This window comes from Chelon labrosus (assembly GCF_963514085.1).
Source record: "Chelon labrosus genome assembly, chromosome: 14".
NCBI classification, from domain to species: Eukaryota; Metazoa; Chordata; class Actinopteri; order Mugiliformes; family Mugilidae; genus Chelon; species Chelon labrosus.
Genome location: NC_140347.1, coordinates 14,564,891 through 14,625,838, shown reverse-complemented (window position 1 = coordinate 14,625,838; position 60,948 = coordinate 14,564,891). Strand labels below are relative to the sequence as shown.

General features: G+C 41.9%; 2 protein-coding genes across 3 annotated transcripts; both read right to left on the bottom strand.

The window, feature by feature from the left end:
* Nucleotides 1-7,603: 7,603 nt before the first annotated feature.
* Nucleotides 7,604-30,024, bottom strand: lin28b (lin-28 homolog B (C. elegans); the record flags this gene model as incomplete). Its single annotated transcript, XM_084561039.1, has 4 exons — nucleotides 7,604-8,449; nucleotides 11,439-11,626; nucleotides 21,667-21,857; nucleotides 29,994-30,024. 4 exons carry the CDS (start codon nucleotides 30,022-30,024, stop codon nucleotides 8,137-8,139), a joined length of 723 nt encoding a protein of 240 aa, XP_084417165.1. The 3' UTR covers nucleotides 7,604-8,136.
* Nucleotides 30,025-33,310: 3,286 nt separating this feature from the next.
* prep (prolyl endopeptidase) lies at nucleotides 33,311-43,454 on the bottom strand. 2 transcript variants are annotated; one of them, XM_084560216.1, is made up of 15 exons: nucleotides 43,291-43,454; nucleotides 42,880-42,954; nucleotides 42,304-42,437; nucleotides 42,015-42,145; nucleotides 41,616-41,825; nucleotides 40,196-40,317; nucleotides 40,011-40,116; nucleotides 39,740-39,931; nucleotides 39,433-39,630; nucleotides 39,027-39,130; nucleotides 36,804-37,035; nucleotides 34,942-35,073; nucleotides 34,693-34,849; nucleotides 33,985-34,297; nucleotides 33,311-33,812 (listed from the first exon to the last, which is right to left on the bottom strand). In XM_084560216.1, exons 1-14 carry the CDS (start codon nucleotides 43,426-43,428, stop codon nucleotides 34,003-34,005), a joined length of 2,226 nt encoding a protein of 741 aa, XP_084416342.1. In that variant the 5' UTR covers nucleotides 43,429-43,454; the 3' UTR covers nucleotides 33,311-33,812; nucleotides 33,985-34,002. The 2 variants fall into 2 exon arrangements, with proteins under 2 accessions (XP_084416342.1, XP_084416341.1); XM_084560215.1 differs by having other exon boundaries at nucleotides 33,311-34,297.
* Nucleotides 43,455-60,948: the final 17,494 nt, after the last annotated feature.

The window sequence follows — 60,948 nt, the reverse complement described above, 5'->3', positions numbered from 1 at the left end:
TTACAGACAGCAGTTGTGATTTATCTTGTATTCCCAGGGCAGGGGCCCCTTCTATCTCACTGGAAAGGTTAAAGCATACAGCCTGGAGGCAGTACTACAAAGGTCAACATGCAGTTTAGGAATGAGGAATAGAGAGGAGGACGGAGAAGATATGTACTCCTCTAACTCTCTTTCGGCCCCGCTCGCTGCTTCTGACACGCCAGAAACACTCGGCGCAGTGTTTGCAGCAAAGGCCCAGCAGTCTTTATCCTTTAGCTTTCTCTATCCTCACTCCCTTGCCTTCGCCTTATCATCGCCTCCCCGCGATACCTCCGATACGACAGTGCCATAAAAAAAAGCTGACCTTGACGAAGCCATCACAGGAGATAGTATATGAAAAAAGGGGAAGGAGGGGGGCGTATATAGGAAAATGATGGCGGTTAACAAAGGGAAACTGTAAACAAAGAGCGTTCGCTTAATGGACCCCCTCAAGCCTGGATGTGCTTAGGAGAGAGACATCGAGAGAGACAGCTGGTTATAAAAAGCAAAGGCGCCGGGCCATTAAAGAAGAGCAGGAGAGTGGAGAGAGGGCTGTGAAGAAACACCAGTGTCTTTGGTGAGTCAGATGCGTTGAGGTGATTAATCTGCTTTGGCTGTCCTTCACAAGCCTGAGGGAGGTGGGGGCAGTGATACGGAGGCACCAGGTTGCCCCCTTGTGGAGGAAAAGAGAATTTTTTCCCCCTTTGCTTTGGACTTGATCTGTCATCGCTTACACTCGGTTTCAGTGTCTTGCAGGTCCTGTGATTGATAGGCCTTGTCGTTTAATATGTCAGACGCCTGGGGACCCATGAAGGAGTGACTTTACTCAAGGTGAAAAATACAGAGTGAGGGAATAAGACACTGGTGAAGTTCTCATTAGTTGCAAAAAGCTGGGTTTCAATTGCTTATCTGCTTTTACTTAAATAAAACTGCATTCTTTTTCATCGAACGAGGACGTTCAACATTTCCCAGGCCTTATTGTGACATGTGTATGTTTAAAATAAAATTTCATGCCTCAACTACAGCATCCCAAGGTCAAATCTGGCCAGGGAATGAGCATTTCTTTCTTTCTTTCTCCCGAACTCACTGCTTTAAACTTTTAGAAATATTGACTTAAGGTTGAAAGGGTCAGCTTGTTCTCAAGATTTTCTTTTTTTTTGTCAATTTGCAACAGCATAAAACAAAGAAAAGCAGCAAATCCTGAGACTGCAGGTGGGCCACCAAAAGCCGGGACCTCAACGATGAATCTCATACCAGCTATTGATATATTCCTTTAATTTGAGTGCTGTTTATTTACCTCGGGTAGCGAATACCAATAGAAAGACGAGGCCACCGTGAAAATCCAAAGCCAGATGAGTCATATTTAGTTCATGTAACCCGCCGACGTGGCTGCGTACTGTGACATCGATGTCACCGCCAATTTCATCCGGCCCTGGTAATGTCTTTTGGCTACAGTCAGGGGCCTACTCCGGGCTTGGTCTAGTTTTGAAACACTGGAGGCGTGCAGCACCAACGCATCTCCTTAAGATTTTCAGATTAAGTAAATAATTCCAAACGCAACACCGCAACAGAAGTCCACAGAAATTAGCCTCATGGATTGAGTATTGATCGGGATTCAGTGGCATCCAGCCAGCTAATTGAGCTAGCCGTTGGGTTAACTGAGTAGAACACCAACACTTGCTGTAATAACAACATCCTTATGGGTTAAGACATGAGATTGTAAATTCCCTTTGAAAAATAACGAGCAAAATCAGTGCAGTACAACGAAAAGTGTCCTGATTCAAAACCACTAGTTGGTAATGCAGGCTTTTATAAATTTCTCAAAATTCTCCAGAGCTACTAAAGAACTTTCTATACAGTGTTAATAGTACCTCCCATGTGTCTTTAGCAATGTATAAAAACTAAAAATTGTGTTCAAAACGCCATCAAGGCTGAATTTTCAATCCATGTTGCACGTGAGAACATCCAAGCACGAAACCACTTCAATATCTAGTAATTATACATACTTTAATGCCAATATAATAGGTTTATTTTCCAATCAAGTGAAACATTTAAGACATATTTAAAAATCCAATCCAAGATTCACAGAAATAATAAAAAAAATAAAAGGCAGTACACTTACATTGGGGCCAAAATAATGAAGATTGGGGCCACATAGAAGAACAAATTTTCCCCATTCAAAAAGCAATCAGTGCTTGGCTCTAGATGTGCTCCAGAAAAAGAGAGCACAGGAGACTCCCTCTGGCCACAATGTAGAGAGTAAAAAAAAAAGAAAAACAAACATGGGAAACGTGAGGTGGTTTCATCAGTACAAGAAGGTATATGCACTTTTAACTGCCTCGGTTGGATTTCTGAGGTCCAATGTGTGTGACTTCATGTACACAATATAAATCTGACATGACACAGTTCTGTTAAAAAAAGAAGAAGAAACATCACAAATTATCTTTCCCTACAGCACTTTGTTTCTCCAGTCAAGGCAAAGCACTGAGCACCTGTCAAAGGCAGCACTTGAGGTATGTGAACTTCAGCTGCTGAGGTTTTTCTGTCTAGGATCATGGCATAGTACATCTCATCATTCAGCGACAACATTTCATTCATTATGAAGGACAATTCAGCTTGAATTTTCTCTGAACGAATATAAAACGTATTCACATTCATAACTGTGCCCGATTTGTTTTTATTGTGAGTTACACATCGGGAAAATGGATTATACACTTAATACACTTCGCCATGATAAGGGTACAAACTATTTGCCTAAGTAACAAATTCAGGAGTTATGTTTGTTTAATGGATGAATTCAAATGGTTGATTTTATTATGAATTCATGTTGCTCACCAGTAACAAAGTGTCAAGCTACTAGGACTTGTTTACTTTCAACTTCGTATGGCCAGTCAAGAAACGTTAATACAGTTACTTCGTACAATTAATTTATACGCCGTCACGCTGGTTGGATTTTAATTACATCAGATTTGATTTAGCCACATTCATAGTTATTTGTTTATTATGTAAATGGTGACATTACTGAAATAAAATTATAAAATTCAACAGTTGTTTTGTACCCTTATTGTACCCCATGAATGCCATTAAAAAACACACACCATGTATTTCCTAATTCTGTGATTCATCCGCATTTAAGATTTTTCAAATAGCAAAGGCATCCATTTAAAAGTCCACCTAAAAAAAAATACAGTGCCACAAAACTGAAATAGAAGCTAAGCATCATGGAAAATATGCTAATAGCCGTTATTAACCGTTTGGTTTAGCTTAGCTTAAATAACACAGGGATCCAGCTAGCCTCGCTCTGTCTAACCCACATTTTGTAACTTGTGAGTTAACTCAAAACTTGTATTTCTAAAAAATAATAATAAAAAAAAAGAGTCTGAAAAAGTCTATAAAGAGACTGACTGGCAATATATTTGAAAATGTAGATATTTTTTTTTAAATTCCCCGCTTTGTGTCCACTGAATGACCGACTCATTTTAGAACAGGCGGCCATCTTTGTTTTGATTGTTTCTACCACAGTGGCTCGACTTTGGACTGATTAAAAGTCTTTATATTGTGCCGTGGACAGAATATTCTTTCATGGTGGTTAGAAGAGTCTTTGCGGATCTTTGCAAGTGCATTCACAACCCCGGTAAGTGTTGCTGAATACACTTTAAATCCCAATGCTGTATGTGTATGTAACATGCTGTAATGTTACACGAGAGCTAAAAAACTAAGAAAAAAAAATTAACTGGCCCTGGCTCACTCAAAATGAGACAAATCACACAAAACCTTCTAAAGCTCTAAAAGTTAACTAAGTTTTGGAGCTTTAGAGGTTCTTTTAGGACATTTTTGTTAATGCTAGCTGTAGCCATTAGCATTAGATAAGCAGACAGAGTGAACTAGCTAGTTAACTGTCCGTCACAAAGCTAATCATTTCCCAAAATGCTCCACAGTTCCTTTCAGACAAGGCTTAACAATCATCAATCAGTTCAATATTTCCATTTTTTTAAAATTAGGAGGTCAGACAGATCAAAAGCATGAATTATCCTTCCTGCTCTCAAGAGTTCTTCATAAAATTAGATATTAAAAAGATTCAGATTTATCCCAAATAACTGTGACAATCTTTGTCAGCATGGTATCATGTGCCTAATACAATCTTCACCACTTTGATCACTGCATAATCACATTAGGTGAATCCCACTTGTTTCCTTCATTACCACCACTGTGGGGCGCACTTGAGTAGAAATGCACCGGTGTCATTTCAAATTAAATATCATCTGTGGACAGGGATCTATTGAATTTTATTTTTAGATTAGATTTATTTATTTTATTCTCACTGCATTGTGTGGTAGCAAACCATTTCTGACAATATGTTCCCTTTTTCTGGACCTGAGACTCAAACTGAGCCCTCTGCTGAGACACAAGTGGTACATTCAGGATTGCAAATGTTTGATTTTTGATGATTTTGTTTTTGTTTGCATGATTCAGATCTTAAGTGGGAAACTATTAATTACATATTCAGCCCATTTTGTGAGGATAACAATTTGGTTATTACTACCTTGGGGAGATTTATCTCTTGTATAAAAGGGTTTCTTGGCTGCGTTAAATACTGAACAACAGACAAGAGATCAATCAGTAGTTACAGTGATTGGAAGAAAAATATAAAGCTAATAATAGTATCACTGTATTTTTTCCACGGTTTTGTTCATAACTGGCATTAACAAGCTTTCATACCGCAACACTGCAATCATATCCAAACTCTTTAATCTCATGAGTTAGTCTTTTAAAAGTACTGATAACAATATTCATCTTCATAAACATTTTTCTTTTGTTTTTTTTTTTTTTTAGAATGTCATCTATGCAATGTCACCATTAGTACAAAATCTACTGATTTCATGTTAACTGTTAACAATGCCGCTCTGAACTACAAATGTAGTTTACATCGAGGAGGGGCACTATCTTCGAACCACACAACTTCTGATTATCTGAGGCTGTAAAAAAAAAAAAAAAAAAATGTCCGACAAAGGCCATTACCATGGAGCCCAAAAAGAAGATAATATCTATTTGGTAATAGTTCAGACAGATAAAACACAGAGATAGGCACTCCTTGTTAGAGTACAATCTTCTCAAACTTAAGCCAATCGTATCAAGTGGTTACAAAAAACGGTTATGATAAAATACTTACAAACTAAAAACAACAGTCCATGTAGTCTCAAAACGTGTTCACACCGACTGTAAAATATTTCATATTTAACATAGCTAGCCCAACAAATTGAGGTAAACTCACTGGCTGTCTGCAGCTACGTGATAAGTGTATACCCGACGGTATAACACAGAGCTGGCAGGAACAGCCTGGATGTGTGAGACAAACGCGCCCGTCGTGAAAACTCATGTAAAAAAGCTTCCAAAAGGGCTTTGATTGTAATATATATCTGGAGCCACAAGTGACGAGCCGCTTCCTGGGGCCAATTTGTTGAAATTGCTGTGTGACTCCAGTGCGACAAGTGGCAATTCAATTAACAAGTAACTGCATGGAGGAGGTAGAGGGCATGGGAGGAGGTAAAGACTTTATGGAGGAACAGCGCATATGAGGTAGGCTTTTGCTGTAAACAAAAAAAATAAAATAAAATAAGAGTTTTGCGGTAAAAGAAAAAAAAAAAAACTCATTAAATCTGGGAAGGAAGACCAGGAAGTCTGTGGCAACACTAGGGAACTTCTCACACAACACCTCAGTATAATAGAGACCTAAAGTTAATCATACAAGCTCATCAAAAAATATACAAACAAAATGAAATGCACAACTATGTATAACTCAAGAGGTAGTTGCTAATATCAGTACATGAATCGGTTACATACTTCACCATTGCTTAGCAGAGTTTGTTGTCTGTCAGTGGATGATTCCCAAAAGAATAAAATACACTTTTTTTTGGTTAATTCCCTGAGAACAGTTCATCATCCTGAGAGGAATTGTGTGTAAAAATGTAAAAATACATCATACAAAAAGATGTTTCCATAGAGATCCGAGCATAGGCTGTTGCTCCTTCTGTGGTTTCGTCATTCACTTTTTTTTTTTTTTCTCTGTCATGCTGCATTGTTGAGATTTGATTTTTAACGCACGCACACATTCAAAAAGCTGTACATTTAAAAAAAAAAGAAAGAAAGAAAAACACAAACGAACAAAAAAAAATAAAACAACAACCGCTCTCCATTGCGCTTTCAGTAATAAGTCCCCTCTCGTTGTGAAAGAGCGAGGACAGCAAGCACTTCAGCGAACTTTAAATGCCTTTGAAAAAAATAAAGCCAAACTCTTTGGTATAGAAATATACCAAAAAAAAGTTGGTTGTCTACCTTTAAAAACACACGAGCTAGTTCGATATAATCATACAAAGTTATTTGATTTGTCAGAACATTAAGATACAACTCCGAAACCGACCCGACTTGACTTTTTTTTGTGAGGAGTCGGCTTCAGGTGAGCTCTTTTCACATTCAGTATGGTCAGAGAAGAGTTGTTAGGTCACAAATAGGTGCCACTAAAGCCATGCTTGGGATTCAAGTTATACCAAAAGCAGCACTTCATCTCTCTCTATCTCTATCTCTCTCTCCGTCTCCCTTTTCGGCGAGTCTGAAGCAGCAGCAGCCGTGACACCGTCTAATCCCGAAGAGGAGCGAGCGCTACCTGGCTGGTGGTGACTAACAAAAATGGTAGGCACAGATGGAAGCGGTACAGGTGGTTTTGATCCTACTCTTGACACGGCTGGGAGAGCAAACGGCTTGACATTCGTTTTCCAAAAAGGAAGAGTTAGTGAGGTATTAAGTAAGTAGAGCAGCTATGATGGTACAGTAATACTACACCTATCAGAGAACAAGGTGAGACTTCGTGCCGTGTCAGAGGTGATTGTTGAATATTCTGATTAATCGGTGAGTGTAAAGATCTCCTTGAAAGTCACTTTTGGATTTGTCGTGGATGAAAACGCCGACAAACAATCCCATGCAATACACAGGGCTATGCACCTACCGTCAGAGCTAATTCCTAATATACGCATCACTTAAAGTTAATAGAATTTCAATTATATCTTGCGACTTTACATATATATTAATGACTTATACTATGATTTATAGACTGTAATGTTATTTTCAACTAATTATGCAACAACCGAAAATGGAAGTCTAGAGATCGAATCATTACTTTCAACCTAAACTATTTAATCTAGATGGATTATATGATGTCTTTATATAAGATGTGTCTATCTATAATAGTAGGAAACCGAGGGGTTAATAGTATCGACTCGCAGTCTGACAGCTTTCGCACAGTACAAGCACACACCGTTTTTTTTTTTTTTCCGTCCCCCCCCCCCCCCGAGTCTTGCACATGCTCGCATTTTGACAATCAATTGGTCCAGTCTATTTCATGTAAGAGGTATGTACTGAGTGTTTCAGAATCAGAGAGAGTGTACTCTAGCAGCTGACTTGTCTTTAAAAAAAACAGAAAAAATTCCCTTTGGAAATTCATAAAAATTCCCAAAAGATCTTTAGAAGCCATCTTACAGTCCTTTGGGTCTGGATTATCGCTTAGAGGGTCTAGAGCTTTTAGAAGGCGTCTTCTAATCCTTTTTAAGACGAGCTACCGCGTTGTGCGTTCGGAATGATTAGGCCTACGGGATATAAATTTGTTGCTTTAAAACGTATGTAGAGGAAATGCATTAAAAGTGGCCAACACTTAGGTCCAAGGGGAACAAATAGAAGTAAAAAAAAAAAAAAAAAAAAAACAATCATCAGACCTAGACTCATACCACGTTGTTTCACGCTCGAGCTGCACTGATTGAAACAAGAGAAACAGTCTTTCCCTGCAGTCACCAATCCAGCGGTGGTTGCCATAGCTGCACCAGACGACTGCAAGTCAGTCACACACATTCACGCACGTCCGTACCCCGTTGATCGTTGCCATAGCTGCGCTGGTTAGGAAAAATAAAAAATAAAAAAATAACATAAAAGTAAAGAAACAAAGACCTCCCATTTTTTTCTTTTTCACAGGTGTGAGGTAGATGAGGGGGTGGGGGCTTCGGGTAACCTTGATTGAGGGGAGACATGAGGGTCAGAGGCTGGCGATGAAAGGTTCACCTCTGTGGACTGTTTTCAAGATTTCCTCCACCTCTGGGTCCGGGAGCCGCGGTGTGTGTGGGGCTCCTCGGGGGAAGAGGAGGAGCCCTCCAGGGGAGATGAGCCGGAGCGCTCCTCTTCCTCCGGGAGGCTGAGGTAGGGCCCGGTCCCTGGGCTGGAGGCCGAGGTAGACGCATGTTGGTCCTGAGAGCCTGTGGCGGGCGCCAGCGCCTTGTGGGGACACTGAGCCACCATGTGCGTGATGCTCTGGCAGTAGTGGCATTTCTTTGGCTGGGGGGGCAGGCCACACTCCTTGGCATGGTGGTCCAGACCTCCACAGTTATAACAGCTGCAAGGACAAAAAAACACAAAGAATATAGAGATAGCACAGAATAATGAAAAACGTGTCCAACAGCCATGAAAAGCATACACGTCAGACTTTAGAAAAATGAGGACATCACTTTTGTAGCTGAAAAATGTAACTCATCTTAAAAAAAAAAGGAAAAAAAATAAAATTACAAACTATTTATCCTCATAAAACATCAGCGCTGGATGTGAAATATCTGCTCCAACTACAATCCACCACTAGATGGGAGTGTGACATATGAAATAGCCCTGGATCATACGTGAGTGGCACTCCCAACTACACTGTGTTATTAAATTTGACAAGAAGCACAAGCGTGCTGAAAGGGCAACAATGAAAGCTGTGAAGGCAAAGGTGACCATGATTTCAGCCTGTCACGCCAACGGCACAACAAATCAATTTATTTTGCTCTTGTACTTCACACACACACACACACACTCCTTTTTAAAAAAAAAAAAAAAAAGGGGCTTGATGCCCTGAAAAAAAAGTCCCTGTTCTGCATGTAGTCTCTTTTATCGTAAGCTTAATAAATAGCTGTTGGGCAATGAAGTATAGAACATGTGACGCATTAATTTTTTTTTTTTTCCAGGCATATCTCTCGCTGCAGTGCAAAAACACCTCAGTGTTTCATAACCTCATTATCGGGAAACCACAGAGATTCAAAAGAGATTTGGAGGCCAATTAACTAAATAGGAATAGACGGGACACAGTGACGCGAGTTGCAAAAAAAAAACAAAAAACAATCATGACAGGATTTTCTGCAGAAGTGTGTTTTTGTCTTTTCAAGCAGAGGATAAATGATCTAAACTTAACATTGTACTATTTAAAATAACAATCTCAGGGTTTGAAATCAATAAATGAACCTTATAGGCCTTATCTCCTGTTTCTTATAAATGAATCTATTTTAGGTGTGTTTAAAAAAAATAACATTAACAAAATGTTAATTGCAAAACAAAAAAACAAAACTGTGAAATTAATTACGAAAGAAGAAATTGTAATGTGTAATGATGTTATTAGCAAGACTCCTCACAACCTGGATTCACTCCATTAGTGGGCTTTAAATTAATTTAAAGTGCTTTTCTAAAGAGTCCTATTATATATATATATATATGTTCAATATATATTATATAGATTATAATAATTTTATTTCCCAATGGTAGCAAGAAAAGAAAAAGGTTTAAAATGTTTAGTAAGAGCTCCTTCAAAAATTCTAAATAAAATACAAAGCACTTCCATGCCTCAGATCAAGCAGTGACTCCGTATACAGTAGACTCAGCTGGTTTGATTCAAATGCTTGAAATGATATAATATATATATATACATATATATATATATATGGAGAAAACTACTCAAGGTCAGAAATGCAATTAAAGTATTCTTAGGAACGATAAAGAATAATCGACAGATGCTTCACACAATCTAGCTCTTCACCATTCAACAGTACATTGCCACACCTGCACATATATTCACCATTTAAAAATAATGTATATAGTTTTCTGAGAACTATTTTGAAAAGCTTATCGTCCTTACAAATGTACAAATTACTAATCATATAAGCAGCTGCTAAAGTACGCTTAAAGAAACGACACAGAGGAAGGCACGGTAGCTGTGAACATTTGAGTAATAATTCACACTGTATCAGAAAATATACGGAAAATTACGTGTTGCATTTCAGTGGACACATTTATCTCTTTAAATTATTCCAAAATAATCTGCTCTGGTTGCGTTTTGTTTAGGAATCGGCAACAAAAAGATCACAGACAAGTGATCAATCGGGAAAATTCTGCAGCATCGTTTGAGACCTAATTCTTGGACCGTTTCCCCAAAATTCACTGCTCACATAATTATCAATTTCCACAACATCTTAATTCTTTACACAATTGTTTAGCTGGACTGACTGACAGGATCCAAGGAAGAATGGACGTATAGGACGCGCACCACAGCAACCAGCAGGGGTCAGAGCAGCGTAACTGCCACAGGAGCTGCTCACACTGAGCGCGCTCACGAAGACGGGATGACATCACAGACATCTACCTGCCACCTCTGAATCCAATACGCCTCGCTACCACCTTAGCAGAAGGTAGACACTTGACCTAACACTGGATCAATTATCCCAAATAAGCTGAATTATTCAGCTGTGTAAAACAATCGGGGAACCTTCTCTCTCAGATACTGTTTCTTCCTTTCTAGCAAAAGCTTTTCTTTTCATACTTGGAGGAGGAGAAGAAAAAGCTATATAACACAACGTTTGCTCCACTGAAGCAGCTGTGATGCAGCAACATAAAGAGCGGCAGAGCTGGACTTTCTAATGTAAATGTAGCCTTAACATCATGCGATGCCTTCCCACAGCAGATGCAGTATTTACTCGGCTCTACCTGGCAGGCTTTTGCTGCACATCAAATGAAGGCATTCTCTTTCAGTAGGAGGGTAGGAAACACAGCCTCCTCTGCATAAAGCACCACGCTTTTTTTTTTTCTTCTTCTTCTTCTTCTTCTTGTTTTTTTCTCGAGGAGCTCCATATGGCTCCCTCGGACTGATTTTTAGCAAAGCACCCGTCAGGACTTAGCTGAGGACAAAACAATTGATTGAGCTACTGCCGCATTGAGATGCATATAAGTCCAATCTACAGCCGCGCTAATACCACCTCTAATGTAAAAGCTGGCAAATTGATTCAAAATAACGGCAATGGCAGGCAAAGTGCCCTATTCAATTCCTTATTATGGCGCACAATAACCATAGCAACAGGCATGTACTCCGGCACATTGAATAGATTTAATCTATAATCTCAGCCCACTCAGAAATAGCTCGCTGCGGCGAGATGTACATACAAGACATGCTTCCTTTTACTACAGTGCAGCCCTGCAGTCTGAATGCTAATGAAAACACACGTTCAGGCTTTGTTACATGAAACCTGGCGAGATGCACGCACACATATACCACTGTTATATTTCACGTTTGAGAATTAGATACTCACCGGTCTCCCTTTGGTTTGCGTTTCTGGAGTGGGACCTTCCCTTTGGGTCTCCTCTCACTACCTGCACAGGGTCCCCCACCAGGTCCGGTCACCCGCAGGGACTCCAGGCCCTTAGAGGACTTCTTGTACGTGAACTCCACCTGCTCACCCTCCTTTAAGCTGCGGAAACCCTCCATCACCAGTTTGCTCTGTTGGGAGAAAAAAAAAAGCAATTACCTATTTGAATGTGGCAGGTGCTTTTAGCTCAACGCAACACACAAGGGTCTATATTTAAGTCAGGTAAGTGTGTTATAAGCTAAAGGTATGATTTAAGTTTATTACTTTAAACTGCTCTCATTTGAAAATCTAAGCATAAAGTGTTTTCCAGGAGCTAAACAATTACAATTTAAGAAATGCAGAACATTAATTCTTGTAGGATTTTGCACAATTCAATACATCGCAGGTGTAGGAAGGAAAATGTACATCTCGAGTCAGTTTAATTAGCCTGACATCCACGCGTCCTTGAAAAATAATTTCCCAGCCCATTCAGCACAATTCAAACATCTCCTGTTTGTCATTTCTAAAGGCTTCATACACAATCAGGATGCATTTTAGCTTTGCTTATGTTCAACTTGTCTTTTCTGAACCCGAATGATAAAAATGATTCAGTTCAATAGTCAACAGTATGCAAGTACAAGGTAAAGTCAGCCCCATTTCTTGGAATGAAAAAACGATTTCGATGAAAAAAAAAAAAAAAACCTCTCGATTCTACTTTCTGTCCGCACATTATGTAAGTCCACACCCATGTGGCTGAATTTAACACATTACAGTTGAACAGTTGCTATGCTATGATATTATCGGATCTGTGAACAAACAAAGAGCTCTCCAATCAACACTTTCCACATCCAAATAACTGTCACTGAACATCAACACTTATTAACACTGGGAAGTTGCACTGTTGCTGCATGCCGGAAGCACAGCATCGAGTAGCGCACACAATGAACACAGAGAGACCTGATTTCAAACATGGTGGACTGACTGTATGTGGTTTGCACCAACTGCCATGACAGTTTATGCACGGAGGGACTTATCTCACACAATGTCCTTGGTATACTCTCTTTATCTACGTTTCGCACACCACTTCCTATTCCCTCTGCAGGGCGAAAAAGACAAGAGTGTCACACCCGTGCAATCATTTTCTCTCAACACATCCACCATCCATCTTATCTACATGATCGGAATTATTGATTTAGTTACTACATAACCCCCGGACAATGATTTATGTCTCGTTGATCGTATAGAACGGACAGCCGGCAGGCACTGTATCCACGACCTTCGTGAATCGCAGCGAGCCCTGCAGATCTCAGCGTAGGTAAACACACACCCACACGAGCACGCAGTGTTCACCGCGAACCTACTACCTACTATACATCAAGACCTATAAATAACGCGCCGGCTATCAGTAAAAGCAGCGCCTGCTGTAGAGACAGATGTGTAGGAGACAGAGGAAGAGAAAGGAACAAATGATCAGAGGGAATCAAATGTGAAACTATAGAGGAAGGAGGGAAAATGTGCTCGGCAGCATTTTTGTTTCCCCGTAACGACTGCAGTTACAGGAAGCTAAAGGTGCTCTATAGGTGGTGTGTGGATATAAATGTAAGAGTGAGCGCGTATGCGACGGGGAGAAGAGAAAGTGAGAGAAGATGTGAGAATTAATTACAAACTAAGAATAGCATTTTAAGTCACTGTGCTCTGATACATATGGTATCTATCCAAGACTGTACAAAGAAAGATAAAAGGTACATGATTGGGAGAAAATTAATTTGGATTTCACTCAATTGTTCTTGGCATCAGTCTGCAGAGAATATACTTGTAAACCAGTTCCATAAATAAACCTTTTATCTTCTAAATTAAATTATTTTATTATTATTTTATTATTTATTAAAAGAGTGAAAAATGTGGAATCAAAAAAGCCACATCTACCGACACACCGTTTAAAAATTAAGTCAAAAGATGGTGTGACTGATTCAAAAGTGTTTCCCGATTTCTTTAACACATTTGATAAAAAATTTTAAATTATTTCTAGTGACATAAAGCTCTCAGTAATTACAGAATACACATTTCAAAAGGACCAAAAACCTTTTCGGGCTATGAAAGTGTATTCTCTCAATCTTAAAATTAATTAAAACTGTTGTTCAAGTAAAATTTCAATGCAATAAAATTTTTTAAAACATTGTTTAGCTAATCAGTGAAACAACTTTGAAAATAACTTTGACAGTTTTATTTTTTATTAAATCCCAAACTTCAACTTTACATCTAAAATCTTGAATATAAAAGACAAAATTTATACATTTGCAGGAAAAGAAGTTATTAGAGTTTTTGTCACTGCTACTGTTGGAACTTCTAAAAATGATTAAGAAAGGCCAAAAAAAATGAACAGAATTAATAGACAGAAATAGAAAAGTTCCTTAAAGTGGGAAAGCAAAATTGTAGACACTCATTTTCATTAATTGTTAAATAACGTCAATTGTAAGATTTTTATTATTTTATTTATGAGAACAAGACTTCACAAACTTTTATGTATCAAATGACTGTCGAGAGGAATAGCTATGAATTATCTCACATTTTAAAGGCGCTCCTCAGATTTCGCACCAACTTACACAAAAGTAGACAGATTATACTTTGAATGTAAAGAATTTAAATAAGCAGGGTAAAAAAAAAAACAATAATTCCCGTTTAAACAAACCAAACAACTTTGACATAATACTGAAGTATTTCAGCGATTTTTCCTTCCCTTTTTCACATTTTTACATTTTCATTTTTGTTTTTAAATAAGAAAAACTGTTAAATATTCCATAAAAGTAATGTGCTCAAAATTCATTCATTCAATCATTCATTCCTATCTGATTCTTCCCCCTGCAGTTTCTGAGGGTTACAGCCAAGGCCACTTTGCTACCAGTCGATTGCTGATGGAGGACCCATCCATTCTGGGCATTCAGATATTGGATTTAGCTTTGAGGAACGGCTGAGGATCGGGAGAATGGAAATGAGAGCGAGAGGAGAAGATTTTGCACCGCAGATGTAAGAGAGGGAATAAAACAGAAGGGACGGTGAGGTGAGTCACAAACCGAGCTTGTGGGTTTATGCGAGCGGTAACGATCAATTTCAAGTGTCTGTTGCTGAAAAAAACAGCAAATTCTAAGACACCATTATCATCAAGAAAACTCCTCGAATGTACACGCACCGAATAGTTTTTAATAAACTAACAGCATGAAGTGTTTTGTACCCTGGTCATTCGAATTAAACCCGAATTGATTTCCTCATTACTATTATTAGACCATCCAAATGACTCCTGCAAATCAGTAGAAAGCAAAGAAAATATGTGCCCATCCCCCACGAAACACAATCTATTCTGCATAATGACAAATCATCATCGACTGGTCTCCAGGCTGTGGCACACGAGCCCTTCCTCTTCCTCTCCGTGTCTTTAGTCTACAGGCGGCGTGTCTCTCCAGGTCAAAGTTGAGTGGTTTGTCTCAGCTCTCTACCCCCTCTCAAAAACCCCTGAATTCCCACAATGCACCAGTGAGGAAACCACACAACCCCTTTTGTTCTGCAGAAATGCAGGAAAACACACACGCGCGCGCACACACAAAACCTCCTCCATATAGGAAGTGGTGGTATCATGCTGGTGTTCATGTCACAGATGAGTTTTGGAGCATGCACTTGCTCCAGAACCGTGCCACAGTGCTAATAAATTGTGGATTTCCATGCATGTGTAAAGCCATCTACATGTGTGTGCCTCTGAGCTGATGTATGCATGTGTCGGTGTGAATGAAGGAGAAGAAAGAAAAAAAATAAAAAATCACAAATCCTGACAAAACCTGTAACCTGAGCCCTCTCCTCTCGAGTGACCTGGCGGGTGTCCTGACCCGTTTCAGTTTACGCAAAGAGGTCAGGAAAGGGCAAGGCTGGGGAGAGGGAGTGAGAGAACGTCAAGGAGAACGTGAGAGAGAGCGAGAGAAAAAGAGAGAGAGAGAGCGAGAACACAAAATGGGGGAGTGGCCTAGTGCAGGGAGGTGGATATGGGAGGGAATCTGGAGGAAGAGGAGGCGGAGGAGGAGGAGGAGGAGGAGGAGGGGGTTTCATGGAAATGCCTCCAGCGCATTCTGTTCAGCTCCAATGGAGGATCAACTCCTGATCAGTGGCTGGACTTCGGGGGGGGGGAGGCCAGGAACAAAACCCCCATTTGATCAGGAACCCCAACAGGTCAGCAGCAGAAATCCTGGGGTCACTGGTATAACCATCCCAGCACCACCCCCTGCCTGACAGAAAGACCACACCAGCGCTTTAGCTCCCGAGCCTCCCGGCAGCTACTGTCATCCCAAAAACTACTGATGAAACTAATCCAACAAACTGGACACCAACATACTCTAAGAGGGCCGAATTTTGCTTACCAGCATCCCTTATATGTAATAAATATCTTTCTATGGCTCTACATGTGTGTGTGTGTGTGTGTATATATATATATGTGTGCGTAGGAAGGAGCCAGCGATCAATACGGACTCTGACATCCTGGATAGAAATAGCCCTCCTTTTCATCAGCCGGCCCTCGTCATCACCAGGCCCAGCAATCAATACAGGAAGCTGTAATGTGAGGGGAATGGGAAGCAGAAAAAGGAGACCCGCCATCCTCCTCCTCCTCCACCAGGCTCTCTCTCCGTGGCGACCACCGGCTATGGAATGGCTAATTATGGGATGCTTTAAATCAGAGGTGGCTGCCGCGGAGCCGCGCACCGGATCATGCCTGCGTTGAGAGGAAAGGGAGCGTGCGGAGGTGAGGGAGATGGTGGTCACCATGTGGCGTGGTGCCATTAAGTAGCTTTTTATACACAGGAAATGCTAAGTGGACAAAGCTGGGCCAGATCAGCTCAAATGGATATAACCCAACAGGACGTATATAAACCAGAGAAGAAAGAGGAGAGAAGGGGAGCGAGAAAGCAGGATGAGGGAGAGGAAAACACACACACACACACGCACACACGCACGCACACACACAAACATGCCAGTGAAAACCACCAACAGAGCCGCTCTTATGACGCTGACACCCCAGCCCTCCTCAGCACGTTGTCATTAGCGGCCCTGACCCTTGAACCCTGCCCAACCCCCATCAAACACTTAAAAGCCTTCATGTTTCCCCTGCCTCAAATTAACAACATCCAACACCCCCGATTATGACTGGGGCAAATATTTGATCTGGGGGAGGAAGCACTAGATCATCTTGCTGCGTTTATCAGCACAAGGAGGGAAATGAAGTCCACTGAGGTGACTGGTGATAAAACACAAAGCCTGCTAATAAATGCACTCCTTTCGCAACAGAATCGTTTTAAAGTCAGCGTCAGCCGTTTAAAGAAGTGACACCTTTCTTAAATCACTGATGGAGAAAAATATAGAAAAACAGACTCTGGGAATATTTTTTTAAAAAGAGAAATATGTGTACTATACAATATATATATCTTTTAAAACGTTAGGCTCAGCTTTTACAATACTCCCATTACATTTTCTTGATTTAAAAATCCTGATTGTGTTGCAGTTGATCTGCAGAGGCAGAAAGCCAACAGCTGAAGGTTTTTCTTTGCGTGTTTTGGCACTGAACTCAGACGACTTGGCAAATTCAACAGCTCGTGTTAAATATACAGCATGACACAAGTGGGATAAAGTTATTAGCTGTGATTTGCTTGATTGTGACATTAGCACGAAAAGATGCAAATGTGAGGTAAAAGCAGACCAGAGTGGTTTTCAGGTATTTTCTTTGCCAGATGAAATCTTCTTATGTTGGTTTTTGTTTCTAAAATAAACAAAACCCGTTTCTGTCCTTTTAAAAAATCAATTTAAATGGATTATTTATGTATTTTAGGAAATTCCAAACGTAAACTTTCAAACCCTTTTACACACACTTTGCAGTTTCTTAAGCTGCTATATATTCTTTAAAAATAAATCTTTATTTACAGAGGAAAAAAGAAATACATTAAACTGTTTAGGCTTTAGTATGAATCTATTTTTTCATGTCTCATTTTTTTTCTCCATGACAGATTCTGGTTCTGATCTGTGAGGATCTGATGCTCTTCTTTGTTAAAAGTGATCGTAAGCTGAAGGTCTGAGGAAGTTTTCTCAGGGCCGTGGAAAGTTTGGGTATTTTCTCACCTATTTTCCTCTGATATCTTAAAGACAAAACAATTTGCCAAGACAGTCTACTGATTAATCTATACTATAATCACAATTAGCTCTAGTATTTTTATTATTAAAATCATTGCATTTAAAGATCAAGATGTCTTTAAAATTTTTTAAACCCAAAAGACAAATATTAAAGTGAAGGGAGCAGCTTCTCTAAACGTATTAAATTAACAAATGAAATGTCAAACAAACTCAACAGTCAGCTTCTACCCACATGACCACCTCTCTTTGTATATTAAGTGAACTGAAGCTCTCCTTCACTTTCTATTCCGCCACCTTTCCAATTACCAATCATCTCTGCTGTTTGTGGCCAGCTCCTCAAAAGGAAGTCACATGACTAGTCTTTCTTCTTCTTTTGCTTTTTTTTTTTTTTTGATGTACAGAAGAGAGAGTTGGTGTTGGTGCGTGTTAGGGGGGGTTGTGTGGCTGCAGGAGACACAAAGCCTGATACTGGCTATCTGGAGGCAGAGATGGGTGGGGCCTGCATGCCAAACGGTGACACGGACCAGAGGTTAATCTCACTAGGGGCCCACTTTAACCTCACTACACAAAACACACACACTCTCTCGAGCGTGCACACACACGTACACTCAAAAACCTAAAACATCTTACAGCGGCTCGCATGTAGTAGACATCCGCAACCTGGCGGTTAAGAGCAGAAAGTAGGAACCACACACATTCGCGGGGGCTCCATAAATTGAACACACACTCTGGGGGTTTCAGGAGAATAGCAGCAACAAACTGTTCAACATTTCAAACTGATTACCGACAAAGGGCAAGCAGCCCCCCACCTCACCGCCACACACCCCTTCACCCCACCCAACCCTCCTGCCTTTTTGTCTTTAAAGAAATTCCTCTCTTTAAAGAATGCCTGAGGAGAGAACACCCCCCATGTCCCAGCAGGAACTCTCTCTCTTTCTCTCACACACACACACACACTGAAAAACAGCCCAGGTAGAGAAGAGGTCGACAAACAGATAATGAAATAGCTTGTGTGCGGAGGCAGCAGAGAGGCATCAGGAAGTGGAGATGCTTAATTACACTCTCACACTTCCAAAAAGGAAGCGATCAGATAGGAGCTCTGATGAAGAGGCCTCCCAGGAAGAGAACTCGTGGTCGGGCGGGGACCCTCTCCCTGACTCACACACACTCTCTCTCTCTCTCTCTCCCACCCTCCCCTTCTTACCTCCTCCACTCACTCATCTTTTTCCAACCTCTCACTCATGTTTTCCTCTTCGACTACCACCAGCACCCCCCACCCCACCCCACCCAACCTCCCCATCCCTCAACCCAGCACCACCCCTCACCCACACTTATTTTTCCCACATCCCTCCTCTTTTCCCTCTCCTAGGGGAAACTCCTCCTCTCTCCCCTCCTTCCTCCTGTCCTCATGCTCCCTCTTCCCCTCCCCATCGTTTCTTACCTCAGCCTCTCTCTCTCTCTCTCGTGTGCACACATGGGGTCAAGAATAAATCTGCAAATCGTGCACTTTAAAATTTTCTCTTTTGTTTTACATTCACAGACACCTAACGTTAAATGCGGAACACATTACGTGACCTTTGTGTCGAGCCGCACTCTCCCTTTCAGCAGCTTGTAGAACAAGAGCCTGTTCTTTAAGTGGCTCTGCCTGTTAGCATGCCGCTGATGTGATTCAACAGAAATACTCCACTTTTTATTTTTATTTTTTTTTTACACAAAATATACAATTCAGACACGGCAGCGACGTGCAACGCAACCTGCCAGATTTTAATCCAATATACCCAAATCTGAACGTTTCCCCTTGCGCGTGGAAATAGCACCAGCTATATCCAAATAGCTCCAGGGTGCTAGCAGGGAGACAGACAGGGAGGAACAGTCAGAGCAAATGAGTGCCTGACTTAATGAGAGTGTGTAGATGAATGCAAATCCTCACAAAGCATCGGGGTGTTCTGCATTCAATATGACAGCGTGCTTATGAATGCATATCATCTTCCCTTTGTGCTAAATGACAGTTGTACTATTGTAAACACATAGCTGGAAACCCTGGGAGGCGAATGCAGTGTGTAAACATGCGATTCATTGTGTGCCAGTTAATTTACCTATGAGGTGTTTTGGAAACAATTGGTATCTTTGAGGTATTTTGCCACAGAGCAGATCTGACCATGAGCAAACAATGAGCCTTTCAAGCAGCACAGCTACAATCTATTTATTTATTTTATTACAGACGGCAACAATATGTGGCACCTGGCCGCTCTGTCTTATAGATCACAAAGTGCTGAGGCAGACTCTGTTTGTTTGACTTCTGTTCAGCTTTTAAAGGCCCTTTCCCAGACCTTCCTGATCCACTTCTACAAAAAAAATCTATGACCAGCACTGAAGACAGGAGTCTAGTGTGCTGCATATGGATAGAATAGATGCGGCGCATTCAGTCGATGGAGCCGCAATGGGGAAGTATCAATCAAAAACCACTTTCCTGAAGCTTCTGCTTGTTTGCAACACACGCAACAACCGTGTCCACATGCACACGGAGGCTCACAGTAGTAATGATGTACATGTGCGTTTATTTCACGTGCACAGTGTGTTCAGGGCATGTACACTGGAGCAAAGGTCAACGTGGTGTTTAAAGAATTTTAAATTACAGATTTCATATCACGCAGCTATTTCTTTGTCACCAATATAGCTGCAGGTGAAAACATTTCTTAATGTTGGGGATAATTTAAAATATACATTTATTTAAAAAAAATAAATAAATAAAGTGAGATGGATTAAGTATATGTGTTATAAACAGCGGCATTAGAAAACTGTCACACTGGAGCCAGAACTCAAGACACAAGCCAAGCTGAAATCTTGTCAAACTGTGGCCCCACTTACTTTCTATTTTTAGACTGGCATGCAACTTTTTTTTTTAAAAAAAAAATACAATCAATTAAAGTCAAGCTTTTAAGCTCCACAAAAATAAGCTTTTAAAAACATTTACTTCTATTTTGGGAGGAATTCCTTTTATTTTTCCAGAACTACAACATTGCCAACATCTGACCCCTAGTACTACTACAACTACTATTACTACTACTACTATACTACCACCACCCACCACTCCACAATAGAGACACTTCTAGGAGAGGTTGTCAAATGAAATGGGGAAAAATGCCTCTCCTGTCCTCGTCGACAATGTTAAAGCCACGTTAAAAGAACCGTAAAAAGGGCGATTTAACGGGGGAGAGGGGAGCTGAAAGAAGGGAGGACTCCACTGCCCTTTGTTTGCTGCAGAATAAGTCGAAAACAAGGCCTCTGAGATGAACTCCGTGCGCTATAAATCAAACAGTACATGCGGTGGAGAAAAAAAAAAAAAAAAAAAGACAACAAAAAACAACACAAGCCAAGCCAGGCTTCACGTCACAAGTGAGATGTAAAAAGGGATGTTCTGTGACGAGCTGTAGCAGGAACAGCAGCAGCAGAAGAAGAAGAAGCAGCAGCAGCAGCAGCAGCGTGGAGCAGCTCCACTCAAACCCAGAGCGAGCGGGCAAAGTTTTTAAAAAACACGCTTTCCGACATGTTGGCGTGGCTGCTGGACGCTGGAGCAGGCTCTGCTTGTCCATTAGGGGCCAAGTGTGAAACTAACCGTGTCACAGCCACACGACGACTCTCCCTTTCCCCTTTTGCAGTGCAAGAGGGAAGCGAGGGAGGAGGAGGAGGAGGAGGAGGGGGGAAAGGTGGACGCATGTGGCTGGAAGGGGAAACTTAGCGTGTTTTTTTTTTTTTTTTTTTTTTTTTTTGAGTCCGTGGACAACGTGTGATTACACAGTAACGTGTTGGGCAATGTAAAACATCCGGATGATTCACTGCAACTACCAGCTGAAATAAAAGGGAAGGACGACCCTGCTGGCATCAAGGCAGTGAAATATTTTTGAAATAGTCGATCATTCGACGCCAAATTTTTCTTTTTAAAAAAAACAAAAAAAAACAAAACCCAAATGAGCAGATATATACCTCTCTCTGTGTGTGTGTGATTTTCTTTTTATTTAATGAATCAACTTACTTGGTGGACGAAAACATCCAAAGGGGGGTCGACGGGACTCCCTTCGCTGTTGGTCATTGAGATAAATCCAAAGCCCATCCGGACGTTGAACCATTTGCAGAAGCCCGATCCCGACAGGATCTGAGGTCGAGTCCGGTCCTCCTGCTCGGTGGACTTGGCGGGGTCTTCTCCGCCACCTTTACCCGGCCCTCCTGAAACACACACACAGCAAGTCAGGACGTTTTTTTTTTTTTGTTTTTTTTAGTTTGAACGCTACACAGCCCACCACAACCATGCAGTCGCTTCCATATAAGTTTAATAAGCTCTGTTGCGTTAAAGAAAAGAAAAAAAAAAACTTCAAGAAGCGTCGGGGGGAATCCCCCTTCAACTTGCAAATGCAGACTATGTTAAGTTCAGGGCCGGTAGAAATTTCCTATACTACTGTTTTTCGACATCATAAAGCGACCAGGACCAGGAGGCGCATGGTGCTGTGATCCGGTCTGCATCTGTACGCGGACATCTCCAACCTCCCCCTCCCCAAAAAGAGAAAAGTTGTTTGTTGCTCAGTGACAGATGATTGCCTCTCATTCGTGCACAGGCATGCTCAGTCAACTTGTGGAGGATTTATTTTATTTTTTTTCTGCATCTACAGCCCGCTCCTGCTGTGGAGTTGCAGACTGTAAGAGAAAAAAAAAAAGGCAGGTGTACACATGGTTCCTCGAGCTTCTTTCTTTTCTTTTTTCTTTTTTTTACTAGTGGACAAAATCGCACATACGCTCCTCACAATGTATATGAATGCAGCGAAACATGGTTAAGATACAGAGCTCGGCGGAGGGCGGCTCGGTTTCTTCTTTTAGAGGTTTGGAACAATAATCACGTTGCACCTTGCCTCCCCCCCTCCTCCTCCCTTCTCGCGCGAACACACACATATGGTGGTGGTGGTGGGGGGGGGAGAAGAGAGAAACTAAGAGCTTAAGAAAATAGAGAATAATTGCAGAATAACCTTCGGCCATGTTTCCCCGCGGACCCTCTGCGCCCAAGTTGCAATAGAGAAGCTTCCTCTGCGAAAACGGGCTGCGGTAGTCACCATTAATCCGACATCCTCGATCCCATCGGTCACCAATTTAGCTCGCATGGTACGGCGTGCTTTCTGCCTTTTGATATTTTTGTCATGTCTTTCTCTCTTCCCTTCAATCCCTTCCTCACTCACACCACCTCTGTACTGCTCTCCCTCCTCTCTCGCTGCCTCCCTCCCTCCCTCTCTCTCTCTCTCTCCCTCTCTCTCTCTCCTTCGCTCTCATTCGCTCTCGAGCTGGCTGTGCCCGTTCCCGTAGTGAGAACACGTGACTTTGTCAATTACATGCTTTCTTGTTACTAATTTCTGCCCCTGCGAGCCCAGGCGACGGGGGAACTGGACTCGCAACCGTCGGAGACACCCGTCCCCGCTCGGATGGCCAGTAAATGCCCCCCCCCCCCCCCCCCCCCCAATGCGTTCACCGAGGAGGGGACAGCGTTTCACCGCGACATGTGATCAGCATCGTGTTTTGTTGAGCTGCCGTATGATAAGGGGCTGGTGTAGAGGCTATTACGAGCCCAGATTAGATTAGATGATTAGATGGGATTAAATTACATTTTTAATGAACCCCCTGGGATAATTGGGTGGCCATGGCAACAGAGGAATAAAACATAAAAACAAACTAATGAGTCGAGCAATTAGAAACAAAAGCAAGTGGTGATGTTACAGGCACGTTACTGACAGGCCTGCAGCTTTGCCATTTCAGAGATTTCCCCCTTGTTATCATATGTGGACTGATTGTTAAACATGTCTGGATAGGATTGTGTACGTTAAACTAGTCACGAGTTAGTTTTCCAGCCTCTAAAGACGAGGCTGCCACCAAAGTTGTGAAACTTCTTCTGTATTATGAAACAAAGAGATTAGTTTTCACCCAACATGTAAAATCTGCTTCAAAAAAAAAAAAAAAAAAAAAGAAGAAGAAAACAAAAAACATCCCCTCTCTAAGACTGAGCTTAGTTAGGTTATCTTTAATAATCATTCATCCAGACTCTAATTATAACCTAAATCAAAAGCCAGATAATCTCGAAGAGAGAAAAAACAAAGACACTTTGAGACGCGTTACAAACTTCCTCTGTCTTCTTTTATGCCACACTGGCTTTCAACTCCAGGTCGTTATTTTCTGAACCTTAAATCGATTCCAGCTTATTCTTCGTGGTAGAAATAAGAAATCAAAAAAATGGCTAAACAGAAGTTGAGAAAATTCTTGTATAGTCTGAAACTTACTCCACAGATAAAAGGTGCCTCTTAAAATGTTTCACCTGTAAGAGACCTGTACTTATCCTCAATAATCACTCATCCAGACTTTAATTATTAGCTAAGTAAAACACCAAATAATCTCAAAGATAACCTGCTATATCCGATCCACGTAATTGTATGGAGGCATGTTACACTTACTAAGCTCTGATCTAAATTTAATCCAGTTTATTCTTTGTTACGGAGATAACAAGGAACCTAAATCACACAAAAAAAGTCACTAAAGCTGTGAAACTTATATATATTTACTACTTATATAGTCTAAATCAAATAGATTTGTCTTTGCTCGACAGATAAAAAAATGTGTGTCCAAAAACATTTCTTTCTGTGAAGCAGACCTTAGTTTATCCTCAATAATCATTCGTCCAGACTTTAATTATTAGCTAAATAAATCACCAAATAATCTCTTGGATGGTTTTAACCTGCTATAACAGATCCAAATAATTGTATGGGGACATGTTACAGACTTTCTTCTTCTTCTTCTATCTTGGACTAACATCTAACTCCAGACTTTCACTTTCTAAACTCTGAGTTAAATTGAATCCTTTGTTGTAGAGATAACAAGGAACCTAAATCACAAAAAAAGATAATGTGTGTCCAAAATTATTTCTTCTATAAAACAGACCTTAGTTATCCACAGTGAGCTTCCATCCAGACTTTATTTATAACCAAAATTAAACACCAAATAATCTTTAAGACGTGTTTAACTTGATGAATCAGATCCAAATAATCATACGGAGACATGTTACAAACCTCCTCTGTCTTTTTCTATCTCAGACTACTATCTAACTCCGAACTTTTACTTTCTAAACTCTTGAGTTAAATTGAACCAGTTTATTCTCTGTTACTGAGATAACAAGGAACCTAAATCACCAAGTAAATGTCGCTAACGTTGTGAAACTTCTTATATAGTCTGAAACAAATAGATTTGTCTTTGCTCAACAGATGTGTGTCCAGAAATATTTCCTCTGTGAAGCAGACCTTTAGTTTATAATATGGAGACATGTTAAGAATGTTCTCCGTCTACATTTTTCCAAGCCTAACGTCTATATCTCCAGACTTTTACTTTCGTAGTTAAATTGAATCATCTTTTTTCTTTGTTACTGAGATAACAACCGGCCATGCTAGGGAATGGAAGGGAGGGGAAAATGGCTCTAAAGTTGTGAAGCTTCTGACAGCTTGTAAAGCAAAGTCTTCACTCAACAGATAAAAATGTGCCTCCAAAAATATTTCCTCTGTGAAACAGGCCTTAGTTATTTTCTAGATCAGACTAATTTGCTATATCAGGTACAAATAATGACACAGGGGACACGCCTGTGAAGGTTCTCAGTCATCCAGGTCATGGTATATCCAAAAATAAAAACACTAAAACAAGGGCAACTGGACTTGTGGAGTTTATGAAGAGGTTTCACCATTCATCCAAGCAGCTTCTCTAGTTCTAAAAAGACTGGTGGGGAGTTGGAGATTAAATAGACAAATCCGTGGGTGGAGACACAATGTTGACGTCCAACTCCAGACTTTTACTTTCTGATATAAATTAAATACACGTTTGTTGCAGGATGAAGATTCAGCCATATGCCACAGAACACAAATCCCCTTTAACCTGGAGCTGAAACTACAACATCTAAATTCTATGAAGCAAAATCATCCGATGACTGGTGTTTGAGCTCATACTCCTAGCACGCCACCAGCATCCTACAGTGGGCACCAGAGGAGAGCTGAACTCACAGCTTTGGAATGTGACTGGAAAACCCAGAAAAACAAACCTGAAAACTGTCAGTCACGATCCTCACTTGTCATCGGATAACCAGGCCTTTGATGAGTCACTTTGTCCAGCGTGGGTTTTGAAAGTATTTGCGCGTACAGTAATTAAATTGCTGGCTAAAGTCTGGAGCTTGTGAAGCGTTTCGGCTAAAGTGAAAAAGTCCACAGCTCCTGAAAATTAAGTTAAGAGGCTTTTTTTTTTCTTCTTCATATGTAACTTCTGTCATTTAAAGGTGGTTTAAATGTGCTATAAAACTAATGAACAAAAAGTTTATTATGTAAAATCAAAAGTTGGACTAAATCAGGTTTAAACAACAAGTCCCAGAGCTTTTTCCAGGTTATATATCATGCACCACCAACGTAAAACTCAAACAGATGAACAACAACAAGCCTGAAAAAAATAACGGTGAACCTTCCTATCTTATCTCACATCTACCCTGGTGGGACGTTTCTCATGGGGTTATTCCCGGGTACGAGGAAAGAGTAAAAACACGTTGGAGGAATGAAACAACAACAAGCCAATCTCCACCCACCAACGCCGAAGAGCCCACCCTCCGGAATTCACAGGCTTTACCCCTGCCCCCATCCCATCCCATCCACCCCAGCCCCCGCTGCAAAGGCCTGTTTTTGAAGATGCTTGTAGTGGAGGCCTCCGCAGCGGCCACGGAATTACTTCTTGGGTCACGGGACTGGATCCCGGTGTCAGATGTTATCCACTCACTCACATCCTGACAGGACCTTTCTGATTAGGACGGGTCGGCGGGAACCAGCGTAGTGCAGCTCAGTGACGTGTGCAGGGGAACGACAAGGGATCATTTAGATATGGGTGGCTTGGGTGTGTCTGTTTGTCACAGGGAGTGGGTGAAATAGTAGAACTAGAGATTAGAGGAGATTTTAAGACACAAACTCTATGTGAGGTCCTTTAACAAAAAAAAAAAATAAAAAAGTAAAGACAAACCAAAGTCTTCAAGACTTTATGCTGCCTTTACATCTTTCTTTTACACCTTCAATCTTACTTTTTTTTTTACTCATCTTCAAGCTAAGGAAAAACATTTTCCACAAACTAGTTTTCATTATTATTTTTTTTTTATCTGTAAGGGATTAAATTTTTACCTTAACTGGTGTTTTTAGATGTTTCTACACAGCAGGGAAAAAAATTGTTTTCACACCGGTATTTGTTCCACTTTTCTTTTCGCCTTGCAGTAAATCAAACCATCAAACAGCAAAAGCAGATTTTCATTTGAGATCTTTGCCTGTTCTTGAGATAAACCCAAAGGACCAGCTTTGTTTCTTTGCATTAGTTGTTCGCCTTAAAGCCACCACCTTCTATTTGCACATTATTGCAGCAGTTTTCAAACTTATTTCAACTTTTCTGTGTTGCTTTGAAATAAAAAAATAAACTTTTATAATAAGTCAACTCCAAATGATAAAGTGACTTATTTTCTGTACATAAAAAAAAGCTATAAGACAATAGTGTACTATAGAATAAGACTTCAGATCATTATATTTTCCACTAAAAAAAAATTTCAGAAAGATAATAAACTCAGATAAGGACCATGCCTGTGAATTAGCCTGCTGTGAAACGGAATACGCAACTTCTACAGTTTGCTTTAGTCTTCCATTTTTTAATCACATTTTTATATATTTCTACATCTTTTTATTTGTCTTTCGAGTGGTTTTCAAACTTAATCGCTTTCCTACATGTGAAGAAGAGAGCTGAAACTTAAATTTTTTTTGAATTTTATATGGATTCCTGCAAAAGCACGTTTTTCACGTCATAGCCATCAAACTGTCTGTTTTTAAGATTCCTCTTTTTATTTCATTTATATTTGTCGTTTCAACTAGAAATGATGCTTTGATCGTCCTTTATGCTACACGATGAGATAGCTGCAGACATTTTTTTTATATTCCCATTAATCTAGACCAAACTAAATAGGGTCTTTCTCTATGAAGGTTTATGAAAGTTAAGGGAACTAGTAGTTTATTGAAAGCACCTATTTTTAAGATATGATGCTTCTTATTTTCCATCTGTTTATCTGGAGTAACTTTGATAATGAAGACGTGTAATGTTAAATTTACTAAATTTACAGTACAGTTTGTAATGTGAGTTATGTAAAGTAAAAATATTCCCTGCAAGAGAGTATGTGATATACTCAAAATATTATTTAAAACATAAGAATGGATTACTTTTCACATGTAGATGCACAACTTTGCCATGAGAACAGACTCACGCAAACTCAGTTGCGGTAACAAAGATCTCTGATAAACCTACATTCATTACAGATCTGGTGGGTTTAGGGTTGTTGGTTTTTTTGAGTGTGGTTTCAAGATTGTTTGAAAAGACTGGGTTTACTTCTTCTTCCTGGTGTTTTCTCAGACAATCGTCAGATTGTGTTTTAGATGTGAAACGGGTTCTAACAGCTGTTAAACGTTTTCAAAGACAGAAAAATACCAGTTGATGTATTTTAAATGCATTTTAAACTAACAGGGCTTGCGGTTTGAGTTATAGTGAACACCAAGCGGAAGCCACAGATTATTTCCAAACTAATATTTTTGATCTACATCCAGAGATGTGAGATCAGGTCTTCAAACTTTTATCCATCTGTGCCTTAAGTTCAGTCACTGCAGGGCTGCAAACTGAACTTAGTCTTGACCACTGCATGCATACATACATATATATTTATGAGCAGCTCATGAACAAGAGCAGATTCCTGAGTTGTTTGAATACCAACTCTCTGAGCAGACTTTGCACTCCCTCACCCTAGCTAACCCCAACCAACCCCCACTCCTCACCCTGTAGGCTCCCAGAGGAAATTTGCCTTTACCCTGCGTTGCTGTCAATGCAGTTCAAAGGGTTCATTGAGTCCGTCTCTCCCCTTACTCCATTCTTTCTTTTTTTTTGGTGGGGGGGTTGTTTTTTGTCGTTTACTTCATGCATTCCAGCTACCAACCCCTTTTCAATAACTCCTACCATTGGGCAATATTAGTAAAACAGGCCATCTACTCTCAGGATGATTATTTTTAAAATATAGAGTGATTTAAAAACAAATTGGGATCAATTTCTGATTTCATTTGATCATTCCATTCAATTCTAAACATATCTTATTTGGACTCTACTCAGTTTTGATTCAGACCCTTGGAGGTTTGTAACTCTCCCGGTGGGAAGAAGAGGAACCTGTATTTTTTTTGCATCTTCTCAAAGTCCTTCATTGTTTCCTTCACTGATTTCGTTAAGAAATATTTAGACTCAACGAAAAAAAATTAAAAAAAATTACAGAGCTCACGGGAGCGCACATGTGCCATGCGTTCCACCCAAAAGCAGCTCAGAAACTTGCAGAACTTTTACTTCATGCTGTCGCTTCATTTCATAAAATCACAATAAATCCGTTCAAGTCAAGCCATGTGATATTTGTGAAAGTTTTTTTTTTATTTAAAAAACCCCCCAAAACTTTTCAATCCCACACATTTTCAACAGCCTAAAAAGGTCTTTTCTTTTAAACCACTCGAACCAAATGGGTTTTCCATTAACTTCTTGATGCGCAAAAACGAGAAAAATCACAAAAACGCGACTAAAATCCCGCGGTGGCGAGTAGTTTTCAGCCTGACCAAATAAAAGTGGCCCCCAACTGGAGTAAACAGGGTGAAAATATCTGAATGAAATATCGGTGACGTCAGAGAGAGAGAGAGGGGGAGGATGGAGAAGAAGAAGCGCCTCTGCAGCCGGTGCGCCAAAAACTGCGCACAATGGAGCCAAATATCCGGATGCGCCTCTCCAAACCGTGTCCTTTTATTTATTTTTCCTGCTGGAATTCACCCGGTCAGTATTATTTTTCTCACTCGTGGCTTCATTTAACCTCCTGAAGTTGGTGGATGAAGAATTTGGCTTAAGACAACCTCGGTGGATTTCCTTAGCGGCAGATCAGGTTAACGCTCATTAAATATGGGGAGGGGGGTTTAAAGCGATCTTGTAGTGGTCGATACTGTTTGTTTTTCTGTCCTTTCTCTTGACTGAGTTTAGTTTAGGCAGATCTGAATGGATTAATAGTCATTTTGGGCATGCGCGCGCATCTTCAACTTCATTCATTGTGTTTGATCAAAGAACCAATCCATCATTTTGTCGGGTTGTTACGCGTCAGTCGTTTCAGGTCAAAGAAAAGCAGGTTGTGAAGGTGGATTATGAGCGAGTTAGTCGTAACCAAACAGTTGTCTTGGAGAGAGAGGGAGGTTTAAGAAAAAAAAAATTCTGGAGACTCACCTGTATCAGAGGTAGGAGAGGAAGTGGACATCCTCCTTCTTCTTTTTTCCCCCGTCCGCGAATGAATGAGGTGGCACAGACCAAACGTTTGTCCCCTTAGAAAGAGCAGACACGGCCAGAGATCAGCCTGCAGCAGGACTTCAGTTCAGCCGGCGCTCTAGTTTGGGTTACATGTTTAGGATGACTTTAACCTGCGCCGGGGCCGAGGTGAACGACTGGAATCAAAGAGATTTTCCATGGATGAATATTTTATAGTGACTCTGTAACACAAGCTGCGGCGGCGTCAGGGTTCAGGCAGATTTGTTTTAAACGCGCTACAGAGGCGCAACAGATTGCTGCGAAGCTGTGGCACAGATCACCTCCAAAGGAGACGCGCACTGTGTTTCATTTCCAGTCAGAGCTTCTCAGAAAATGATGCTTCTTGCTGCAGAGGCAAAGGAAGTTTCCCATTCTTCTAACAGCAAATATAACGATGCGTAATTGTTAGGCTACATCTCCTAAACCCATTGCTCTCCAAACCATGTGGCATCTGGCCAGCCTTCCCCACCTCTCTCCCTCTCTTGTTAATGAAGATCCATACTTCACAACCCCCACCCAGCCTGTTTACAACCACCGTTCAACCACCCAAAACCATAAAAAAACGCATTTTCCCTGCAAACCTGCCCTAAATATTTTTAGCCCAATATCACAAATGGCTGTCAAGCAGGATAGATACCTCATATACCTTTAGTGTAGCTCTATAAATGATCGTCTCCTCAAGTAACCCCCCAAACTTTTCCTACTGATCTCACATCTGCTCCTGACGCACTCAGCCTCGCGTCCTTGCCGAGTGAACTGGTTCCAGATCAGTGACTGGGGACCTGGTGAAACCACAGAACTTAAGTGGGGGGATAGGATAGGACTGAAATAAATAGCGCCATCCATCGGTTCATTAAAGACAACCACCTTCATTTGTGTATCCAACACAGAGAAGAAAGACCTAGCAGTGCATTCCGCAAATCAGAGCAAAAAATAATAAAATAGAAAATCCTCTCGTGGTTAAGATTTGAATGTTAGAAAACAGAATAAGCGACTAAAATTACAACTGTTAAATCAATGGCACACACAGGCAGCCAGGGAATTATTTAATTATTACTCTTCCGCCGAGTAACATAGTTCCTCAGCAGTAGCTGAGTGGCGATTTCCGGTTGGCGCATTAATATTTCAGTAGGGTCACAGGTGTGTTTTCATTGGGTGATTTATAACGTCTTCAAATAAGTCAGCCAATCAGATATTAGGAGCTGCTGCACCAGGTTCACGAGACGTTTTTTTGACAGTAAAACTACTGATAGTTCAAAGTTATGTGCGTTTTTTTATTACCTCTGTAATATTTTAACATTCACAGTAATAGACAGTAAATAAATGTGCAGGCTTAAATCTTAAATCACGACTCTTGCTTCGCTGCGTGATTAACAAACAGCTTCAGCGCAGAGAAACCGATGTAAGGTCTGCTTTTGTAAAGTTGCTGTAGTCTTCTTGTAGGCCGACAGACTGTGCAGACCCTCACGGGGTGGTCAAGCGCCACCTTGTGGTTTTACAGTGCACGTGCACGCGAACGAGCACGCACACAGGTTAGGCTCCAAACATAAAGTGGCTGCGGGGTGATTAAAATGATTCTTTATCTGTTCAGAGCATTTGTTCTTATTGAAATATGATTCGTCATTGGGCTTTTTTGGGGGGTATTTTTCCTATTTATAATCGTTTTTTGTAATGAATTCACATCAAGGACATACAGATGTTACTCTGATTAGAGAAGCACCTTAGCTACAAGATTTATCTCCATTTAATGACCTAACTCGTTTGATGTGTGTGTATTTTTTGAGTTATTTATTTATTACTGGGTTCATACATTGAACCTATTATCTGTGGATAAGTCTCCATAGAGAGCAGACAAGTTAAAACAGATCATTTAGTTTTAAAGAGTTAAAGTCAATGAACATTTAAATCTGTAAATCTGGTGATATAAATATATATACATCTATTATAGCTTTAATACTTTTTTTATTATTATTATTTTGTTTTAGTTTCCTAAATACACAACATACATTTTAAAACAGGTTGTTCTCTCATACTGGTTGTGTTTGCCAGAACATTTTTTCAAACAGATTGAATTTATTTTATCTGAGATTAATATTTTGAATACTTTTATCCATTACTTTAACACAAATAATCACTTATCAGGCATTTGAAATAAACACATTTGTGTGGTTTTTAAAAAAAATGTTATTAACTTCCCTAAAACAAAATACAATTTTTGCATCTTTCTTTTTTTAGAGCTGAATCAAGAGGGATGTCTTGGTATCAAAGTTATTCCTTAGTTTGTTTTATGTATTTATTTTTGCTTTACTTCATTAAGCCTCACAGGCAAGTATTTTAGACATGTGTATATCAGTTATATTTTAATTTCAACACCATTTTGTGTGTTAATACCAAGGATATGGATTATTCTGTAACTATTTTCAACACCCTGACAAATAAACTTCACTATCAATCAATCAGTCAAGCTGTTTGATTCTCTTCTCCTTCTGCCTTTTCTCAACCAGACTTGAAGTGACTGAAATTTTTGATTAGTGGAAAGTGACTATTAAAAATTAAAGAACAGAAATGACAGTAATAGAAATAGTTTTGTTTTTGAAATGTTCAAACTGTACAGATTTACAACAACTTAATGTATTTAATTGTTCTGATTATGGCTTAAAATCAATTGGAGTTGGCTGTGGATTTTAAAATGATAAATAAATAAATAAAAAATTCATTTAATTGTCTGATTAAAGCTTTAGGTTTTTTTAATTACTCTTAATCAAAAGGGGGAAAAAAACTCAAATGGAGGACACAAAAATGACAAAGAGGAGACTTTATATGGTCATGTCGCTGTTCAGCATATTTTCCTTAATAGACATGAAAGCAGGACTTCATTCCTGGAACATGAAACATGTATGTTGAGTAATCCACATGGGACCCAGTCTGTGTCAGACCACCCTCGTTTTCTGCTCCTGCTGCACGTGTTGGGCACTTTCAGAGCGACTGCCCCCTGGTGGTGGAGCACAGTAACAACAACAGCAGCTCTCGCTCTCTCAATTCCCATTTACTTGTTTCAAAGTTAAAATAAAACTGATTAAATGTATTACCTTGAATTTAGATAGATGCATTAATTTATTTCTTATCTTTATTTTGTATGTGGCTGCAGTTAAGACACCGAAAAATTAGCTAACCTCACACACTTTCTACACGTCGTTGGCTCTTTGCGATGCAGCTATAAGAAAAAAAAAAAGGACAAATCACTGTTTAAAAAGTTGTTTATTGTTGTGGCATTGTTTTTTTTTTTTTGCTCCCTTTAAAAAGGCAAACAATCAGCACAAGTCAAGAGGTAGAAATCATCAGTCTGAAAGAAAAACAGGGACCGACACACGCACACACACATTATCACACACACACACACACACACACACCCACACACACACACACACCCACACAATCTTTTAATTTTTTTGCAAGTTTCCACGCTCACATCAATACTGTCCACTTGCAGCTTACGCAACAGTGTCCCCTCCAGAATTATACATGCCGATACGTCGCCCAACATCCAACGGCGTCCGCTCCGTGCACAAACGAGAAATAAATAATATGCATCGTGTTGGAGAACCCCAGAGGACGCGGGAACCCGTTCTTCAAATAGACCTCATGACTGTAGCGGCTGATTGGCTGATCGCTCTCTTTAGATAGGACTACAAACAATATATTAGCTGTGCCAGGTTGGTTTATAGTAGTGTTCAGATGAGACTAAAGAAGGGACAACAACAAAAAAAATTAAAATAAAATACAGTAATGGTAGGTGGGTAAACGCGGGATAAAACATCCTGTGCTAATACTTGATGTTACAAAGAACATGTCAGAAACAGCTGATGCAAACGATATTATAATGATTTGAATAACGGAAATTAACGGAACAAACCACGCATTAACTGGAGGCTTATTTGACCCAGGAGATCTTGAGACAGCGAGCGATGAAGGCGTAGGTGTCGGCCACCTCCTGGATGACCTTGCTGGTGGGCTTGCCGGCGCCGTGGCCCGACTTCGTGTCCACGAGGATGAACAGCGGGTTGGCCTGCTTGGGGCTGCGGCCCACGACGTGCTGCAGCGTGGCGATGTACTTGAGGGAGTGGAGGGGCACCACCCGGTCGTCGTGGTCCCCCGTCAGCAAGAGCACCGCGGGGTACTGGACGCCGTTGCCTTCTGGGATGCGGATGTTGTGAAGCGGGGAGTATCTGGAGGATAGAAGCGAGGGGGGGGGAGTCAGAAACCATCGCTGCGTTTGTCAGGACTGAAGCCAGACTTACAGGAGAAGTTTATTTTGACCAACTAATCAATTAACTAAACTGTTAATTGATTAGTAGAATAAAAAGAAAAGCTGATGTCATTTAAACTGAGACTTAAACTTCTTCTCCTGGTCTATTCCTGGCTCGGTTATTGAGTCACGGTTTAGTCACGGCTCTCATCTACAGAGGATAATGAAATCAAGCTGGTAACTCCTGGAATTAGACGTGAAATTAATGCGATGTGCTGGGATGAAAATGAAAAAGCCTAATCACCCCTCTCCGCTGCTACAGACAGCGTTTCCTTTACATTACGTATCTGAACTCCGGTCACAGAGAACACCTACTTGATGAGCCACTCGAACTGCTCCTTGTTCTCCGAGCAGCCAAAGTCCGTCGTCCAGGCGTGGCCGATGGTGAACTTGTGGAACTTCAGCATGTCCATGACGCCCACCTGAGCGACAGCGCAGCCGAACAGCTCCGGCCGCTGGTTCACGCAGGCAGCTGAGGGGACGACACGGGAGCCAGAAACGTCAACTAGACCGCTCGCCAACCGGGCGCGCGTTATTCTTCGGGAGAGGGAGAGGCGTACGTACCTACGAGCAGGCCGCCGTTGGAGCCTCCGTTTATGGTGAGTTTGGAGGAAGAAGTGTATCCCTCCTTGATGAGATATTCAGCTGCACACTGGAAGTCTGTGAAGCAGTTCTGCTTGTTCGCCAACATGCCGGCTGAAGAAGAGGACACAGAGTAGATAAATGAAGGATTTAAAGATCCGCTTCAGGCAGGTGTGAATATAAATAAAACATCCTGCTTAGAATAATGTCTAAGCCTCTTGCCTCATTGAACAACCACAAATATATGAATAAGAGTTCATCTTTCAGTCCAAAATCACTAAAATAACGACAGGATACAAGCATCGGACCCCGCACTTCCTGAGGAAACTGAAGCAGGAATCACTTCCCACCAGCATCCTCACAACCTTCTGCAGAGGCGTGGTGGAGAGTGTACTGACATACTATATATCCTCGTGGTGCTCCAGCTGCACGGTGGCAGATAAGAAGGCCATGCAGAGGGTAGTGCAGCAGTGCAGAGGCTTGTCCGAGAAGAAGAAAAAGAGACCCTTCCTCTCAATTAACTCTTCGAAACTGCTGCCATCAGGCAAACGGTGCCAGAGCATTGAAAGCAGAACCAACAGACTGCTCTGTGCACTTTACTTTAACACATATATATTTATTCTCTTTTACTCATTTGAACTAAGTCTTTTACTTATTCAGCTGCACGGATTTCTGAGAGAAAAGCTGACAGTCTATGTCAAATGGAAACCATTCGTATTTAATGTCTGTCTGTGTCGGGATCCTAAAGTTGCACTTGAACACACCGCAGAGACTCCAGCTGATGGCTAGCTGATATAACTCTCCATACCAGCAGGGGGCAGCACCGGGAAACGCTACAAAGCATACAGAGCTGGGAGTGCAATAAACCTGCAGTTCCATTCACTCGAGATGATCATGTTGTTAAAAAATAGTTGTGCGCTTGAATGTTGACATGCAGATGTAAAAACAGAAGACCAACAAGATCTGACGTGGATTCATCAAGCTGAAACTGCTAAAAAGGCATTAACAGTGATGTCCACCAGCCTCTACACTAGGGCTGAACAATATGGACAAAATTTCATATCTCGATATCGATAACATTTTTTTAAAAGCCCTCTTTCGAGACTGTGTACACGGGTACCATGTCTTTTGCAATGTGGTATGTTATAGTGTCTGTGATGTGTTTATGTCTGGTGGACGTCGACTCATACGGTAACGCTACTGAACGCATCAGCAATCAAACTTTGATTGGGCTTCTTTTGGGATGACTGAGAAGTCCCCGGTGTTTCTCGCAATACACTCTTCGTGCAGCACGCGATGGTGTTGTTTCATGTGGTGAAACATCTCGTGCTATCTTGCTTCGTCGCAATTTTCGCCAAGCGACCAGCACAACACCTCGCTCTGGTTTACGTCATCGTTTTTAAATCCAAAATACCCCCAAATAATGGAAGATGATTTATGTTTTGGCACCAAATCAGATTTTGCACTAGTGACACGGGAATCAATCGTCGCTCCCATCCCGAGCCCACAAAAATACTCCCGTCATATCCCGATCACGTGACTGCCCCCCAACAAAAATCCTGTCCCGCAAAATCACGAGAGAAAGACTCCCAAATCCCGTCCAGCTCCATATGTTGTTGTCTAAAGTTGGGCATTAGTTGAAGCTAATATTGGGCAATATCTTGAATGTTCATATCTAGATACAGATACGATAACGATATATCGTTCAGCCCTACTCTACACGACACCGTAGTCGGGCAGAGAAGCTCTGTCCCGCTCCACGGACAAAGCATCAGCATCAGGATAAATCAGTCGTGCCCTTTATCTGGTTTGTTCTCATGTTTAAGGTTATAACTAAGCGTCACCTTTGTGCCAGGTCTCCCCGTACTCTCCTCCTCCTCTGATGTTGGCAACAGCCAGGACTCCTCCCAGATGCCTGACGAAGATGAGCCGGGAGACGCTGTAGCTGGGCGTGATGGAGATGTTGAAGCCCCCGTAGCCGTACAGGAACCCCGGGTGGGAGCCGTCCAGCTTGATGCCCTTCTTGTGAACGATGAACATGGGTATTTGAGTGCCGTCCTTGGAGGGATAGAAGACCTGACCAGAAACAGAAAGACGGGGTATCAGCAAAAAATAAAGGGGGCTGAAAAGAAGTGAAGGAACTATCAAGGACGGTACAGCTTAGTGTCTCTTTATGTGTCTTTGTGTCCGAGTGAAACGTGGACAAAGAAGCTCTCCGAACATATTTTCACATTTGCAAGGTTATTTTCTCGCCTGTAATTTACTTCTCTTCTCTCTGGCACATTGCTCCCGTCCTCTAATTTCTTCTCTATTATAACCCATGCAACTCTGTGGTACGACTGTATAGCATGATAACTGCTTTTGATTTCGTCTTCCCTCCGATCGTGAAAACAAGATAATCGTAATAAAGCGATCATTCTGCCGCACGCCGTGTCCTGTGTGGTAAATTCAGCGAACCCTTCCATCTCCACCTGCGCGCTCCGCTCCGCTCCACCCCCGCCTGAAAGATTTCACTTTCAACCACACCGGTGCGTATTGCCAGTGGGTGTTTGGAAAAAAAATAAAAAACACGTAGAAGAAGACGACGGCAGAAAGGCAGCCTTTGATCGGGAAGAAAGGTAAAGCGAATTCTGTGGAGTGGAAACACTTTGGTTTCGAGGAATCTGACTCGGAGCAAACGAAGATATTGTGTAAGATATGTCATGCGACCGTGTCTGCACCTCAAGGGAACGCGAGCAATTTATTTAACCATTTAAAGTCCACACACAGAGTAATACATGACCAAGCAAGTGCACCATAGCTGGAGTTGGGTTTTTTATGGTAAAGAGGAGTAATTCTGTTTCAGTGTACGGTACTTCAAGTCTGGGATAGTGTTTATTCTTTACATATTATTTAATTCATTTTATTAATCTATTTTTCTCTTATTTAATTGTATTCTTCTTGTTTTTCAGTTCAGACTTATCGTGTTAAAAGCAAAACCAGAGTTAAAAGTTCAATAAATGCTTGTTCTCAAATATCAATATCAATCAAAATAATCGTGATTATGGTTTTTGTCATTATCGAGCAGCCCTACTAAATGATGATGTGAACTTTTACCACGATGACTTGAAAGTTAATTGTGTGGCTAGGCCTGTCACGATAACAAAATTTGCTGGACGATATATTGTCCCACAATTAATTGCTTTTTGAGACCATTTATTCACTAATGTAATGGTAATATGGCAACAAACTTTTATTTCTCAGGAGTACTTAACATTGTAAGTGGAATGTCAAGAACTTTTAAATATCCTAAATAAATAAAAACAAACGTAACGTAGTGAACTACACTCTCTGTGAGCGCACACCATTTTGCGCTGTTTCGTTTGTATTCACGTTGTCGACCAAACGCCTCAGTGAGTGTTGACTGTCGGGGCGAAGGCTTCTCTGCATCTCGAGGAGTAGTTTTTTTTTCCCCGTTTAAAAAAACTGGACTGGATGGTTGTGTTTCAGGTGCGCGTACATGTTGGTTGTATTAGCTTTTTTTCGTTGCCACTACTTTCAAACAAATGCGACATACTGGCTCGTCCGTGGGACATTCGGTTTAAATCCGAAATGTTCCCACACTGGGGCTGTGGCATTCTTCTTTGAAATCATCCGTTTTATTCCTGCTAATTTCTACCTTACTAAACACTGAGACAAAGACTGGATGACTGACAGGAGGGTTCACTCCATTCATTATCCTGTGGAACCAACGCGTCTAGTTGTCATGCAGCCTGTTTGGTAGAGAGAGACGAGGAAAAACAAACACGCACGCACATGGCAATATATCGAGGCTGGCAAAATTATCGTGTTCGTTTTCATTTATCGTACGATTAATCGATTTATCGATTATCGCGACAGGCCTAAGTGTGGATGATTTTGGATAGCTCTCAAAATGCTAAAAGTCTCACACTGGCACAGACAGGTCATTTATGCAGAATTAAATGTAAACTTAATATATAAAGTGTTTATGACTGTAGAAGGGGAATCTAGGAAAGAAAATATGAAATTTTAAGCTGGAAGTCAACGCCACACTTGATTCTAGTCACCTGGGTCGTCTGGTAGTCGGAGGGGTTGAAACCTTTGACGGTGACCTCTCTGAAGATGTGGGGCTGTAGAGGCTCCTTGGTCAGGTCACAGTGGTAAATGATGGCTGGATGGAAGAAGGAAAAATATCAACCTTTTCTAAATCACTTGAGCAAGCTGTGAGAAAATGACATTTCTACAGTTTGAGGAAACAATCTGAATTTAAAACAACTGTACTGCAGCAAAATAATCCTCTGAAGCATAACTAATCCTACAGGCTTTAGGAGAATTGTTAGTAATTTCCCCAGTGATTTTTCCCTTCTTTGCCTCGTATATTATCCTTAGTTAATCCAATTTTGCAGCACTTCAACTCTTTAACTCCTAAAACTTACAGTTATGCTAATCTACTACATTTGTGTGATCTGGTACCTGGGGACAGGAAAGACGTAAAGTAGTAGAAGATCTCAGAGTCCCTCTTTCGTCCTGTGAAGCCCACGACGGAGCCAACATCAAGAGGGAAGGTCCTCAGCTCCTCCCCTGAGCTCAGACGGTACATTTTCAACACATTCTTCACGTCGTGGAGGAAACACACAAACAGGTAGCTGGAGTACGTGCAGGTGGCGAACACTGCGGGGAAGACACGGCGAAGAAAACACAGCAAGGAGGGGGGAAGTTGAAATTTGATCTGCATAAGAATCCTAATGCTTTAACAGCGCCGGGCGTCGCATCCTCTCACCGATGACGTCTTTGTCGTGTTGAGGGATGAGCTCCTTCCAGCTGCTCTGATCGGGAGAGGCGAAGTCGATGTTGATGAGTCTGTAACGCGGGGCGTCCAAGTTGGTTTTGAAAGTGAACAATGTGCCCTCGTTGGTCACGTATTCGTACTCGGCGTCAAAGTTGTCGATTAACTTCACCCACGGCAAAAGTCCTAAACATGTAAGGAGCAATATAAGTGCTGAGCATGCACAATTACAACACACGATCAACAAACACACATAATAACACACCTGTAATACCCTGAGGAGTGGTCTCCAGGTCACAATACCACAGTCTGTTGACAGGATCACAACCTTCTCTGATAGACAGCAGCACGTAGCGCCCGTCATCTGATACCTGGGATACATACACGTGAAATTAATAAAAACACTTGAGCTCTGCTTGAGTGACTTATTTTAAGAAGCAATAAGAATACCTCAGCCCCACTCATCCATTTAGGGTGATCAGGAAACTCGGCGCACAGGACGTCCTCAGACTGCGGAGTTCCCAAAACATGAAAGTACAGCTTCTGATACAGGTTGGTGGAGGTCTCAGTGCCTGACAGTGACGGCATATTTTAGTTTAATCAGTTTAATGACTTTAACAATACATTTTGTTCTATATATGTGAGCTTTACCAGTTTTTTGTTATTAATTATAATTAGGGATGCACAGAATATTCAGCCACCGAAGATTTTCGTCCGAAAATGGCCCAAAAGTGCATTTTCGGTTTTCGGCCAAAAGACTTTTATCGCCGAAACAACGCGGCCGAAACAGGAAGTTGTGATGATGCAAGCAACAACCGCAGCCAGCACGGGCATGTCTGCCGTGTGGACGTATTTCAATATATAAAGTATTATATACATATTATATAAAGACCCAATGATAGCGATTTGCAAAACGTGTGATGCTGAAACTTCAAGAGCCGTGCATCTGGAAAGTCGGGTTTAATTTATCACCTGAAATCCAAACATCCAAGTGAGGAAGTTTCCCAGTGATGGTGCCGGTGCCCATTACATCGAAGGCAGTGCGGGTAGATCGCGTGGCATTGGAAAAAAAAACAACTGTCTAATCATTTATCTGCTGCACTTCCAAAACAAACAGCAAGACAAACGTTCATCTTTTTGTTTTGTTTTTTCACTTTTTATTGCGACATGCCCGAATTTAAGACAGTGGTTCCCAAAGTTGGGGGCGCGCCCCCTAGGGAGGTCGCAGAGCCATTGCAGGGGGTTCGCAGGGCGCGGATGGAATTAGAGGGTGACAATTTTTCGGGACTCCCGCGAGTCACGGTATTCCTGCGGGAGTCAATTTCACTGTTGACAACGTGATAGGTACGGGAAAGAGCAAATAATCAACGGGAGCGGGCGGGACTGGGACGGAGCCGGAGATTAAATAAAAAAAATGACGCTGCAATGCGGTGAGTGCGCCCAACTTTAGACAACAATTTAGGGAGCAGGACGGGATTTGGGAGTCTTTCTCTCGGTATTTTGGGATGGGATTGATTCCCGTGTCACCCTCTACATGGAATGACTAAAGGACACTGCTAGCGATGAGATGGACAAGTTTTTGACGGGCTCCCACGCAAACGCAAACCTGTTACACTGAACATATTACACAGTAAAGTTTACTCCCAAAATGGGAGGCGTGAAGATTTTCTTATGTACCAAAGGGGGGCCCAGCAGAGAAAGTTTGGGAACCACTGAATTAAGACTACTGTCTTTCTTAAAGGGACAGCACTGTTCTAAAGGTGTTGTTCTCCATTTTCGGTTTTTGGTTTCGGCCAAGAATTCTCATTTCGGTGCATCCCTAATTATAACAGATATTCATGGCAGCCAGAGCAAGATTTCCCTGTCTTACCGTCACTTTTGCCCTCCTGGTCTGGGTAGGAGTTGTAGAAAAGACCCTTCCCGTCATGAGTCCAGGACATGCAGCTGAACTTGACTCGCTCGAGGCGGTCCTCCAGAGTCACGGCACCTTCGACGCGCAGGAAGCGGATCTCCACCCAGTCGGACCCGCTGGCGCTCGTCCCATACGCCAAGTACTCCCCGTCCTCAGAGAACGCGTAGCCTTGAAGGAGTTAGAAGAACAGACATGTTAATAAACACCTAGCTGCAAGCACGGACGATGTAAACAGCAGCTTATGTCTGGAGATGGACAATTTAATCTGCATTACCACATCAAGCAAATATTCCCGAGATATAATTATGCACAGTGTATTTATATCCAACGATAAAATACAGCTTGTCTTGTTAATACCTCGCAGGGCAACCGTGCCATCGTCGGAAAACGTGTTCGGATCCAAGAAGACTGTGGGCTCAGCATCCAGGCTCTCCTGCACATACATCACACTCTGGTTCTGCAGGCCTGTGTTGTAGAAGTGAAAGTACCTATAAATAAGGGGAGAAATTTACAAAGGGTTGTTTAGGAGCTCCGCAGGTATCGTTCAAATCATCCCGGGTCAATCACAGTCAGAGCCGGGATTGTCTTTGCTACCGTTATGTTATTTCAGAACGAATCCCGAGGCACCAACGACAGTCCGCCTCACCTGCTCCCTCTCTTGAAGGGACAGCTGTACTTGGGATAGTCATACAGCTCCGTCATGCGCTCCTTGAACAGGTCCCGCACCTCGCAGCACTCCAGAAACGGCAACGTCAGCTTGTTCTGAGCGGTGACGAAAGCCTGGGCGAAAGATGGCACGAGATATATGTTCTGTTTTTTTTTTTCTCTCACACATCAGCGGATTACCATCTCTGCTGCCAGTTTCCAAGAACCAGACAGTACACAGATTGATCTGTACAGCTCGGCTCAGTAAAACCAGAACAGGTGCTTATAAGTTCAGGACAAGAGGAGGCTCCGGGTTTTACTCAGAGGCGATATCGAGATCAGTCAGTGAAGCCGGCTTCTCGGGGACAGGCCCCTGGTGATATCAATAAAACCGTGAGCCGCCGGGTTTCGATGAACTTTACGCGATCCTTGTATGAAGTAGAAGAGATGAGCAGTGCTTGTGCCACTTGGAAAATCATTGCACACTACAGGTGGTGCACTGTTTACAGTTTGCAATATTACAAACTAGCTAGAGTGAGAAAAATATTTTAATAAACTGCAAGTAATGAGAGTTTACCTGTGTCTTTTCACTGTCTGGGTCCTCCAACCAGCTGTATGGATCTGGCACTTTGCTGCCATGGTAATCATCCACCTGTGACAATCAGTAATGACAGTTGTTAAACTAGCTAGGTGTGGCAAATGCAAATATAATAACAATAAACTAAGCTATTACAAGTTCAGTTTGGCTAGCAAATAGCATAGGAAACACGTTAGCATGTGAAATTATATGGGTTAGTTACAGAAGAAGCTAACGGCTAAACGTGAAATACACTGCCCATGCATTTGTCAACACAGGCTGCCAGAGCCGGCTAAGCTAACTAGCATGCTAACAAAGCAGGCGCCCGCGTCAATGAATGAAAACGCATGATGATTAGGCAACCCGGCTTATTAGCATGCTAAAGCTAGCTAGCGACGGGCGTGCACTTACGACTGCCTCGTCGCGGTACGCCTGCGGATACTGAAAAGACATCTTGGAGGCGAGTTTTCGGGAGTTGCGCAACCAGAAGAGTTGACTCAGAGGGTGAAACGGTGATTTGGAAATGAGTCTCCGGGTCCTGCAAAACATCAACCCGAGGCGCTGAGGCGTTATCAGACACAGGATGATGATGATGATGATGCCCCCGGTTTGCTTACACACAGTCAACGAGCGCTTTGAAGAGGGCCCAACACTCAACACGGATCCCACAGCGCCCCCTGTTGGTGGTGGAGGGTAAGAGTAAGACGGGCGTCAAGACAATGGACAGAACAACGACAAAAAAACAAGGCTAAGCTGGTTAAGCCTTTAAACCAGAGGGATATAAAACTCTAAGTATTCATTTAAGCAGGCGGTTAAGATGAGTTTAATTAACACGTTTAACGTTTTAACGTGGGTAGTTTGATTGTGATTCGCAGTAAAGACACTAATTGGGGCAGTAAGTACACAACAACTCAGCCACAACATTAAAACCCCTGACAGGAGAAGTAAATAACATTCACCATCTTGTGACAATTCAATGCTCTGCTGGGAAACTTTTGGACCTGGCATTCATTCATGTGGATGTTAATTAGACATGTAGCACCCACCTAGACCAGACCAGGCACCCCCACCCCATAGTAATGACACTCCTTGATGGCAGCAGCAGCCATCCCCAGCAGGATGCAGCCTGACACAGACACACACACAAACTCTTTAGGAACAACTCAAGGTGTTGACCTGGCCTCCAAATCCACTAGATCCCAAACTGATCAAGTATCTGTGGGATGATCCACAGAGACCCCTCCCCTCAACCCACAGGACCCAAACTAGGGAGACCTACACAATATTAGGAAGGTGGTCATAATGTTATGCCTGATCGGTGCATGCTGTTGCTGAAGTATACGTTGTGCACATTACTTCAATTTCAAACCAGATTGTAAGTTACTTTTTTTCCTGGGAAACTGCTGCAACAATTTTTAATTTATACAAAATAAGTGATAAATTGATTGTTTGATTTAAGCTGATTAAATCTCAGAATTACATTTTTTTTATTCATTCATTCCCAAAATAAATTTAATAAATAGACACAGCTGAAAGCTTAGCTGCATTCCACCTTGCAGATTTCGCTGTGACACTAGATGTTGATGTTCAAAAGTGCATTAAATGTTTGAACTGAAATCGCAGTTTATTAAAAAAATATATCTGGTGCAATTTAACTACGTGCCTATTAAAAAAAAAACAAAAGTGTAAATTGTGCGGTTGTATAAAATGGCCTTCGTTAAAGGTTATCTGAGTTCATTGGGAATCTTACTCATCACTCCTACAGCTGTGACAGCTGCACAGAGGTAGGAGGTCAACTCTTCACCCTCCCTTCTTTCTGCTCATCGTCCTCTGTTCACTTCCTTCCACTTCTTGCTTAATCAATCAGTGCTGATTTGACCATTATTATTATCTTCTGGCACCTTCTCTTACACAATGAGTAATAGTGCAGGATAAGACTCACTGAGGTAGCACGTAGCCTGAGGCAATGAGTGGATCCAACTGAATCATTAAGTTGAGTTTAGATTAACCCTCACTCATCATTAGGGACATTTTTGCCCGTTTGGGCAAATTTTTCCTCTTCACTTGGTCGTCATCTCGGCTGTGTTAGCACATGTTGCACAATTTTTGTTAACAAAGTCACTCTCTCTACGCAAGTATTGTCTACGTCAAAAAAACTGCCATAAAAACTTAACTGACTAATATTTGTTTCTGCTTTTTTCTGGATAAATCTCTTAAACCACGTAAGCACTACATTAAAAATAATTAAACTACATTATTTTGAGGTTGTTAACCCTTTAAATGTCTGTTTGATTACTTAAAGTCACTGCCGTTTTTTACGAACAAAAGAAAAACATAAAAGATTTGTTGTTTTCCATAAAACTTTCCAAGAAAAAAAAAAAAATCAGTCTTGGATGTGACTAAGATCATCTAAAATTATTGACTTGATTGCATTATTAGTTTTTGTGTAGCATCAGATTTAAAATTTACTGTCCTATTGTGACCTTAGCGGACAAAAATGTCCCATTGACTCCCACTACACATTTTTTAATATCACGGCCATGACACAATGAAGTCATTCATTCTGCAGTGTAAGGGTTTCATTTATGATAAAAATGGACAAATTTGTCATTTTTAGTGTCCAACACTAAAATCAAACATTACTCCATTATATGACCTATGCATAAAATAACTGTTACTGCATTAGTATTTGTGCCTATGTTATTGAGTTTAGCAGGCTATTTTAAGATCTGTGTGTGTGTGTGTGTGTATATTCACAGCCATATATGCACTTTCAACAAAATAAAAACATGAGCCCCCTCTCTTACTGCACAGTGGAGAAAACTGAAACAATGGTTAGTGAGTTTATGCACCCACCTGGCTGTTGTCCTGTCACAAACTAGTGCTTGGTTGTCTGGTCATTTCATTCCCTTGACAACCAAGGAGCAAGATGAAAATGTCCTTCTCTGTGGAAAAGGGTCAGAATGAAAACACGCGGCCTTTAGCCGAGACGCAGGAAAGTGAAACATGCTCAGAAGGAGAGTCGGATGTGGACTTTGTGGTGGAGTCAGACCATTCTGCTACCTCTTCTTCCTCTCCCGACTTTTTCACTGTGAGTGGAGACGGTACAACGGATCTTGCAACAGAATGGACTTCAAAAAGTGGGAGATTTCCCACTATGGTCATGTGGATAGAGGTTACGACATTATTATCATCATTACATTAGAGTAATACCGATGTGAAAGCATCGATATCACTCCAAACCATAGACTGGACACCTGACTTTGGAGGCCAAAGTGGAAAGATAATTTGACCATTTTTTCTCATAAATGAAACCCTAATATTGCAGAATGAATGATTTTATTGTGTCATGGCGTGCGAGTGATTCAAAATGTGGTTATGGTGGGAGTCAATGGGACATTTTTGTCCGCTAAGGTCACAAGAGGACAGTGAATTTTAAATCTGGTGCTACACAAAATCTAATAATGCAATCAAGTCAATATTTTAGATAATCTTGGTCACATCCAAGACCGATTTGAAAAAAATGCCGCAGACTCCCAACATTAGCTTTATGGAAAATAGCTCATTTTTTTTAGTAACTTGAAGTAATCAAACTGGCATTTAAAGGGTTAAAATCCTCAAAATGATGGACTTTTTGGTAGTTTTGTAAAGTGCTGAAGTGGTTTAAGAGATTTATGCAGAAAAAAAGCAGAAAAAAATATTCATTCATTCATTCATTCATCTTCTGTACCTGCTTATTCCTGTGAAGGGTCGCGGGGTCTGCTGGACATCGGGCGAGAGGCTGGGTACACCCTGGACAGGTTGCCAGTCTGTCGCAGGGCTAACACAGAGAGACAACCATTCACACTCATATGTACACCTATGGGCAATTTAGTATCTAACGAGCACCTAATGATCATGTCTTTGGACGGTGGGAGGAAGCTGGAGTACCTGGAGAGAACCCACGCAGACACAGGGAGAACATGCAAACTCCACGCCACTGTACCACCCAAGATGTCAATTTCTCCACATGAATTTGTTTTATTTTGTTTGCAGCTCTTCTGTCAAATGTTACAAGTGTTGTTTTGTCCTTCTGTGACTCATGCCGCAGCCATGCAGATAAGAGCCCAGAGACAGGTTTAATTACACAGAAGGGTTTCCGTCAAAAAGAAAACACATTGTTAAGATACCTCGGCCGATCAGATGGTCCGATGTCTATCTAGGAGATTCCAGCGTGTTGTTACTTTCAGATTTCCCTTGAAGTGAGTCTGAGCTGTTACGTCGCTGAGCAGGATGCAACGCTTTTCGGAAGGTAGAGATGGTTCTTTACATCTCCTCATGGGTGAATGCATAGTGAAAGCATGCGACTCGATGCGGGTGGAGGACAAACAAGAAATGTTTCACCTGAAATGTTGTTGTGTTTTTTCTCAGTTGGGGAAATGTACTCGCCAGTGGGACGTGTCACAGTTTGTGTCAGGCTGTTGCTTTGCGTCTCTGCTGAGGGAGGGAAGTTGTAGTCGGAAATTTGTGGGTGGATGTTTTTGTGTCGAAGTGTGGTGTCTGCCTTTCCTCCCCCCTCCCCCCGACTCCATTCTTCTTCCCTTCCTTAAGTTGGAGTCGGGATTACCCTTTTCTGCAAAGGGGATCTCTTCCTGTTTGCCTATATCACACTAAGATATGGGTCAAAGGCCTATTGTCTTCCGATGCCTCTGTTTCCCTAACAAACTGCAAATAGAAGAACATTACCAGTTTGAATGCGCGTGTTTGCGTTGCAGTATGGACTGTTTTATTCTCACTGGGTTCGTGCGCTTGTATATTTAACACTTAGCTGGGTTAGAGGCGTCCATGCATGAATTACACCTCCTTTTCCCGTTGTTTTCCTCCATTGTCCGGAGTCAACAGTGATCTGCCCCCCCCCCCCATGGCCGGAAGCACCTGCCCCTGTAGCGGGCGGACAAGGAAGGATGACCACCTGTTGTGTTTCACAGCACAGGGTTACCGCAGGGTTATCTCGTTCGCAAATCTCCACGACGTCAGTCTGAGTGACTGCTGCGAATCAGCGCCTTTTTGTTGGATGTGCCAGTTTGTTTTCGCATCCGATTAATGAGTAAAGCGTAGAGGAAGTGGTTGATCGTGCCCATCAGTGGAGAGGAACAGACGAACTCTAAAATCCCTGATAAACTGGACAAGCCACTCTACCGTTCCAAGATGAACTGATGCGACCTGTTGATCAATCAACGACCTCTTTTGCACGCGCACAAAGCCATCACACGTTACTGCATACCTTGCACAATAATATTTGGCACAGAAAGACTGATAATGTGCCGGCTTATACTGATAACAATCAAACTTTTGTTCCGTGGAAGCCTCTTCTCGTCTTCATGACTCACTCAGGATTCAAAAACATCTCGGTGGCAATCGACCCTGATATTTGATTTGAGATTTCCTCTTGAAGCTTTCTCTACAGTTTTCACAGCTACTATTATACATTCAATAACTTAATTCTACTTCCAGTATGGCATACCATTGCTGCATTAACTTACAATCCGGATAGCAATGTCATCCGGTTTTCCAGTCAGTGAGCAAATTCAGTCTAAATTGTAATACTTACACAACTATCACAGGTATATAGCAATTAAATATTGCACAGGCACGCTCTCTGACATCACGGCAAAGAGGCCAAGGAGGAAGAGGGACAGAGCAAGAGACTAGCCAAGAGTAAAGCTTGGACTAGCTTTTACTCATCGGCGATAGCTTCATGAAACAAAAACTTGCAAGACAGAGGTGGAGCTTGCCTTCTGGGCCAACAAAAAAAAAGTTAAAAATGACGGGACTCAGATTATGTTGTGTTGGAGTTTGCTTGACGTCTGGTTGCCCATTTCGACGAAGGCTTAGGCCTCGTCCACACGTACGAAAACGATCTTTTTCCTCTCCGTTTTCGATCATCGTTTCAAGAAATATCCGCGTCCACACGGATCCGTTTCAGCACGACCGAAAACGCTACTTCATATTCCAGGCCTATAAGTGGCGCTGTTTCGGTTTCAGAAATTCACCAAAAATGGAGAGGAAGAGGCGGAGCATGCGCACAGATCTTGAGCGCTGTTTACAAATCGCCTTTTTTGCTCAGCGTGGTGGCACAGGAGCATGATATTTTGCCCTAGTAACCCTAATAGGCTCAATATCGTCTCCAGCATGAAAACTAGCATGTAGTCCGCCATTGTTGTTGATGTTGTTACGAGACGTCTCGCGGGATGTGGAAGGCTGCTCGGGAGTGTGGCGATGACGTCATCGTTTTCCCCGTTTTCGCCGTCCACATGAAAACGCTAGAGCTGCGTTTTCGAATTTCTCCACCCTGGGACCCGTTTTCAGAAAAGTGCGTTTTAGGGCAATGCGTTTACAGGATACGTGTGGACGAAAGGCCAAAACGATGAAAAACTTCTGCGTTTCGGCGTTTTTGCGTTTCCGTGTGGACGGGCCCTTAGATGCACGTGAACTGAAATTTACTACCTGGATTGCTATCATCGTCAGGTACAGGTTTCGCTTGGTGCTAATTAGCAAACATTAATATGTTAACACAGCGGAGCTGTGGAGTAGTGGTTAGAGGTGCAGGCTTGCCTACCGCCATGTCCATGGCTGAGGTGCCCTGAGCAAGCATCTAACCCCCAAATTGCTCCCCGGGCGCAGTCCTGAGAGGCTGCTTACTTTACATATTGGACTACTCACCGAAACACAACAAATGAATGCAGCGTAGGGGTAAATATGAGTGAGACGGCATCAATACCGATCTCAGCCGCCCACTTTACTTTCAGATACGGCGTGGGACAGTTTTTTGTTAATGGAAAGAGCTTTACAAAATGTACTTTTCAACCTACTCACATTACAAAACCACAAGTTGAGCTTTACTCATTTCTATCCAAGGTCTTTCAAGTAAGACTTATTTGTGAGCTTTTTAGATGAGCCAGACAAGCTCCTCCCACCTCTTTCCAGTCCTTATGCTAAGCTAAACTGACAGTCAGACATACGCAAATCAGCCACAACATTAAAACCTATGACGGGAAAAGCGGATAACATTGACCATCTGGGGAAAATACAATGTTCTGCTGGGAAACTTTTGGACCTGGTATTCATGTGGATGTGACTTAGACCAATCTAGACCAGACCAGGCACACCCACCCCATAGCAATGACACTCGTTGATGGCAGCAGACAAAAACGATTTAGGAACAACTAAAAAAAACATGAAGAACAGCACAAGGTGTTGACCTGGCCTCCAAATTCACCAGATCCCAAACTGATCAAGTGACTCTGGGATGATCCACAGAGGCCCCCACAAACAACATCCTGTTGCCAGACACCACAGATCCCAGGTTCACCTCCCGCCATGTCCTGATGTGCCCTGAGCAAGCATCTAACCCCCAAATTGCTCCCCGAGCGAGGCCCTGAGAGGCTGCAGCCCACTGCTCCGACTGTAAACACTACTGTGTGAACGACTGGATGGGTTTATTTTGTTTTGTTAGCATGCCTCAGCTGATATTCTCCTTTTTTTCCCTTTTTGAAAAATCCAAATCTCAAGCTTACTTGTAGGTAGTGATGTTCGCACAGGCTGTACTTTGCCTAACGTTGACGGAGTAAGAGAAAAACATTTTATTGACTGATTAGTTCACCTAATTTGGATCCCCGGGTTACATATCACGTGGATATATGCAGTAGTGCAGTTTAATGACATATTTAAAGTGTGTTATTCAGGCCGTTCCCCTTTCTTTATATTATTCTCCAAAAAAAACGCACTCACACTCGAGTCCCAGTGATTCAGCTTAATAATAGTAGTCCACGGGATCCCAGCTCGACAAAACAATACATAAGCAATAATAAGGATGCTTTTAAATACAGAGATCACAGGGGACAGCTTCCTGTCTGGCTGTCATTAGCCGGGGCCAGGATAACAGTGTGTCATGTGGTGGCGGTGGGGGGTCAGTCCAACCGTGTCCCCCTCAGATGTCCTCAGACAACAGGATGTTATTGAGGACGCAGGGGGGGAGGGTGGAAATTACAGTGCGCATGGAGGACGAATACAACCGGTGCTCAAATTATAGGAAATGTGTTTGTCATGATGCTGAGGTGAAGTCAATTTGATGCCACGACACGTTGGAGGCAAAAAATTCTGTGACTAATACTGATCACTGACAAAACAAGAATTAGAAATTAGTTTTCTGAGCTGTGAAGACAAGTCCGTCTGGTGTCTGACTGACATCACTTCGGGAAGACCGCCGCTAATGAGGTCCTGTCAGTGTCTATTCAGACCTGCAGCTCTGACTTCATTCAGCAGAAATACATAAAGTGAGATCCATGCTAAGACCGGGTCAATCACGCCGAGGAGAACAGAACAGTTTGTCTTTGTCTGGGCCGATCATGTTGAAAAGGGAAAGAGGAGCACTCAGGTTACCCAAAGCCAGCTTGGTGAAAGACCTGAAGATAAAGGACAGTTCTGTAAAAACACAACTTTCAGGTGTTGAGTGTCTTGCACAGGCGCTTGCGTGCATCTTTTACACACAGCCAGAGAAAAGAAATGCTGACGTCACCGTCTGAAAATAGATCCTAATCTTTCAGTCAAAGTTAAACCGATCTGTGTGCTCTTCGCACCAACACTGAAACACCAAGTCCTGCTCAGGTCTTTGACGTTGCCGGAGACACGCTCTCATCACAGACATCTTCCTTTCTTAATTAGTTGGCCTAGAGGGAGCTACTGGTTGAGAACAAAGCTGAGATCTAATGACTTCATTTACAGAACTGGTTTGTAATCAGCTGAGGTAAAGTCCACACTGACCAGAGAAACAGGTCTGAAATAACACGTTGCTCCTTGTCATTACACGGACCCAGTGTATGTCCATCATCTCCACATGGGCCCTCCTTGTCTTTGTTCCGTCTTTGAACCTCAACCCGCTTTGTTTTCCGGGCCCGTTGGAAAAAAGAATGGGGAGGAGCGAGCGGGAGGGAAAATGGACGTATTGCTTTGCGTGCAGACAGATATTACCCTTTTAAAATGCAAAACAAATATGTGACCGTGCGTGCCCTGTAATTTTCGCAGTTGACATGTGCACTTACAGTGGGGCTCCGGGACCCTGTTAATGACTGGGGCAGGTAACGCTGGAGACAGGTGGAGGACAGCGCCGTCTGACTACTCCAAAAAGAAAGAGAGAGACAGAGAAAGAGAGAGAGATAGAGGGAGGGAGGGTGTGTGAGTGTCAGACACTAACCGAGATGTGCCGACAGACACAGTGGCACCTGGTGATGTCACCGATGTTGTCACAGAGTGGTGGTAAAATTCCCCTTTTCTAATGGACACCATTCCTGTCGGCAGAAACAGGAAATTACATTACATATTGCACTACTCACCGCAAAACACAACTGATGAATGCAGCGTTAGGGTAAAGTGAGTGAGATGGAGTCAGCCACCCACTTGACTTTCAGATACGGTGGGACAGTTTTCAGTTTTGTTTTTTGCTTTAGAAACCTTACATTTCAACCTACGCAGTTCAGACAGAATTTTAAGTTGACCTTTAATACTCATTTTTATTCAAGATCTTTGAAATAAGACTTATTTGTGCACTGTTAAGTATTTTCCGGTAAAATAACAGTGAAGAACTGGCAGCAGGGTTGCCATTATGTTACTGTAAAATTAACATTTTTTTTTTACTGTCACTAAAATTTACAGAAAAATACAGCGTTTACTGTTTTTTTAAGATTACTTTCTCAATACTTTACAGTCAACTGGTTTGTTTAAAAAATACATTATCAGTCTTCACAATATCTACAAACTATGTGCTTTGTGGAAGAACAGATCAGCATGTAGTTGCACTGTGGAAAAAAAGAAAAATCACAGCTTCTTAATGCACTTTGACTTTTATTTTAGCATGAATTTAGTTGAATGTTCAGAAACAGGACACAAATAAGTCGGCGAGAACAACAAGGGATTCAGACCTTCTACCCTGTAAGGGAGAGAGAAAGAGGGTGAAATTGAGAGGGAGAAAGAATTAAAGCAATAAAACAAGCTGGTGTCTTTGTGTGCGTGTGTAATGGGATTGAATAATCTCAACGTTTTAAATGAAGTCCCACTGAAGGTCCATGAGTCTTCTCAGCAGAGCGGATACATGTGGGTTGACTCGTTTTTTGAAAAGACTTTGCCATGTCCAGCCTTGGTGCCTCACTCAGGATTTATACCAAATGAAGCGCCTGAAAAACAATAGTGTCTCTTCAGACATTGTAAAAATCAAGTTGTGTAACTAACTATCACCTGTGAAAACTTAGCTATAGCTACTGAATCGCTCTGTCAGGCCATGCACATATTCAGTAGGCTGATGAAAACAAACTGAAAACATCGCCAATATACTTTGCACCAGTTTACAAATGAAATAAAACGGCTACTCACCAAATAAGTTGCTGGATGCTAGATGGATAAAGAGAGGAACAGATCCAGCTTCCCATGTGTAGTTCGGGTCAAATTTCCCAGAATGCAAAAAATTATACCGTGATTTAGAAGGTTTGGATGAATGATTAGCGGTGAAATGCTGTATTTTAAGAAAACAGTATAGTTCTGTTAAAAGAAGAGTAAATCACCAAAATTTCACAGTTTTTTGTTTGTATTAGCAGTAGATGGATGTATTCAAAAATAACAGGTTAATACTGTTGGGATTCTGCTGTAAATTAGTAGACAAGCTCCTCCCTCCTCTTTCCAGTCCTTATGCTAAGCTAAGCTAACAGTCAGACATACAACGATCAGCCACAACATTAAAACCTATGACAGGAGAAGCGAATAACATTGACCATCTGGTGACGATACAATGTTCTGCTGGGACACGTTTGGACCTGGTATTCATGTGGATGTGACTTAGACCAATCTAGACCAGACCAGGCACCCCCACCCCATAGCAACGACACTCCTTGATGGCAGCAGACAAAAACGATTTAGGAACAACTAAAAAAAAACAAAAAAAAAACATGAAGAACAGCACAAGGTGTTGACCTGGCCTCCAAATTCACTAGATCCCAAACTGATCAAGCATTTGTGGGATGATCCACAGAGGCCCCCACTAACAACATTGTGTTGCCAGACACCACAGGACACCCTCAGAAGGCCCCATATCCATTCTCTGATGAATCACAACTGTTTTGGAGGCAACAATGGAGACCTACACAATATAATAGGAAGGTAGTCATAATGTTATGGCTGATCGGTGTAAGCAAAGATGCTTACATGTACGTCCCAAAGCAGTAAATTATCGCTTTAAATACAATCAGGAGGCAGTTAGGTTAAGCCAGAATAAAACCACCTAACGCGATGGCGCCGAAGAAGTCGCCAAACCTGTGATCGCAATCTTTCCTTAAATCATGCAAACACTAACGATCTTAAAAAAAAAACAACAATCCGGATTGCCTCGTTTGCAGTTTATTACTGAAGGTTATCAATATTTCAGTCCTCGTTCTGTGTTCTATGTCTGTACGTAGTCAATTATTTTTTTGCTATTTCATTCTTAGCTTATGAGTCAGTGCTTCCATGGCATGTATTTCACTCGCTAGTTTCAACCGTTCGTTTTGCGTTGGTGGATCCAGCTTGTAACCGTCTCTGCTTGATAGGTTTTTCACAAGCCGTAACAAGATTTCAAAACTGATATCCATCTCCTCTTGACACAATATTGTCAATCACGCTGCCAAAACACTGCGCTTTACATGACTCGGGTTGTGTCTTGTTCTGTTTCTGTTTTTTTTTTGCACCTTAAAATGTCTGTACTTGCATGTTAAGCTGCTCACTGGTGCCTTAACTTGCCCCCCCGGGGACAAATAATCTGAATCTGAATCTGAATCACAGTCTGAGAAGTTTTACAATAATTAAATGAGCTGTCCCCTTGCAACTGCACAACAACATGGCCAGAGCCAAAACATATAGGGGATGGTTGGCATTCACTGCTCCACAGCATCTCCAGCATAGCTGTGGTGTAGACATACAGTAAATTTACTTAGAATTTTGGGGATGACAAAAAAAAAAAAAAATCCCGAATTCTTTTTCAACGTTTTTGTTTCACTTTGATTGATCTTTTTTTAATCTGTTGCCAAGAACTTCACCGCCATTGTCTACATGATTCCTTGTTGCATTTTTTTCTTTCAGTGAAATCTGTTGCATCTTTTTTTTTGTTTTGGTTTGTTTTTTTGTTTTTCAACCGTCGGGTCTGATGCTCTGGTGCTGCTGCTGCCGCACTTCGCCGAACAGGTTTGTCTTCATTCTTCGATTTGATTAGATTTTTGTCCACCTGGCTGTTAATAATTGAGCAACTGTCAAGGTGAGACCCGTGTCAGTATCGGTTACTGCGGCGTAAGGGTTTGGTGACACTCACACGAGGAATGTGCACTTGTGAATACGTACATGTGCCCCGACATATTGCATCAGGCTCAGGGGTCAGGGGCGGTTTTCCTGTATGTCTCTATTTGGAATATGAGGGAGGAAGCTGCAGTGTGTACGTGTGTGTGTGTGAGAGAGAGTGAGAGAGAGCAGGCGAGAGTGTGTGTTAGGGGAAACTTGACCGGGCGCTAGAGTGTGACAGCATGGATCAGGTTCACCTCTGTTTGTTCAGTGGACGTCCAGAAATATGGCAGGAATCTGAGAACGGGGAAGATGACTGAGCTGAACTGGCTCCCGGAGAGACAGACGAATGTGAATGGACGGAGACAGGAGGACAGACACAAAAACACACACACATTCAAATACATAAAACGCTCAAATTTGGTTCTTTGCGTCCAGACGTTCGAGAGAGCCTGCGTGCTCGTGCGGTTGAGCGAGTGAACACGTTTGTGTGCATCCTTCCCGGATGACGCGTCCTTGTGTGGTGGTAGTTATTACAGCCTGGCTTAGCAATCAAGAGGAAGACAAAAACAATGTGGAGGACTCGTTTGATTCGGTCAGGTGTGGCTCCTGGGGGTATAACGCTTCCTCCTGCTGCGCATACCTCCTAAAGATATGAGTCAGTGCTGCGTTCAACATGGCAGCACTTCTTTAATACGTAAGACAGCGGTAAAATAGGAATACCAGATGATTAAAAAAAACAAAACATTGGGTATTAGTAAGAACGGTTGTGAAACAGGTTTAATAGAACTGAAAGCAAGTGTGTGGGGGGGAAAAAAACTGCACTCAAATACCCAGAAAGGAAGGGTTATTTCTTTGTAGTGTGATGAAATCAAGGGTCAGCCACAGAGAGACAAGTTCTCAAGGCAGAATGGAGGTTCCTGTTAACAACCATGAGATTACTGTAAGCTGATATGGTCCTGTGCCAAATACATGTGTAAAACTACACATGTATTTGGTTCGTGAGTATGGCTTTGGCTGTGCACATGCATGGAGTTACGTGCTTAAAGAAAAAAGCACTGCAAGTTGGAGATATGATTGTTTTAATGGGTTTAAAGGCAGCGGCTCAAAGCTCTTGGTCATGAGGGGGTCATGTCAACCTTAGTGGCCTCTTACCGTTGAGGATATGAAGGTGTTTTCCATGTCGGAAACCAAACTCACCGAGCTCTTTGGGGAAGAACTAAAACCTCTTTGTGTTTAAAGCCACACCGCTGCCACAAAGCATAAAAACAAGTCATCAGTCACACAGTGTCATATGAAATGATGATCGAAAGGACTCTGGGAACAGTCACCACCTGGCCAAAACCAAAACTGGTATTGCAAAACTTATCTATGCCCCGTACTGGAACATGTTTCATTTTCACGGCAAACTCCTCAGCCAGTCGGATGATGAGTCAGCCGTTGAATAAATTCCTGTCTCGTTGGATTCACGCTCTTTGCAGATGTCAAGCTCGTTGAATTTAAATGGCTGAAAGATTTCGATCAAGACATTCAAACTGAAGTGACAATCTACAAATTGAAAGCAAATTATAACAAGGAGAGATTAAGGTGATTGCATCTGCAGGCTTTAGATTAGAATGATATATCGGAATTCATTGTTTCGGAGGAATCTTGCAAATGTCCAGATTACAGATAAAGGATATCTAACGCCAAGCATCGCTTTTCCACTTCCAATCACTGGTTTAAGACCAACATAGGTCTGACCGAGAGACATAGTCCATAACTATTTAAAGTATTGGCTTGACACCCTGCTAGATTTCTTGTGAACATGGTATGACAGGGGGTTCTCCACGGACTGTTTACCGACCTACAACAACAAAAAATGTGGTTTTAATGTTCCGGCTGATCGGTGTATGCTAGACGTTTTCATGTAGCACTTTCTTTCTCTCCGGAAATCCCGTCTGCACAGGTGACTTCACTCGAGCGTACGACAGCAGGCTCGACGCCGCGTTGTCACTGTTGAACATTAGCTTTCATTCAAAGGTTACAAACATCTTTACTGGGTCGTCTGAGTTTAGTAATACTCATCTCCGTGGGTGGTTTTTGTCAGGATTTGAAAAGACATCTGTTGTGAAGCGCGGCAGCATTCCTCTCAGACCCGAAACCACGATAATAACCCTCGGCCTGTCAACAGGAGATCATCCGGCGAAGTGAAGGGAGCTGGCTGGTGGACTGGGTGGGTGGTGACCGTGTTGCAGTGCTGCCGCTCGTTCCCCTCCACACCTGAAATGGATAGGCGGACAGAAAGAAAAGACAGCATAAGACAATATATCACTGTGTTACTGTTAAAAACACATACATTAAGTTCACTTTTCTCCTGCCATGTCAATAACCCACACCTTTCCTCATCAAATTGTCAAAGACCGGAAGAAATGCACACGCATGTGATCAATTTCTCGACCACAAGTTGAATAGAGTGCAGGCTAATGCAAGGCAAAGGAAATCACTTTGAAGTAACGTGAAATGGATGGGGAAGTTGATGGGCTTGACAGGCTGATAACAGCACAGCTTGGCGACACAGGTGAAAGTAAGGGACTGTGTGACAACCAGGTAGTTTGTGATAGAATTCGAAATATTTCTCCTCGAGTGTGCCATAAAGCTCCGAGAAAGGCCGAGGTGGAGGGCGCGTCAGACATTTTTAGCAGTAATGGGTTATAAAATGCTCTCAGTCTCAACCGTCTCTGCTCAGATCATTGTTCCCATCCTTAGGGGGAGGAAGTCGCCTTTAGTCCCGCTGCGAGAAATGACCCGAGGCAGGTACAGACTCAAGCATGGAAATTACAGAGCTGGAAGCAAGCCATGCCATTTAACATCCCCCCACCCACCCACCCACCCCCCCCCTCCGAGGCACTCTCAGCCTGTATACTAGTAGGTTTTCTGTATTCCAGGTTATGAACATTTACTGTTCTGTCCTTTACAGGATGTAAAATGCAAATGTGTGATGTAGCCACAGTGATTTATTTATTTTTATGTATTTATTTGTGTTTCCTCAGGCTTGAGGTATTCGCCTGAAACTTCTTGCCCTATTTTAAAAGTGGTGGTAAATCTATTTTGTAGGAAATGCATTGAAAACGATCTTCTAATTCAACTCCACAGGTAATAGATAATCCACAGGACACACCGTCACTGGTTGTCTTAGAGACTAGTTTTCGTGTTGTGGCTGATAGACAGATCTTTTAAAACGGACCTTTGCTAATGTGGCAATCTCTCATTGTTTCCTATTTCTTATTTGCACATTTCTTTTGTGACATAACCACATACTTCTGTACTTACAGTTTCTATTTTGAGTGTGCGATGAAGCCGTCAAGCCATCACTGTGTGAACTGTGTTAGTTTAGCTGTCATAAATCATCAATTTTGCGTGCATGAGTGCACATCTGTTGTGGTGCAGAAGCCATCAGTATGTTTGCTTGCAGTCATCACACAGTAGAGTTATCAGCTGCACGTCGAATTTGCAACAACATTATGCCGCTGAATTTCATGAACTATGCAAGTGTGTGGAAAGCAACCTGGAAGCCAGACCAACTTCCCCATTTACAAATTTTGGTAAGCCTGGAACCCGACTCACAAACAGATGATGCTGCAGCAAAGATATGCTAAGCCACTCGTGTTGTTTGGGTGGGATTTATACACCGATGAACGGAAGAGTCGCAGCTTCTAGTCATTTGAGTGCTGTGGAGTCAGATTTATATACAACCAAATGCCTCTGATAGGCTGTGCAACTATCCAGTTAATGTGGAGATGTATTTTTTTCTCTGTATCTGCTGAAACATCCCATAATGAAGTCCCGGTGGCGTCATATTCTGAAGAACTAACTCTGTTGGCTGCAACAGGTTCAGTAAATAGTGAACACGATGGACTCTTTGGAAGTTTACTAACGGTGTTAGGGGATTTCATACAGTCTGTGAGTCAGTGAGAGGGTTACTGGACATGAGGCTCGTTGGAACCGGGCCAACTTCATGGAAACAAAATATGCCTCACCACACCTTTACTCCTTCACATCTTCTGGACATCTTCTGGATTCCTCTTCTGACTACGACGGCCTCTTAAACAGAATCACTGTCACCGGCATTGTCGGGGACAGGCTTGTTAATCATGTTCTTCCTTGCATGCAAATTACATTTCCTTACTTCTTCTTTTTAGGCTGTCCTGCCACATTCTAAGAATGCCACTTCAGTTATCAGGTAGTGCAGACCAATTTCCAAACATGTAGGTGTACGTGTGTACCCACGCACAAAACCATCCTCACACACAAAACATGCAATGCCCTGAGTTCAATCTCGGAGCCGAGGGCCTTACGCGACTCAGACTAAAAGTCTTTGTTGTCATTATGGGAATTACTCACGCAGTACCTATGAGTAATAGATGCATTGAAGAGAACGTCCAGGTAGAGAGGCATTAGCGAGGAAGAGGAGGAGGTGGAGGAGAGGAGGGCTGAATAGAAGGTGATGACTGAGATGACTGAAGGCAAAGAGAAAGAGCGAAGCAGCGAGAGAGAGAAGTGGATTTTAAATTACATGGTGGCTCCCGTCAACAGTCGTAATTAGTAGCTTGGTCAGGTGTGGTGAATGGGACAGGAAGCTTGAAATGAAGGACGGGACACCGCAAGAACTGTAAGGCCCGAACAAGAGCGGGATCGGCTTGACACGCGGTAACGCAATATGAAAAAAAAACAAACAACCAAAAAAAAATAAAACGGAGAAAGTGACGGATGGCGTCTGCGAACCGAAGCAAGCTCGCAGACGAGTGGGACGAGGCTGTCGTTTTCGGAGAGTGGCGCATGTCGAGCGCGTGGATGACAAGTCTGAAAATTCAGATTCCTGAGCTGGCTGGAAGCCTGCCAAGACAAACGAGAGCTGGGCTGCAGATGAACTTACATTATGACCTAAGTGTCAATCTGAACCTCAACCCCACTGAAGAGACAGCTGGAGATAAATCTGCACGCACCACAACACGACCTTAAGACTATTCTACGTATTTGATTGTCTTAATTTCAGCTAATAAAGATTTGAGACTGATTTAATCGAACCATGCCCCAGCGTCTTGCACTTAATACCTTCAATTTTAAAATGAAAAGAATACGGAATATGTATAGTGGTTTCAAGATACATCAAAGTATTTATGGAAAAACCCGTAAAGAATCTGAAGGAAATACATTAAATACAATGCATTTTAAATACATTAAAAGACTTTTTGGAGTTAATCCAAGTGTGTAATCTATAGTAGTGTCTTTTTTAATGTAAAAGTTTGACTTCATCTTATTTGTTGACTCAAAAGAGACAAAGGATCCTCGATGCTGTTGATCAAATTTGACAAGTTACGAATCTATCTTTTGGTTCATGTCTCGTAATCTCATCTCGTGACTTCCTGAGGCTCGGTGAGAGTGTGGCGACGCACAGCGCGACGCACGGACCGGAAAGATATTCCTCCTCGCAGCTGTTGTCGTGGTGAAGATTTGTGGATTAAATTTCTTTGGTATTCAAAGAAGTATCACTTCACCCAAAGCATCTGAGTCACTGCAAAAAGCAAAGTGAACATCTGATTCACTGAGCACTGTTGAAGGATTGTCAACTTTTGCTGCAAGGTTTGATTAGTTTCAAAGAGCATTACAGAAGATAAAATTTAACTCAATTTTCACCCTCCACACTAAATGAGCTCATCTCCTCCCTGCCCTTGACTTCCAAACTCAACTCAGGTATGC

What these genes read in the sequence shown, in the direction of transcription:
- prep (XM_084560215.1), bottom strand. Translation starts at nt 43,428, where the DNA reads ATGTTTTGCAGGACCCGGAGACTCATTTCCAAATCACCGTTTCACCCT. An exon ending in CCAGGAGGGCAAAAGTGACG is followed by an intron (nt 40,318 to 41,615) that starts GTAAGACAGGGA and finishes CGTCACTGTCAG; the next exon opens with GCACTGAGACCTCCACCAAC. An exon ending in CCGACTACCAGACGACCCAG is followed by an intron (nt 37,036 to 39,026) that starts GTGACTAGAATC and finishes GTTTCTGGTCAG; the next exon opens with GTCTTCTATCCCTCCAAGGA.